Raw genomic sequence first — 72089 nt, forward strand, 5'->3', positions numbered from 1 at the left:
GGCAAGGGTAAGGAGTGTCCAGTCTCCTATCTGGAGGCGTTGAGAAAATTGGAAGGAACGAGTGGCAGGGAATAAGCAATGGTAGTAGAGCCACCAAGACCAGTGAAGGTTTCTCATCAACCGAGGGATAGTAAAATGCTACATGTTAAAAAGGTGGACTTAGTATTATTTATTGCAATGGTCATAAACTGTACAGCACAAGCGAAGAAGTCTAAGAAAATTGGAGTCATTGTGAATGCCGCTGAACGTTTTTTGGGTCTTCGTGATAGTAGACCCAAATAGTAGACTCAAAAATATATAATTGGAATGTTTCCTGCATGGATTTTCGTAGCAGGGAGCCTATCAAGGGGGTTATTTATTGGGTGGAGCAAGAAATAAAGGCAGAAGATATGTGAAAAAAATCGATGGAGTTGAGGCTGTGCAAGAAATCCTGTCTGTGAATGTGGCCCCATCATAGGCCCCTGAGCCTGTGTAGGGATGTATTTTGGAGTGGACTGTGTTTGAAGAAGTATGAGTTTATTTTTTTAAACTGTTTTATTTTGTATGATGTTGTTTCCCCCTTTCCCTGAATGTTTTTTTGGTTTTGTTTCTTATTCAATACCCCATCCAGCTGGTGGCGGTAATACACCTTTAACATTGAATGCCAACTGCTGTTAAACCCCATCGAAGAAGAACCCTAATAGTGGAAGCAGAGGCGACAGTGGCAAGGAACAACTCCCAAGGTAGGAAGAAACAATTCTGTTCCTAAACTATGGGATTTCCATGGCAAAAGACTACAGTACCAACAAAAGTAACCCATCAACGGTAACACCGTTAACGGTAACATAAGAGAAGGTGTAGGTGTCAGCGTGTTACCTAAGTGAGGAAAAAATAAGTGGAGGTAGGTTTATTAGTCAGGGGTGATCAAAACCATCTTGAAGCATGGATTCTGATTGGTCAGACCAGCTTTGAATAGTCCTTAGCACAGGTGCTTCCTGTTTGAGGAGCGAAATGGAGTCGTGATCAGATTTGCCGAAGGGAAGGCCTTGTAGGCATCCCGGAAGTTGGAGTAGCAGTGGTCAAGTTTCTTAGCAATGTGTTGATAGAACTTCAGTAACGTTTTTCTCAAATTTGCTTTGTTAAAATCCCCAGCTAAAATAAATGCGGCCTCAGGATATGTGGTTTCCAGTTTGCATGAAGTCCAGTAAAGGTGCAGACCCCGAGGTGCAGACACCGAATGCACCTTAACCAAAAGACCCCAACAATAACCCACAACAAAAAAAAAAAACTAAAGGGAGGGTAGGGAGGGTGGCCACCGTCACCAACGGTTCCTGTGCAAACACCCCCCCCTTCCCCAAACTCCCCGCTACGGAGGTGGCTCTGGTTCTGGCCCTAGGCTTGCTTTGGAGGCGCCAGACTGGTGACACGCACCTCAAGGCTAGTGCGAGGAGCAGGAACAGGACGTACTGGACTGGGCAGGTGCACTAGAGGCCTGATGCGTGGGGTTGGCTTTGGAGGTGCCAGCCTAGTAACACGCACCTCAGGGCTAGTGCGAGGAGCAGGAACAGGGTAAACTGGACCCTGGAGACGCACTGGAGGTCTGGAGCATACAGCCTGCACAACCCTTCCTGGCTGAGTGCTCAACATCGCCTGGCCATACTGAGGAGCTTTAACCAATCGCACCGGCCTTTGAATGCTTCTGGGCAATATAGTGCGCATTTCCTCATAGCTCGGTGCTTTCTTGATCCGTCGCTCCCTGTAATAAGCACGGGGAGTTGGCTCAGGTCTGCATCCTGACTCTGCCCAACTCCCCGTGTGGGGGATGCCTCCTGGTCTCCTCTAGCTCCCTTAGTTTGTCCTCCCAGAATCGTCGTTCATCACTCCAAGTCCGTCCTTCTCCCTGGTGCTCCAAACCCCGCTGCTTGGTCTTCGTTTGGTGGGTAGTTCTGTCAGGTGCGTCGTAAAAAGTGGACCAAGGCGCAGCGGGTATCGTGCTCATCTTCCTTTTTTATTTGGATAAACGTGAACACTTAACAAAAATAACAAACAACGACGAAAACAGTCCTGTAAGGCTACACAGCTATACATAGAAACATTACACAAAAACCCAAGACACATAAATCAAACACACCCCTGCCACGTCCTGACCATACTATAATAACTAAATGACCCCTTACTGGTCAGGACGTGACACTTTCTCTCATATTTTTTCTTTTTGAACCTTTATTTAACTAGTCAAGTCAGTTAAGTTAATATTCCCCTCACATAAGTCAGGTGATATCAGAAGAGATTTAGGGGAAGAGCTTTCACTGATTCAGATGAACACCCACTTTCACAGTAATTGTCCTCTGTTACAAAATGTTGATTTATCACCGCCTCTAATGTTCTTGGTATACCGTTTCCTTTTGTGAGTTGAAGGAGATGCATGAAATGATGTTTATTGCCTGTTTACATTGAATAATAATTTACCCTCCAATATCCCTGTGTTTTGGCTTTGTTTGTATACCCCAGGTTTTGTGGAGGGAAACCTTTCTCTTCAAGCAGACTGCTCTGTCTCATGACGCTCTGTGAACGGAACAATAACTGTTTGCGCTGTCCTCCTAGGTATCTGGGAGTCAGTTTGAGCATTTCATTTTGTTTTGGCCTGATATCGGCTACATTCATTACTGATCTAAAGTGTGACAGAATAGCAGCCAACAAGTGCTCAGCATATGTGGGAAGTCCTTCAAGACTGTTGGAAAAGCATTCCAGATGAAGCCGGTTGAGAGAATGCCAAAGATGTGCAAAGCTGTTATCAAGGCAAAGGATGGCTACTTTTGAAGAATCAAAAATATATTTTGATGTAACACTTTTTTGGTTACTACGTGATTCCATATGTGTTATTTCATAGTTTTTATATCTTCACTATTATTCTACAATGTTGAAAATAGTAAAAATAAAAACCCTTGAATGAGTAGGTGTGTCAACTTTTGAATGGTGCTGTATATTTGAGCAACAAGGCCTGAGGTGTAGTATATGGCCAATATACCACGGCTAAGGGCTGTTCTTATGCGCGACACAACAGAGTGCCTGGACACAGCCCTTAGTCGTGGTATATTGGCCATATATCACAAACCCCCGAGGTGCCTTATTGCTATTATAAACTAGTTACCAATGTAGTTATAGCAGTAGAAAGACATGTTTTGTCATACCCATGGTATACGGTCTGATGGCTGTCAGCCAATCAGCTTTCAGGGCTTGAACCACCCAGTTTATAAGTAATTTTTGTCTACTGTAAATAAGAGCGCCCCACTGCTTTTGCAACTGTACCTTTGCCCTTGAAGTCCTGCGTCCACGTGTATGTGTGGACTACCATCTTTGGACGCCAGGTCCCGTTAAATTCTTAACAGGGGAAAGAGTTGAACATTTTCTTTCTCTTCTGTTCATGCTGCTGGGTTGGACAGTGAGGTAGTGACAGATGCTACAATAACTCAGGTCTGTGTGTACAGTGCCTTCAGAAAGCATTCATACACCTTGACTTACTCCACTTTGTGTTACAGCCTGAATTCAAAATGGATGACGAAATAAATCTGACCCATCTACACATTTAATACATTTTTTGCAAATGTATTGAAAATGAAATATAGAAATATCTCATTTAGATAAGTATTCAAACCCCTGAGTCAATACATGTTAGAATCACCTTTGTCAGTGATTACCGCTGTGAACCTTTCTGGGTCTAACAACTTTGCATACCTGGACTGTACAAAACTTGCACATTATTAAATCAATTCTTCAAGCTCTGTCAAGTTGGTTGTTGACCATTATTAGACAGCCATTTAAGTCTTGCCTTAGATTTACAAGTCGATTTAAGTCAAAACTAAGGTACTCCAGTGTATATTTGGCCTTGTGTTTTAGGTTATTGTCCTGCTGAAAGGTGAATTTGTCTCCCAGTGTCTGTTGGAAAGCAGACTAAACCAGGTTTTCCTCTAGGATTTTGCCTGTGCTTAGCTCTATTCCATTTTATTTTTATCCTATTGCCGATGACAAGCATACCCACAACATGATGCAGCCACCAGCATTGCTCGAAAATATGAAGACTGGTACTCGTGTTTGTTTGCCGCAAACATAAACCATGTAGCCAAGACCTTCAAATGTTTTAATCCTTCTTGGTGTAATATCATTTGTTTATTCAAATTAAGTATTTAGTGTGTAAGGACATGTTTCATAATATTGAACAAAAGACAGCAAGTCTTGTCTTTATGCTGCTTAGCTTAATTCAGACCAACCATCACAGTTCTTAGTTAAAATCAGACCAACCACCACCGTTCTTAGTTAAAATAAGACCAACCATCACCGTTCTTAGTTAAAATCAGACCAAGAAGAACCTCCATTCTTAGTTTCATTCAGACCAACCACCTCAGTTCAGAAAATCAACATTGTTTTGAAGAAATACTTTAGTACACAAAATGCACAAAGTATTACGTCAGTGTTATTTGAAGAATAGTTTTGTTTTGGGGTTAATGTTTTATTTACCCATGCTTCCTCCTGACCGTGCATTGCTGCAGCACAAGAGGGGCCTCATTATGTTTTTACTACACACAAATTATGCCTGACGAAATACACAATCAATGGGATTTACACATTTTGAACTTGACATGGAAATATGCAATTTACATAGATTTTACACTCAATTGAGACTTCAGAGGAGAGAAGACAGGAAAGAAAGACAAATCCACCCAATGAAGAGGAAGATATCCAAGAAGTCCCTGGTCTTTGTTCCTCAGAGATCTCCTGCAAGACAAAGATGGTCAGCCCCAGTGTTCTACTTCCCAGTCGTGTGTGTGTGTGTGTGTGTGTGTGTGTGTGTGTGTGTGTGTGTGTGTGTGTGTGTGTGTGTGTGTGTGTCTCACGTTTAGCCACAAGTGTAAGCCACATCCAGGTACTTGTAGGTTCCTACACAGGGATCTCCAAATAGAGAGTTGAACACCGGGACGTCACACTGGCTCTTCCCATCACAACTGTGTCAACGATAGGTACAGGTTAACACTACAGTCATGTTTCTACAGTACAGGTTAACACTACAGTCATGTTTCTACAGTACAGGTTAACACTACAGTCATGTTTCTACAGTACAGGTTAACACTACAGTCATGTTTCTACAGTACAGGTTAACACTGCAGTCATGTTTCTACAGTACAGGTTAACACTACAGTCATGTTTCTACAGTACAGGTTAACACTACAGTCATGTTTCTACAGTGCAGGTTAACACTACAGTCATGCATTTCTAATAGTACACTGCAGGTACAATACCTCTCTGCCACCTTACTGGTGGTTATGGATTGGCTGAGGCAGTTGGTGTTGGTTAGTTGGTTAGCGGGCCGATTAAAGGAACACACTAGCTGGTCACGGCGGCCATAGTTGGCACTGTGGATCTGGATCGTACCTTCATCTGAGGGAGAGGAGGATGAGGTAAGACTGGATGTCTTTGGTGTGTGCTAGTGATGGTAATATAAACCGTATATAATACTGCTTTACTATGCAGAGCCTTACCACATTCTAATAGAACATCAGAGCCTTACCACATTCTAATAGAGCACCAGAGCCTCCCCACATTCTAGTAGAGCACCAGAGCCTTACCACATTCTAATAGAACATCAGAGCCTTACCACATTCTAATAGAGCACCAGAGCCTCCCCACATTCTAGTAGAACACCAGAGCCTCCCCACATTCTAGTAGAGCACCAGAGCCTTACCACATTCTAATAGAACATCAGAGCCTTACCACATTCTAATAGAGCACCAGAGCCTCCCCACATTCTAGTAGAACACCAGAGCCTCCCCACATTCTAGTAGAGCACCAGAGCCTCACCACATTCTAGTAGAGCACCAGAGCCTCACCACATTCTAGAAGAGCAATAGAGCCTTCACACGTGATGCTGCGTGCTGCAAGGACAAACAAAAATAAATTACACACCACTGTGAAGACCCTCCCACTCTGTCTGCCGTATTTTCTCTTTGCTCTTGTTCCTTATTAGGATGCTGGTGGGCGGAGTTGGGAGGGTCGTCAGCTACATGGGAAACACCTGGGCCCGGGTGTGTCCCAGGATAAAGGCACCTCTTCCACATTGATTGGAGAGACTCTCCATGCAGACACCTTGTTGTTTTTGGTTGTTGTTTGTTTGGTGGCTTTTTGGTTGTTTGCTTTGGCACCTTTCAACACCTTGCATTATTACATTCATGAATGCCAAACACTCACTTACACTACTGATTACACACACTATGGTTCATTGTTCTTAGGTTACTTTAGTTAATAAATATATATTTTGATACTCCTTGTCTCCACGTTGTCTCCCTTTTGTTGCGAACTCTGAGCCGGTTCGTAACACCACACTGGCCACCTCTGGGCAGACATAAATAAAGACATACCTTTTCATAGCAGACATTAGCCAGGTGTAGTATTTTGTATTATTATACATAGAAACAGACTGACTTGCTAGGATACAGGTGTAGGTGGTTTCCAGGTATTTGTAGATTCCAACACAGGGGTCAGAAGTACGGAAGACTTCAGTGTTCACTTCACACACCTGTTTCCCATTGCACCTGGGGGATATCAGGAGGTAAGATGAGCTATGGCTGGGATTTAATCAAAGGCGTTGTCGACAAGCATGCAGCGCTTGACATTTAAAGCAGACATCTGCAGTGTTTACTGGGAACATCAGGACAATTGGCTTTAAAAAAGGCACATTGACGATACAACAACGCTCCTCTGACTGAATCCCAGCCTGTCTTTACCAAATAAACACTGACTGAATACCTCTGTGAGAGGACGTCCACGGTGCCTGTCTTTACCAAATAAACACTGACTGAGTACCTCTGTGAGAGAACCTCCAGGGTGCCTGTCTTTATCACATAAACGCTGACTGAGTACCTCTGTGAGAGGACGTCCACGGTGCCTGTCTTTATCACATAACACTGACTGAGTACCTCTGTGAGAGGACGTCCACAGTGCCTGTCTTTATCAAATAAACGCTGACTGAGTACCTCTATGAGAGGACCAGGGTGCCTGTCTTTATCAAATAAACACTGACTGAGTACCTCTGTGAGAGGACGTCCACAGTGCCTGTCTTTATCAAATAAACGCTGACTGAGTACCTCAGTGAGAGGACCTCCAGGGTGCCCGTCTGTGAACACTGTGTGTTGGTCAGCTGGTCAGCAGGTCGTCCTTCTCTGCAGGTGGTTCCGTCAGTCCGTCCGTACAGAGCTCTCTCAATGAAGATCACTCCAGAATCTAGCAGGGCAAGATAAACAATGTAAAGAAACAGACAGCACTATGGGGAAACCATCAGGATAGAATGTGTGTGTTCTTACCACAGTTCAGGAACAGGACGTTTTCTCCATTGTCACAGGTGACCACTCTAGTCGCTGAGGAAGAAACATAATTACCATAACGTTATAGATGTAGATGCGCACACACACACAACCACCCACACACACAACTACCCACACAACCACACAACCACCCACACACACAACCACCCACCCACACAACCACCCACACACACAAACATAGACAACCACCCACACACACAACCACCCACCCACACAACCACCCACACACACAACCACACAACCACCCACACACACAACCACCCACACACACAACCACCCACACACACAACCACCCACCCACACAACCACCCACCCACACAACCACCCACACACACAAACATAGACAACCACCCACACACACAACCACCCACACACACAACCACCCATGTACACACACAACCACACAACCACCCACACACACAACCACCCACCCACACACACAACCACCCACCCACACAACCACCCACACACACAACCACCCACACACAACCATCCACACACACAACCACCCACCCACCCACACAACCACCCACCCACACAACCACCCACCCACACAACCACCCACCCACACACACAACCACCCACACAACCACCCACACACACAAACATAGACAACAAATCAAATCAAATCAAATGTATTTTTATATAGCCCTTCGTACATCAGCTGATATCTCAAAGTGCTGTACAGAAACCCAGCCTAAAACCCCAAACAGCAAGCAAAGCATGTGAAAGAAGCACGGTGGCTAGGAAAAACTCCCTAGGAAAAACTCCCTAGAAAGGCCAAAAACCTAGGAAGAAACCTAGAGAGGAACCAGGCTATGAGGGGTGGCCAGACCTCTTCTGGCTGTGCAGGGTGGATATTATAACAGAACATGGTCAAGATGTTAAAATGTTAAAATGTTCATAAATGACCAGCATGGTCAAATAATAATCATAGTAGTTGTCGAGGGTGCAACAAGCACGTCCGGTGAACAGGTCAGGGTTCCATAGCCGCAGGCAGAACAGTTGAAACTGGAGCAGCAGCACGGCCAGGTGGACTGGGGACAGCAAGGAGTCATCATACCAGGTAGTCCTGAGGCATGGTCCTAGGGCTCAGGTCCTCCGAGAGAAAGACAGAAAGTGAGAAAGAGAGAATTAGAGAGAGCATATTTAAATTCACACAGGACACCGGATAAGACAAGAGAAATACTCCAGATGTAACAGACTGACCCTAGCCCCCCGACACATAAACTACTGCAGCATAAATACTGGAGGCTGAGACAGGAGGGATCAGAAGACACTGTGGCCCCATCCGATGATACCCCCGGACAGGGCCAAACAGGCAGGATATAACCCCACCCACTTTGCCAAAGCACAGCCCCCACACCACTAGAGGGATGTCTCCAACCACCAACTTACCGTCCTAAGACAAGGCCGAGTATAGCCCACAACGATCTCCGCCATGGCACAACCCAAGGGGGGGGGCGCCAACCCAGACAGGAAGACCACGTCAGTGACTCAACCCACTCAAGTGACGCACCCCTCCCATGGACGGCATGGAAGAACACCAGTAAGCCAGTGACTCAGCCCCTGTAAAAGGGTTAGAGGCAGAGAATCCCAAAGGAAAGAGGGGAACCGGCAAGGCAGAGACAGCAAGGGCGGTTCGTTGCTCCAGCCTTTCCGTTCACCTTCACACTCCTGGGCCAGACTATACTTAATCATAGGACCTACTGAAGAGATAAGTCTTCAGTAAAGACTTAAAGGTTGAGACTGAGTCTGCGTCTCTCACATTGGTAGGCAGACCATTCCATAAAAATGGAGCTCTATAGGAGAAAGCCCTACCTCCAGCCGTTTGCTTAGAAATTCTAGGGACAATTAGGAGGCCTGCGTCTTGTGACCGTAGCGTACGTGTAGATATGTACGGCAGGACCAAATCGGAAAGATAGGTAGGAGCAAGCCCATGTAATGCTTTGTAGGTTAGCAGTAAAACCTTGAAATCAGCCCTTGCCTTAACAGGAAGCCAGTGTAGGGAGGCTAGCACTGGAGTAATATGATCAAATTTTTTGGTTCTAGTCAGGATTCTAGCAGCCGTATTTAGCACTAACTGAAGTTTATTCAGTGCTTTATCCGGGTAGCCGGAAAGTAGAGCATTGCAGTAGTCCAGCCTAGAAGTAACAAAAGCATGGATTAATTTTTCTGCGTCATTTTTGGACAGAAAGTTTCTGATTTTTGCAATGTTACGTAGATGGAAAAAAGCTGTCCTTGAAACAGTCTTGATATGTTCTTCAAAAGAGAGATCAGGGTCCAGAGTAACGCCGAGGTCCTTCACAGTTTTATTTGAGACGACTGTACAACCATCCAGATTAATTGTCAGATTCAACAGAAGATCTCTTTGTTTCTTGGGACCTAGAACAAGCATCTCTGTTTTGTCCGAGTTTAAAAGTAGAAAGTTTGCAGCCATCCACTTCTTTATGTCTGAAACACAGGCTTCTAGCGAGGGCAATTTTGGGGCTTCACCATGTTTCATTGAAATGTACAGCTGTGTGTCGTCCGCATAGCAGTGAAATTTAACATTATGTTTTCGAATGACATCCCCAAGAGGTGAAATATATAGTGAAAACAATAGTGGTCCTAAAACGGAACCTTGAGGAACACCGAAATTTACAATTGATTTGTCAGAGGACAAACCATTCACAGAGACAAACTGATATCTTTCCGACAGATAAGATCTAAACCAGGCCAGAACTTGTCCATGTAGACCAATTTGGGTTTCCAATCTCTCCAAAAGAATGTGGTGATCGATGGTATCAAAAGCGGCACTAAGATCTAGGAGCACGAGGACAGATGCAGAGCCTCGGTCTGACGTCATTAAAAGGTCATTTACCACCTTCACAAGTGCAGTCTCAGTGCTATGATGGGGTCTAAAACCAGACTGAAGCGTTTCGTATACATTGTTTGTCTTCAGGAAGGCAGTGAGTTGCTGTGCAACAGCTTTTTCTAAAATTTTTGAGAGGAATGGAAGATTCGATATAGGCCGATAGTTTTTTATAATTTCTGGATCAAGATTCGGCTTTTTCAAGAGAGGCTTTATTACTGCCACTTTTAGTGAGCTTGGTACACATCCGGTGGATAGAGAGCCGTTTATTATGTTCAACATAGGAGGGCCAAGCACAGGAAGCAGCTCTTTCAGTAGTTTAGTTGGAATAGGGTCCAGTATGCAGCTTGAGGGTTTGGAGGCCATGATTATTTTCCTCATTGCGTCAAGAGATATAGTACTAAAACACTTTAGTATCTCCCTTGATCCTAGGTCCTGGCAGAGTTGTGTAGACTCAGGACAATGGAGCTTTGGAGGAATACCCAGATTTAAAGAGGAGTCTGTAATTTGCTTTCTAATGATCATGATCTTTTCCTCAAAGAAGTTCATAAATGTATTACTGCTGAAGTGAAAGCCATCCTCCATTTGCGAAGGCTGCTTTTTAGTTAGCTTTGCGACAGTATCAAAAAGACATTTCGGATTGTTCTTATTTTCCTCAATTAAGTTGGAAAAATAGGATGATCGAGCAGCAGTGAGGGCTCTTCGATACTGCACGGTACTGTCTTTCCAAGCTAGTCGGAAGACTTCCAGTTTGGTGTGGCGCCATTTCCGTTCCAATTTTCTGGAAGCTTGCTTCAGAGCTCGTGTATTTTCTGTATACCAGGGAGCTAGTTTCTTATGACAGATGTTTTTAGATTTTAGGGGTGCAACTGCATCTAGGGTATTGCGCAAGGTTAAATTGAGTTCCTCAGTTAGGTGGTTAACTGATTTTTGTCCTCTGACGTCCTTGGGTAGGCAGAGGCAGTCTGGAAGGGCATCAAGGAATCTTTGGGTTGTCTGAGAATTTATAGCACGACTTTTAATGCTCCTTGGTTAGGGTCTGAGCAGATTATTTGTTGCAATTGCAAACGTAATAAAATGGTGGTCCGATAGTCCAGGATTATGAGGAAAAACATTAAGATCCACAACATTTATTCCATGGGACAAAACTAGGTCCAGAGTATGACTGTGGCAGTGAGTAGGTCCAGAGACATGTTGGACAAAACCCACTGAGTCGATGATGGCTCCGAAAGCCTTTTGGAGTGGGTCTGTGGACTTTTCCATGTGAATGTTAAAGTCACCAAAAATTAGAATATTATCTGCTATGACTACAAGATCCGATAGGAATTCAGGGAACTCAGTGAGGAACACTGCATATGGCCCAGGAGGCCTGTAAACAGTAGCTATAAAAAGTGAGTGAGTAGGCTGCATAGATTTCATGACTAGAAGCTCAAAAGACGAAAACGTCATTGTTTTTTTTTTTTGTAAATTGAAATTTGCTATCGTAAATGTTAGCAACACCTCCGCCTTTGCGGGATGCGCGGGGGATATGGTCACTAGTGTAACCAGGGGGTGAGGCCTCATTTAACACAGTAAATTCATCAGGCTTAAGCCATGTTTCAGTCAGGCCAATCACATCAAGATTATTATCAGTGATTAGTTCATTGACTATAACTGCCTTGGAAGTGAGGGATCTAACATTAAGTAACCCAATTTTGAGATGTGAGGTATCACAATCTCTTTCAATAATGGCAGGAATGGAGGAGGTCTTTATACTAGTGAGATTGCTAAGGCGAACACCGCCATTTTTAATTTTGCCCAACCTAGATCGAGGCACAGACACGGTCTCAATGGGGAAAGCTGAGCTGACTACGCTGACTGTGCTAGTGGCAGACTCCACTAAGCTGGCAGGCTGGCTAACAGCCTGCTGCCTGGCCTGCACCCTATTTCATTGTGGAGCTGGAGGAGTTAGAGCCCTGTCTATGTTCGTAGATAAGATGAGAGCACCCCTCCAGCTAGGATGGAGTCCGTCACTCCTCAACAGGCTAGGCTTGGTCCTGTTTGTGGGTGAGTCCCAGAAAGAGGGCCAATTATCTACAAATTCTATCTTTTGGGAGGGGCAGAAAACAGTTTTCAACCAGCGATTGAGTTGTGAGACTCTGCTGTAGAGCTCATCACTCCCCCTAACTGGGAGGGGGCCAGAGACAATTAATCGATGCCGACACATCTTTCTAGCTGATTTACACGCTGAAGCTATGTTGCGCATGGTGACCTCTGACTGTTTCATCCTAACATCGTTGGTGCCGACGTGGATAACAATATCTCTATACTCTCTACACTCGCCAGTTTTAGCTTTAGCCAGCACCGTCTTTAGATTAGCCTTAACGTCGGTAGCCCTGCCCCCTGGTAAACAGTGTATGATCGCTGGATGATTAGTTTTAAGTCTAATACTGCGGGTAATGGAGTCGCCAATGACTAGGGTTTTCAATTTGTCAGAGCTAATGGTGGGAGCCGTCGGCGTCTCAGACCCCACAACGGGAGGAGTAGAGACCAGAGAAGTCCCGGCCTCCGACTCCGACTCGCTTAATGGGGAGAACCGGTTGAAAGTTTCTGTCGGCTGAATAAGCGACACCGGTTGAGCATTCCTACAGCGTTTCCCTCCAGAAGCCATGAGAAAGTTGTCCGGCTGCGGGGACCGTGCGAGGGGGTTTATACTAACGTTACTATCTGTACTTACTGGTGGCACAGACGCTGTTTCATCCTTTCCTACACTGAAATTACCCTTGCCTAACGATCGCGTCTGAAGCTGGGCTTGCAGCACAGCTATCCTTGCCGTAAGGCGATCGTTCTCCTGTATATTATAAGTACAACGACTGCAATTAGAAGGCATCATGTTAATGTTACTTAGCTTCAGCTGTTTGAAGTCCTGACGAACCATGTCCAGATAAAACCTCCGGGGTGAAAAAGTTGAATGAAAAAAGTTGAGTGAGGGAAAAAGTAAAAATATGAATGAAAAAAGTTGAGTGAGGGAAAAAGTAAAAATATACGGTAATGAAAAAGTAAAAAAACGTCAGGTAGCAAAGTAAGATCGGCAACAAAACGCACAGCAGCGTAAACAAGTCTGCAAGTTGTGACCGGAAACAGGAAACCGGAAACAACAACCCCCACACACAACCACCCACACACACAACCACCCACACACACAAACACACACAACCACCCACACACACAACCACCCACACACACAAACACACACAACCACCCACACACACAACCACCCACACACACAAACATAGACAACCACCCACACACACAACCACCCACCCACACACACAAACATATACAACCACCCACACCCACGTACCTGCAGCTGGTAGTGTACAGCAAACTGCAGCCAGCACTGAAACACATCACACAGCTAGTTCAGATTTTCTAACCTTGGTCAGTCTCTTCGTAATTCTTTACAGGAGAAGAGTAGTGTACATTATATACAGTAAGTATATACATACTGTACAGCATATAGTATGGTACAGAGTATAGACAGACATGGTACATCCCCTAGTCCTCAGATAGGGCTACCTAGACCCCCCTTTTATGCTGCTACTACTCTCTGTTCATTATCTATGCATAGTCACTTTAACTCAACCTACATGTACATATTACCTCAATTACCTCGACTAACCGGTGCCCCCGCACATTGACTCTGTACTGGTACCCCCTGTAAATAGCCTCGCTTGTTATTTTACTGCTGCTGTTTAATTATTTGTTACTTTTATTTTCTATTTTCTATTTTTTACTTAACACTTATTCTTAAAACTTCTTAAAGCATTGTTGGTTAAGGGCTTGTAATTAAGCATTTCATTGTAAGGTCTACACCTGTTGTATTTGGCGCATGTGACAAATAAAATGTGATTTGATTTGATACAGGACGCTGTATACTAGACCTGTGCCATACTGTTTATATTGGACTTCAATTACTTTCAATACAAACTGATACATTTAGAAACTTCTGGAAAATACTGGACTGTATATTTTAAACTCTGTCAAATACATATTTTGTTACAAGTCAGTCAGTATACTCACAGGTGAACACAGCCGGTCTTACAAGGAGCATGATGCTGGGTACAGGTGTGGTAGTAGCTGGTTCAGTTGTAGTAGTAACAGGTAGGATGTTACAGATGGTCACCTGGACAAATGCACTTGATATTTATGTGGTATTTTTACTTCCTTAAGAAACCCCCTCATTACCTTATTTAACTAACCTTTATTGATACTGGTCAAGAACATATCCTTGTTGGCAAAGCATCAACCAGGAACACAAACTTCTTCAGCAGATTAGCAGTCATCTTGTCAACACTGAACAAACATGTCACAACAGCTCAAACCACAAGTGTTTGATGATGTGTCGTCCGGCCGTGGGAAGATGTTTTGGGTTAAGTGATGCTGTCGTAATAAAGGCAAACACACGACAACGAGACAGTGGATGGGAAATCTATTAAGACTTTTAATTTCTTAATGTTTTTTTACAATACAATTTCAACACGCATTGATAACATTTTGCCTGAATAAGTTACATAATAAATAAATCAAATGAAATACTGATTGTATTTTTACCATTGGGTCAACCCGACACTTTCTGGTTACAGTACTAGAATGAGATGAAGAAAGATTAGACAGTGATGTTATCAATCTGAAGATTATCCAGGAAGTATATCGGCGGTGGAAGCCAAGTTGAACTCCCAATGGATGGAGCTGACCGAAACAATGGCAACAGTTGGCTCCGATACTTTCTGATCTCGATTATGACAACATCTCAGTCTAATCCCTCTTTGTCTCATTCAGGCTACAGAAAGCCTAAAGGGGGAAAGAAATACCTTCACAACACAGACAGACAGACAGACAGACAGACAGACAGACAGACAGACAGACAGACAGACAGACAGACAGACAGACAGACAGACAGACAGACAGACAGACAGACAGACAGACAGACAGACAGACAGACAGACAGACAGACAGACAGACAGACAGACAGACAGACAGACAGACAGACAGACAGACAGACAGACAGACAGACAGACAGACAGACAGACAGACAGACAGACAGACAGACAGACAGACGGAAGGATCAGGCATTTGCAGCATAGCTTCACCTAGTCTCCTGTTGCTTTCCCTGGAATAACCTAGCATAGACAGTTCTCCCCACCAACCTCTCCACTGACTCTGAAAGTGATACACTCCTAACATAAGTCAGGTGATATCAGCACAGATTTAGGGGAAGAGACTGGTTCAGATGAAAACCAGCATACACAGTGGTTGTCCAGGACCAGACAGAGTACAGTAGGCCTAAAGCATCACCATCCACAAGAGGTAGCATGTTACTCTCCCGCGTTTCTCTCTCTCGTCATCCTAAGTGCAGCAGACAGAGAACGTCTTTGACCACAGTGATTATCACGGTCGTCAGTCTGTCCCATTGTCACCATTCAACATGGTTTTCTACAGTTCTACGATGAAAGCTGCTCGTGAAATGCTTCAACATGAAAGCTTGGCAGATGATTGGTAACTCTGCTTAGAAGCACCTGCTGCTAATCTGTTGTTACCTACAAATGCTGTTTTGAATTCAAATACATTTGTACCTACACACTGAAGAAAGGCTGTGAAGCTGAAACATCTATGTATGCTATCCCTGATGCAGTGAAAACCGTAAAATGAACTAAGCAACATCTTTTTGAGTGAGGACCCATTACACCAATTTGTTTAGAGTAACGACAAGACAGAGATATGGGGGCCTGGTATTTCCCAATTGCTGTGCCCTTCACATACACCATATTGCACTTAGCGCAGTGGTTATTATTCAGAGACTGGGTGGGGAACATCAGAGCCATATGGATATAAATAAATATGTCTCTGGGGAACATTAGTAAGATCACAGTTTGTTGTTCACACAATGGTCTTTAAGAAGGGTGTCGAGTCAGCTAGGAGGTTAGGAAAGCACACTATGTGTTGTATTCTCCCAATGAACATAACACCGGCCTGGTCCAAAAACAACCCCTAGCCCCTACACCCCTTTGGTTTCCTAATCTACATGAACCAGATAGGCAGAAGAAATATGGCAGAAGTTCCCCTAAGCCTATTGGAAGACTAGGTGGAGCCGTTGCCATACTGCTAACAGAGGCTGTGGGTTGATATCAGACCAGGCCATGATCAGTGCTCGCATACTTCACTAATTGACAGGCCATACAACTAATCGGAATCACAACAGCTGAATTAAGTCTGTCATGACCTTAGAACCATTGGATCTGGTAGAACATCATGTGGAATAGAGAATAATATCTGCTCTGTAAATACTGAACGTTCTGACCCTGAGAAAAAGCCCTTGGACTGCCTTGTCAATCACTGATAGCACGGAAACACAGACAACTTCATCATGATCCATGTTAGGGAGAAGTACAGTATTCACCTCCTCAGCTCTTTACTGATGGGACACCCCTGGTGGTCATTTAAAATGAATATGGCCAATCCCATACGAACCCCTAGCCTCTAGCCCCTCGTACCAGGGCACAACTTCTTGTAGGCTGGATAGCTGTGAGTGATATGGGGAAAGTTCCACATAGCCTATCGGGGGAATGGTGGAGCTATATCTATCCAGTTCTATCCTCCTCAAGTGCCTAGGGGGTAGGGGCTAGGGGTCCATTTGGAACTGGCCAAGAGAGAGATTGTGGTCTCAGGGAACACCTGTGTCACTTCCTGCAATCAGAACAGCCTCTCTTTGGGACAGATTTATTTCCAAATTCTACCTGTTTTTACAGTATGGGATAAAGCACCGAAAAAAATCTAAGCTATAATCATGAAATTGTTTCATGAAATGAATTGACATTGTTATCCTGCGCATAACCTTTATTTGACCTTTTTATCTCCATAACAACAGGTGTAAACAGTGTCTGTGTCCCTTACAGTGTGTAGAGCACCAAGCTGTTTCCTCCAAACACTGTGGGAGGTCCTCATAAACCAGTGACCACATGTTCTCATACACTGATGAGAACATACACTCTGGTAATATGGTCGTGTAGCAGGCGCTGAAGCCTCTCAGAGTGATTGCTATTTATCTCTTGGCTTAATAGGATGTTTACCAGTTTTTTTCTCTTAGAGAAAAAAAGACAAGCAATGAATTGAACATGGTTCATTAGGTTTTAGTGACCCCCTCACAGTGTTATATATTGCAGCAACAGACTAGTGTTGAGACCACAATTAAAATAGGCACAAAATGTGGAAGCAGTCTCTATTCTCTCTCTCTATCTTTCTCTCCCTCTCTCTCTCTCTCTCTCTCTCTCTCCTCTCTCTCTCTCTCTCTCTCTCTCTCTCTCTCTCTCTCACACAGATCAACCGTACAAAATCAATACTCAGAGACATTCCACACTTAGTCTACACAAACAAGGAGCTACAAGTATAGTTGCAACAATTCAGATAAATATACAATGAGGGTGTGTGTGTGTGTGTGTGTGTGTGTGTGTGTGTGTGTGTGTGTGTGTGTGTGTGTGTGTGTGTGTGTATTAACACACACACACACACACCGACACAAACAGAAGCAGCCAGGCGTGCACAAACACACACACACACACACATACACACAGAGACACACATACACTTCCCTGTAAGGGTTGTGTGGTGTCTGCCAGCTCTCTCTCTCCACATGCCGACTGTGTGTCTGGCACTAGAGGAAAGGTCTGGAGACATGGACAAGCTGTGTTCCCTGTCTGTCTGCCCAGTCGGGCTTTAATGGCCTTTATGAATGACTAGGACTCAGTGACTGTGGCTGGGGGAACAGTAGGGGCCCTGTTCAACTGGGTTTCTTTGCTTCCCACTGTAAACAATGTGTTGGATTGTGTGTGACTCCAAATATGCATTGTTCATTTGTTGTATTTGAAAAACATTTATTTAACAGGACCTAAGGTTTGTGTGTGTGTGTGTGTGTGTGTGTGTGTGTGTGTGTGTGTGTGTGTGTGTGTGTGTGTGTGTGTGTGTGTGTGTGTGTGTGTGTGTGTGTGTGTGTGTGTGTGTGTGTGTGTGTGTGTGTGTGTGTGTGTGTGTGTGTATGTGTGTGTGTGATTCCCTCTGCCAGTTATTGTTCCACCAATGCAAAGCAGTCTTTTTCATCTCTTCCAATGCAGTAGCATCTGTCTCTCGACATTGCGTGGGGTACAGACCTGCAGTCACCTCTCTCAAACAGACTACTCACTCACAAAGTGGACAGAGGGGATGGATGGATAGACAGATGGATTGATGGATGGATGGACATTCACAAAGCTGTTCCCATTGTTTGGGAGGTGTATGTTGAAGTCCGACTAACACACACACACACACACACACACACACACACACACACACACACACACACACACACACACACACACACACACATACAAACAAACACACAGACACTCAGTCCACCTAAGACCTTCACCACTGCTCCACCATGAGATCCAACGCTCGGTTGACGTTCAGATCCGAATTGAGGCCAAAGTCGGTCTCAACGAATGGGGCAGATGGAGGACTGAGAGGGCGGAGTCCAGAGGCTAGCGACTCCAACCAATCAGCAGGGTCAAAGGTTGCCTGAGCCCGCCTCTTCCGTGAGGTCACAGTGGGAGGCAGGGGAGAAGTACAGATGGAGGGAGGGAGAGGGGGTGGGGCGGCTTGGCGGGGAACCATCGTCAAAGGCGACGGCGGGTGCTCCAGTAGGAGGGAGGAGCAGAGAGGAGAGGACAGGAAGTTGTCATCCTTTGAATGACAACGGAACGGCTGGGATTGGTCTGTTTGGGGAGGAGGGGAGGGGCCAGGGAGGATAGTGACAGGGGATTGGAGGCCTGAGACAGAGGAGTGGGAGTCTAGAAGAGAAGGGGAAGGCAATACAAACAAACAAAAGCCTGTAATTATCCATGACCAGTCTTGGTGACTACGGAACTATAAAGTGCCATTGTTAAGAGGCCAGAGAGCTATCCACTCACCCACACAGATGGTAGGTTCCTCCAGAATGTCCTCTATTGACTGACTGGGGTCCATCTAAGGAGGGCAGGACAGAGACAGGGAAATCACCCAAGGGTTTACTTGACAGGGTCACCTTTTACAAAATACAATGAATGTCAGCAGTGACTCTGATTTAAACACACACACACACACACACACACACACACACACACACACACCACACACACACACACACACACACACACACACACACACACACACACACACACACACACACACACACACACACACATACACTGACCAGTACTCTGTTAATGGCCTCCTGCAGCTCCTCCTCCAGACTGCGGACGCTGGGTGGGACTTGAATGGGACTGGCTGTGATCTGCATGGGCAGCTCAAAGTCCTGGCCAATCACGTCCCACGGCTGGCAGCAGAACACCTGATTGGACAGTGGAGGTTAAATTGTACATACTGTATGAAGCTATACAGTATTTAATGGTGAATATTGTAAATGGTAAGATAAAATCACAGTGATGTGTTGCACTGTCTCAGCTAAATCTTGAGGATGATATAGTTGTGTACCTGTGTGAATTTTTTTGGGGAGAGATGAGTCAAGTATAGAAGAGACTATGATGTATCTGTCTGTCTGAGTCAGGTATAGGAGAGACTATGATGTATCTGTCTGTCTGAGTCAGGTATAGGAGAGACTATGATGTATCTGTCTGTCTGAGTCAGGTATAGGAGAGACTATGGTGTATCTGTCTGTCTGAGTCAGGTATAGGAGAGACTATGGTGTATCTGTCTGTCTGAGTCAGGTATAGGAGAGACTATGGTGTATCTGTCTGTCTGAGTCAGGTATAGGAGAGACTATGTGTGTATCTGTCTGTCTGAGTCAGGTATAGGAGAGACTATGATGTATCTGTCTGTCTGAGTCAGGTATAGGAGAGACTATGGTGTATCTGTCTGTCTGAGTCAGGTATAGGAGAGACTATGTGTGTATCTGTCTGTCTGAGTCAGGTATAGGAGAGACTATGATGTATCTGTCTGTCTGAGTCAGGTATAGGAGAGACTATGGTGTATCTGTCTGTCTGAGTCACATACAGGAGAGACTATGTGTGTATCTGTCTGTCTGAGTCAGGTATAGGAGAGACTATGGTGTATCTGTCTGTCTGAGTCAGGTATAGGAGAGACTATGTGTGTATCTGTCTGTCTGAGTCAGGTATAGGAGAGACTATGTGTGTATCTGTCTGTCTGAGTCAGATACAGGGGAGACTATGTGTGTATCTGTCTATCTGTCAGGTATAGGAGAGACTATGGTGTATCAGTCTGTCTGAGTCAGGTATAGGAGAGACTATGGTGTATCTGTCTATCTGTCAGGTATAGGAGAGACTATGGTGTATCTGTCTGTCTGAGTCAGGTATAGGAGAGACTATGATGTATCTGTCTGTCTGAGTCAAGTATAGGAAAGACTATGGTGTATCTGTCTGTCTGAGTCAGGTACAGGAGAGACTACGGTGTATCTGTCTGTCTGAGTCAGGGATAGGAGAGACTATGGTGTATCTGTCTGTCTGAGTCAGATACAAGAGAGACTATGTGTGTATCTGTCTGTCTGAGTCAGGTATAGGAGAGACTATGGTGTATCTGTCTGTCTGAGTCAGGTATAGGAGAGACTATGTGTGTATCTGTCTGTCTGAGTCAGGTATAGGAGAGACTATGATGTATCTGTCTGTCTGAGTCAGGTATAGGAGAGACTATGGTGTATCTGTCTGTCTGAGTCAGGTATAGGAGAGACTATGTGTGTATCTGTCTGTCTGAGTCAGGTATAGGAGAGACTATGATGTATCTGTCTGTCTGAGTCAGGTATAGGAGAGACTATGGTGTATCTGTCTGTCTGAGTCAGGTATAGGAGAGACTATGTGTGTATCTGTCTGTCTGAGTCAGGTATAGGAGAGACTATGTGTGTATCTGTCTGTCTGAGTCAGATACAGGGGAGACTATGTGTGTATCTGTCATGTCTGAGTCAGATACAAGAGAGACTATGTGTGTATCTGTCTGTCTGAGTCAGGTATAGGAGAGACTATGTGTGTATCTGTCTGTCTGAGTGAGATACAAGAGAGACTATGTGTGTATGTGTCTGTCTGAGTCAGATAGAGGAGAGACTATGGTGTATCTGTCTGTCTGAGTCAGGTATAGGAGAGACTATGGTGTATCTGTCTGTCTGAGTCAGGTATAGGAGAGACTATGGTGTATCTGTCTATCTGTCAGGTATAGGAGAGACTATGTGTGTATCTGTCTGTTTGAGTCAGATAGAGGAGAGACTATGTGTGTATCTGTCTGTCTGAGTCAGGTGTAGGAGAGACTATGTGTGTATCTGTCTGTCTGAGTCAGGTATAGGAGAGACTATGGTGTATATGTCTGTCTGAGTCAGATACAGGAGAGACTATGATGTATCTGTCTGTCTGAGTCAGGTATAGGAGAGACTCTGTGTGTATCTGTCTGACTGAGTCAGGTATAGGAGAGACTATGGTGTATCTGTCTGACTGAGTCAGGTATAGGAGAGACTATGTGTGTATCTGTCTGTCTGAGTCAGGTATAGGAGAGACTATGATGTATCTGTCTGTCTGAGTCAAGTATAGGAGAGACTATGGTGTATCTGTCTGTCTGAGTCAGATACAGGAGAGACTATGTGTGTATCTGTCTGTCTATCTGTCAGGTATAGGAGAGACTATGGTGTATCTGTCTGTCTGAGTCAATTATAGGAGAGACTATGGTGTATCTGTCTGTCTGAGTCAGATACATGAGAGACTATTTGTGTATCTGTCTGTCTGAGTCAGGTATAGGAGAGACTATGATGTATCTGTCTGTCTGAGTCAAGTATAGGAGAGACTATGGTGTATCTGTCTGTCTGAGTCAGATACAGGAGAGACTATGTGTGTATCTGTCTGTCTGAGTCAGGTATAGGAGAGACTATGTGTGTATCTGTCTGACTGAGTCAGGTATAGGAGAGACTATGGTGTATCTGTCTGTCTGAGTCAGATACAGGAGAGACTATGTGTGTATCTGTCTGTCTGAGTCAGATAAAAGAGAGACTATGTGTGTATCTGTCTGTCTGAGTCAGATAGAGGAGAGACTATGGTGTATCTGTCTGTCTGAGTCAGGTATAGGAGAGACTATGTGTGTATCTGTCTGTCTGAGTTATATACAGGAGAGACTATGTGTGTATCTGTCTGTCTGAGTAAGATAGAGGAGAGACTATGGTGTATCTGTCTGTCTGAGTCAGGTATAGGAGAGACTATGATGTATCTGTCTGTCTGAGTCAGGTATAGGAGAGACTATGTGTGTATCTGTCTGTCGATCTGTCAGGTATAGGAGAGACTATGGTGTATCTGTCTGTCTGAGTCAATTATAGGAGAGACTATGGTGTATCTGTCTGTCTGAGTCAGATACAGGAGAGACTATTTGTGTATCTGTCTGTCTGAGTCAGGTATAGGAGAGACTATGATGTATCTGTCTGTCTGAGTCAAGTATAGGAGAGACTATGGTGTATCTGTCTGTCTGAGTCAGATACAGGAGAGACTATGTGTGTATCTGTCTGTCTGAGTCAGGTATAGGAGAGACTGTGTGTATCTGTCTGACTGAGTCAGGTATAGGAGAGACTATGGTGTATCTGTCTGTCTGAGTCAGATACAGGAGAGACTATGTGTGTATCTGTCTGTCTGAGTCAGGTAAAAGAGAGACTATGTGTGTATCTGTCTGTCTGAGTCAGATAGAGGAGAGACTATGGTGTATCTGTCTGTCTGAGTCAGGTATAGGAGAGACTATGATGTATCTGTCTGTCTGAGTCAGGTATAGGGGAGACTATGTGTGTATCTGTCTGTCTATCTGTCAGGTATAGGAGAGACTATGGTGTATCTGTCTGTCTGAGTCAAGTATAGGAGAGACTATGGTGTATCTGTCTGTCTTAGTCAGGTATAGGAGAGACTATGATGTATCTGTCTGTCTAAGTCAAGTATAGGAGAGACTATGGTGTATCTGTCTGTCTGAGTCAGATACAGGAGAGACTATGTGTGTATCTGTCTGTCTTAATCAGGTATAGGAGAGACTATGTGTGTATCTGTCTGTCTGAGTCAGGTATAGGAGAGACTATGGTGTATATGTCTGTCTGAGTCAGATACAGGAGAGACTATGATGTATCTGTCTGTCTGAGTCAGGTATTGGAGAGACTATGATGTATCTGTCTGTCTGATTCAGGTGTAGGAGAGACTATGTGTGTATCTGTCTGTTTGAGTCAGATAGAGGAGAGACTATGTGTGTATCTGTCTGTCTGAGTCAGGTATAGGAGAGACTATAGTGTATCTGTCTGTCTGAGTCAGGTGTAGGAGAGACTATGTGTGTATGTGTCTGTCTGAGTCAGGTATAGGAGAGACTATGTGTGTATCTGTCTGTCTGAGTCAGGTATAGGAGAGACTATGTGTGTATCTGTCTGTCTGAGTCAGGTATAGGAGAGACTATGGTGTATATGTCTGTCTGAGTCAGATACAGGAGAGACTATGATGTATCTGTCTGTCTGAGTCAGGTATAGGAGAGAATATGGTGTATCTGTCTGTCTGAGTCAGGTTTAGGAGAGACTATGTGTGTATCTGTCTGTCTGAGTTATATACAGGAGAGACTATGTGTGTATCTGTCTGTCTGAGTCAGATAGAGGAGAGACTATGGTGTATCTGTCTGTCTGAGTCAGGTATAGGAGAGACTATGATGTATCTGTCTTTCTGAGTCAGGTATAGGAGAGACTATGTGTGTATCTGTCTGTCTATCTGTCAGGTATAGGAGAGACTATGGTGTATCTGTCTGTCTGAGTCAAGTATAGGAGAGACTATGGTGTATCTGTCTGTCTGAGTCAGATACAAGAGAGACTATTTGTGTATCTGTCTGTCTGAGTCAGGTATAGGAGAGACTATGATGTATCTGTCTGTCTGAGTCAAGTATAGGAGAGACTATGGTGTATCTGTCTGTCTGAGTCAGATACAGGAGAGACTATGTGTGTATCTGTCTGTCTGAATCAGGTATAGGAGAGACTATGTGTGTATCTGTCTGTCTGAGTCAGGTATAGGAGAGACTATGGTGTATCTGTCTGTCTGAGTCAGGTGTAGGAGAGACTATGTGTGTATCTGTCTGTTTGAGTCAGATAGAGGAGAGACTATGTGTGTATCTGTCTGTCTGAGTCAGGTATAGGAGAGACTATAGTGTATCTGTCTGTCTGAGTCAGGTGTAGGAGAGACTATGTGTGTATGTGTCTGTCTGAGTCAGGTATAGGAGAGACTATGTGTGTATCTGTCTGTCTGAGTCAGGTATAGGAGAGACTATGTGTGTATCTGTCTGTCTGAGTCAGGTATAGGAGAGACTATGGTGTATATGTCTGTCTGAGTCAGATACAGGAGAGACTATGATGTATCTGTCTGTCTGAGTCAGGTATAGGAGAGAATATGGTGTATCTGTCTGTCTGAGTCAGGTTTAGGAGAGACTATGTGTGTATCTGTCTGTCTGAGTTATATACAGGAGAGACTATGTGTGTATCTGTCTGTCTGAGTCAGATAGAGGAGAGACTATGGTGTATCTGTCTGTCTGAGTCAGGTATAGGAGAGACTATGATGTATCTGTCTTTCTGAGTCAGGTATAGGAGAGACTATGTGTGTATCTGTCTGTCTATCTGTCAGGTATAGGAGAGACTATGGTGTATCTGTCTGTCTGAGTCAAGTATAGGAGAGACTATGGTGTATCTTTCTGTCTGAGTCAGATACAAGAGAGACTATTTGTGTATCTGTCTGTCTGAGTCAGGTATAGGAGAGACTATGATGTATCTGTCTGTCTGAGTCAAGTATAGGAGAGACTATGGTGTATCTGTCTGTCTGAGTCAGATACAGGAGAGACTATGTGTGTATCTGTCTGTCTGAATCAGGTATAGGAGAGACTATGTGTGTATCTGTCTGTCTGAGTCAGATATAGGAGAGACTATGGTGTATCTGTCTGTCTGAGTCAGGTGTAGGAGAGACTATGTGTGTATCTGTCTGTCTGAGTCAGGTATAGGAGAGACTATGGTGTATCTGTCTGTCTGAGTCAGGTATAGGAGAGACTATGGTGTATCTGTCTGTCTGAGTCAGGTATAGGAGAGACTATGTGTGTATCTGTCTGTCTGAGTCAGGTATAGGAGAGACTATGATGTATCTGTCTGTCTGAGTCAGGTATAGGAGAGACTATGGTGTATCTGTCTGTCTGAGTCAGGTATAGGAGAGACTATGTGTGTATCTGTCTGTCTGAGTCAGGTATAGGAGAGACTATGATGTATCTGTCTGTCTGAGTCAGGTATAGGAGAGACTATGGTGTATCTGTCTGTCTGAGTCACATACAGGAGAGACTATGTGTGTATCTGTCTGTCTGAGTCAGGTATAGGAGAGACTATGGTGTATCTGTCTGTCTGAGTCAGGTATAGGAGAGACTATGTGTGTATCTGTCTGTCTGAGTCAGGTATAGGAGAGACTATGTGTGTATCTGTCTGTCTGAGTCAGATACAGGGGAGACTATGTGTGTATCTGTCTATCTGTCAGGTATAGGAGAGACTATGGTGTATCAGTCTGTCTGAGTCAGGTATAGGAGAGACTATGGTGTATCTGTCTATCTGTCAGGTATAGGAGAGACTATGGTGTATCTGTCTGTCTGAGTCAGGTATAGGAGAGACTATGATGTATCTGTCTGTCTGAGTCAAGTATAGGAAAGACTATGGTGTATCTGTCTGTCTGAGTCAGGTACAGGAGAGACTACGGTGTATCTGTCTGTCTGAGTCAGGGATAGGAGAGACTATGGTGTATCTGTCTGTCTGAGTCAGATACAAGAGAGACTATGTGTGTATCTGTCTGTCTGAGTCAGGTATAGGAGAGACTATGGTGTATCTGTCTGTCTGAGTCAGGTATAGGAGAGACTATGTGTGTATCTGTCTGTCTGAGTCAGGTATAGGAGAGACTATGATGTATCTGTCTGTCTGAGTCAGGTATAGGAGAGACTATGGTGTATCTGTCTGTCTGAGTCAGGTATAGGAGAGACTATGTGTGTATCTGTCTGTCTGAGTCAGGTATAGGAGAGACTATGATGTATCTGTCTGTCTGAGTCAGGTATAGGAGAGACTATGGTGTATCTGTCTGTCTGAGTCAGGTATAGGAGAGACTATGTGTGTATCTGTCTGTCTGAGTCAGGTATAGGAGAGACTATGTGTGTATCTGTCTGTCTGAGTCAGATACAGGGGAGACTATGTGTGTATCTGTCATGTCTGAGTCAGATACAAGAGAGACTATGTGTGTATCTGTCTGTCTGAGTCAGGTATAGGAGAGACTATGTGTGTATCTGTCTGTCTGAGTGAGATACAAGAGAGACTATGTGTGTATGTGTCTGTCTGAGTCAGATAGAGGAGAGACTATGGTGTATCTGTCTGTCTGAGTCAGGTATAGGAGAGACTATGGTGTATCTGTCTGTCTGAGTCAGGTATAGGAGAGACTATGGTGTATCTGTCTATCTGTCAGGTATAGGAGAGACTATGTGTGTATCTGTCTGTTTGAGTCAGATAGAGGAGAGACTATGTGTGTATCTGTCTGTCTGAGTCAGGTGTAGGAGAGACTATGTGTGTATCTGTCTGTCTGAGTCAGGTATAGGAGAGACTATGGTGTATATGTCTGTCTGAGTCAGATACAGGAGAGACTATGATGTATCTGTCTGTCTGAGTCAGGTATAGGAGAGACTCTGTGTGTATCTGTCTGACTGAGTCAGGTATAGGAGAGACTATGGTGTATCTGTCTGACTGAGTCAGGTATAGGAGAGACTATGTGTGTATCTGTCTGTCTGAGTCAGGTATAGGAGAGACTATGATGTATCTGTCTGTCTGAGTCAAGTATAGGAGAGACTATGGTGTATCTGTCTGTCTGAGTCAGATACAGGAGAGACTATGTGTGTATCTGTCTGTCTATCTGTCAGGTATAGGAGAGACTATGGTGTATCTGTCTGTCTGAGTCAATTATAGGAGAGACTATGGTGTATCTGTCTGTCTGAGTCAGATACATGAGAGACTATTTGTGTATCTGTCTGTCTGAGTCAGGTATAGGAGAGACTATGATGTATCTGTCTGTCTGAGTCAAGTATAGGAGAGACTATGGTGTATCTGTCTGTCTGAGTCAGATACAGGAGAGACTATGTGTGTATCTGTCTGTCTGAGTCAGGTATAGGAGAGACTATGTGTGTATCTGTCTGACTGAGTCAGGTATAGGAGAGACTATGGTGTATCTGTCTGTCTGAGTCAGATACAGGAGAGACTATGTGTGTATCTGTCTGTCTGAGTCAGATAAAAGAGAGACTATGTGTGTATCTGTCTGTCTGAGTCAGATAGAGGAGAGACTATGGTGTATCTGTCTGTCTGAGTCAGGTATAGGAGAGACTATGTGTGTATCTGTCTGTCTGAGTTATATACAGGAGAGACTATGTGTGTATCTGTCTGTCTGAGTAAGATAGAGGAGAGACTATGGTGTATCTGTCTGTCTGAGTCAGGTATAGGAGAGACTATGATGTATCTGTCTGTCTGAGTCAGGTATAGGAGAGACTATGTGTGTATCTGTCTGTCGATCTGTCAGGTATAGGAGAGACTATGGTGTATCTGTCTGTCTGAGTCAATTATAGGAGAGACTATGGTGTATCTGTCTGTCTGAGTCAGATACAGGAGAGACTATTTGTGTATCTGTCTGTCTGAGTCAGGTATAGGAGAGACTATGATGTATCTGTCTGTCTGAGTCAAGTATAGGAGAGACTATGGTGTATCTGTCTGTCTGAGTCAGATACAGGAGAGACTATGTGTGTATCTGTCTGTCTGAGTCAGGTATAGGAGAGACTGTGTGTATCTGTCTGACTGAGTCAGGTATAGGAGAGACTATGGTGTATCTGTCTGTCTGAGTCAGATACAGGAGAGACTATGTGTGTATCTGTCTGTCTGAGTCAGGTAAAAGAGAGACTATGTGTGTATCTGTCTGTCTGAGTCAGATAGAGGAGAGACTATGGTGTATCTGTCTGTCTGAGTCAGGTATAGGAGAGACTATGATGTATCTGTCTGTCTGAGTCAGGTATAGGGGAGACTATGTGTGTATCTGTCTGTCTATCTGTCAGGTATAGGAGAGACTATGGTGTATCTGTCTGTCTGAGTCAAGTATAGGAGAGACTATGGTGTATCTGTCTGTCTTAGTCAGGTATAGGAGAGACTATGATGTATCTGTCTGTCTAAGTCAAGTATAGGAGAGACTATGGTGTATCTGTCTGTCTGAGTCAGATACAGGAGAGACTATGTGTGTATCTGTCTGTCTTAATCAGGTATAGGAGAGACTATGTGTGTATCTGTCTGTCTGAGTCAGGTATAGGAGAGACTATGGTGTATATGTCTGTCTGAGTCAGATACAGGAGAGACTATGATGTATCTGTCTGTCTGAGTCAGGTATTGGAGAGACTATGATGTATCTGTCTGTCTGATTCAGGTGTAGGAGAGACTATGTGTGTATCTGTCTGTTTGAGTCAGATAGAGGAGAGACTATGTGTGTATCTGTCTGTCTGAGTCAGGTATAGGAGAGACTATAGTGTATCTGTCTGTCTGAGTCAGGTGTAGGAGAGACTATGTGTGTATGTGTCTGTCTGAGTCAGGTATAGGAGAGACTATGTGTGTATCTGTCTGTCTGAGTCAGGTATAGGAGAGACTATGTGTGTATCTGTCTGTCTGAGTCAGGTATAGGAGAGACTATGGTGTATATGTCTGTCTGAGTCAGATACAGGAGAGACTATGATGTATCTGTCTGTCTGAGTCAGGTATAGGAGAGAATATGGTGTATCTGTCTGTCTGAGTCAGGTTTAGGAGAGACTATGTGTGTATCTGTCTGTCTGAGTTATATACAGGAGAGACTATGTGTGTATCTGTCTGTCTGAGTCAGATAGAGGAGAGACTATGGTGTATCTGTCTGTCTGAGTCAGGTATAGGAGAGACTATGATGTATCTGTCTTTCTGAGTCAGGTATAGGAGAGACTATGTGTGTATCTGTCTGTCTATCTGTCAGGTATAGGAGAGACTATGGTGTATCTGTCTGTCTGAGTCAAGTATAGGAGAGACTATGGTGTATCTGTCTGTCTGAGTCAGATACAAGAGAGACTATTTGTGTATCTGTCTGTCTGAGTCAGGTATAGGAGAGACTATGATGTATCTGTCTGTCTGAGTCAAGTATAGGAGAGACTATGGTGTATCTGTCTGTCTGAGTCAGATACAGGAGAGACTATGTGTGTATCTGTCTGTCTGAATCAGGTATAGGAGAGACTATGTGTGTATCTGTCTGTCTGAGTCAGGTATAGGAGAGACTATGGTGTATCTGTCTGTCTGAGTCAGGTGTAGGAGAGACTATGTGTGTATCTGTCTGTTTGAGTCAGATAGAGGAGAGACTATGTGTGTATCTGTCTGTCTGAGTCAGGTATAGGAGAGACTATAGTGTATCTGTCTGTCTGAGTCAGGTGTAGGAGAGACTATGTGTGTATGTGTCTGTCTGAGTCAGGTATAGGAGAGACTATGTGTGTATCTGTCTGTCTGAGTCAGGTATAGGAGAGACTATGTGTGTATCTGTCTGTCTGAGTCAGGTATAGGAGAGACTATGGTGTATATGTCTGTCTGAGTCAGATACAGGAGAGACTATGATGTATCTGTCTGTCTGAGTCAGGTATAGGAGAGAATATGGTGTATCTGTCTGTCTGAGTCAGGTTTAGGAGAGACTATGTGTGTATCTGTCTGTCTGAGTTATATACAGGAGAGACTATGTGTGTATCTGTCTGTCTGAGTCAGATAGAGGAGAGACTATGGTGTATCTGTCTGTCTGAGTCAGGTATAGGAGAGACTATGATGTATCTGTCTTTCTGAGTCAGGTATAGGAGAGACTATGTGTGTATCTGTCTGTCTATCTGTCAGGTATAGGAGAGACTATGGTGTATCTGTCTGTCTGAGTCAAGTATAGGAGAGACTATGGTGTATCTTTCTGTCTGAGTCAGATACAAGAGAGACTATTTGTGTATCTGTCTGTCTGAGTCAGGTATAGGAGAGACTATGATGTATCTGTCTGTCTGAGTCAAGTATAGGAGAGACTATGGTGTATCTGTCTGTCTGAGTCAGATACAGGAGAGACTATGTGTGTATCTGTCTGTCTGAATCAGGTATAGGAGAGACTATGTGTGTATCTGTCTGTCTGAGTCAGATATAGGAGAGACTATGGTGTATCTGTCTGTCTGAGTCAGGTGTAGGAGAGACTATGTGTGTATCTGTCTGTTTGAGTCAGATAGAGGAGAGACTATGTGTGTATCTGTCTGTCTGAGTCAGGTATAGGAGAGACTATAGTGTATCTGTCTGTCTGAGTCAGGTGTAGGAGAGACTATGTGTGTATGTGTCTGTCTGAGTCAGGTATAGGAGAGACTATGTGTGTATCTGTCTGTCTGAGTCAGGTATAGGAGAGACTATGTGTGTATCTGTCTGTCTGAGTCAGGTATAGGAGAGACTATGGTGTATATGTCTGTCTGAGTCAGATACAGGAGAGACTATGATGTATCTGTCTGTCTGAGTCAGGTATAGGAGAGAATATGGTGTATCTGTCTGTCTGAGTCAGGTTTAGGAGAGACTATGTGTGTATCTGTCTGTCTGAGTTATATACAGGAGAGACTATGTGTGTATCTGTCTGTCTGAGTCAGATAGAGGAGAGACTATGGTGTATCTGTCTGTCTGAGTCAGGTATAGGAGAGACTATGATGTATCTGTCTTTCTGAGTCAGGTATAGGAGAGACTATGTGTGTATCTGTCTGTCTATCTGTCAGGTATAGGAGAGACTATGGTGTATCTGTCTGTCTGAGTCAAGTATAGGAGAAACTATGGTGTATCTGTCTGTCTGAGTCAGATACAAGAGAGACTATTTGTGTATCTGTCTGTCTGAGTCAGGTATAGGAGAGACTATGATGTATCTGTCTGTCTGAGTCAAGTATAGGAGAGACTATGGTGTATCTGTCTGTCTGAGTCAGATACAGGAGAGACTATGTGTGTATCTGTCTGTCTGAATCAGGTATAGGAGAGACTATGTGTGTATCTGTCTGTCTGAGTCAGGTATAGGAGAGACTATGGTGTATCTGTCTGTCTGAGTCAGGTGTAGGAGAGACTATGTGTGTATCTGTCTGTTTGAGTCAGATAGAGGAGAGACTATGTGTGTATCTGTCTGTCTGAGTCAGGTATAGGAGAGACTATAGTGTATCTGTCTGTCTGAGTCAGGTGTAGGAGAGACTATGTGTGTATGTGTCTGTCTGAGTCAGGTATAGGAGAGACTATGTGTGTATCTGTCTGTCTGAGTCAGGTATAGGAGAGACTATGTGTGTATCTGTCTGTCTGAGTCAGGTATAGGAGAGACTATGGTGTATATGTCTGTCTGAGTCAGATACAGGAGAGACTATGATGTATCTGTCTGTCTGAGTCAGGTATAGGAGAGAATATGGTGTATCTGTCTGTCTGAGTCAGGTATAGGAGAGACTCTGTGTGTATCTGTCTGACTGAGTCAGGTATAGGAGAGACTATGGTGTATCTGTCTGACTGAGTCAGGTATAGGAGAGACTATGTGTGTATCTGTCTGTCTGAGTCAGGTATAGGAGAGACTATGATGTATCTGTCTGTCTGAGTCAAGTATAGGAGAGACTATGGTGTATCTGTCTGTCTGAGTCAGATACAGGAGAGACTATGTGTGTATCTGTCTGTCTATCTGTCAGGTATAGGAGAGACTATGGTGTATCTGTCTGTCTGAGTCAATTATAGGAGAGACTATGGTGTATCTGTCTGTCTGAGTCAGATACATGAGAGACTATTTGTGTATCTGTCTGTCTGAGTCAGGTATAGGAGAGACTATGATGTATCTGTCTGTCTGAGTCAAGTATAGGAGAGACTATGGTGTATCTGTCTGTCTGAGTCAGATACAGGAGAGACTATGTGTGTATCTGTCTGTCTGAGTCAGGTATAGGAGAGACTATGTGTGTATCTGTCTGACTGAGTCAGGTATAGGAGAGACTATGGTGTATCTGTCTGTCTGAGTCAGATACAGGAGAGACTATGTGTGTATCTGTCTGTCTGAGTCAGATAAAAGAGAGACTATGTGTGTATCTGTCTGTCTGAGTCAGATAGAGGAGAGACTATGGTGTATCTGTCTGTCTGAGTCAGGTATAGGAGAGACTATGATGTATCTGTCTGTCTGAGTCAGGTATAGGAGAGACTATGTGTGTATCTGTCTGTCTATCTGTCAGGTATAGTAGAGACTATGATGTATCTTTCTGTCTGAGTCAAGTATAGGAGAGACTATGGTGTATCTGTCTGTCTTAGTCAGGTATAGGAGAGACTATGATGTATCTGTCTGTCTAAGTCAAGTATAGGAGAGACTATGGTGTATCTGTCTGTCTGAGTCAGATACAGGAAAGACTATGTGTGTATCTGTCTGTCTTAATCAGGTATAGGAGAGACTATGTGTGTATCTGTCTGTCTGAGTCAGGTATAGGAGAGACTATGGTGTATATGTCTGTCTGAGTCAGATACAGGAGAGACTATGATGTATCTGTCTGTCTGAGCCAGGTATAGGAGAGAATATGGTGTATCTGTCTGTCTGAGTCAGGTTTAGGAGAGACTATGTGTGTATCTGTCTGTCTGAGTTATATACAGGAGAGACTATGTGTGTATCTGTCTGTCTGAGTCAGATAGAGGAGAGACTATGGTGTATCTGTCTGTCTGAGTCAGGTATAGGAGAGACTATGATGTATCTGTCTTTCTGAGTCAGGTATAGGAGAGACTATGTGTGTATCTGTCTGTCTATCTGTCAGGTATAGGAGAGACTATGGTGTATCTGTCTGTCTGAGTCAAGTATAGGAGAGACTATGGTGTATCTGTCTGTCTGAGTCAGATACAGGAGAGACTATGGTGTATCTGTCTGTCTGAGTCAGATACAGGAGAGACTATTTGTGTATCTGTCTGTCTGAGTCAGGTATAGGAGAGACTATGATGTATCTGTCTGTCTGAGTCAAGTATAGGAGAGACTATGGTGTATCTGTCTGTCTGAGTCAGATACAGGAGAGACTATGTGTGTATCTGTCTGTCTGAATCAGGTATAGGAGAGACTATGTGTGCATCTGTCTGTCTGAGTCAGGTATAGGAGAGACTATGGTGTATCTGTCTGTCTGAGTCAGGTGTAGGAGAGACTATGTGTGTATCTGTCTGTCTGAGTCAGATAGAGGAGAGACTATGTGTGTATCTGTCTGTCTGAGTCAGGTATAGGAGAGACTATGGTGTATCTGTCTGTCTGAGTCAGGTGTAGGAGAGACTATGTGTGTATGTGTCTGTCTGAGTCAGGTATAGGAGAGACTATGTGTGTATCTGTCTGTCTGAGTCAGGTATAGGAGAGACTATGTGTGTATCTGTCTGTCTGAGTCAGGTATAGGAGAGACTATGGTGTATATGTCTGTCTGAGTCAGATACAGGAGAGACTATGATGTATCTGTCTGTCTGAGTCAGGTATAGGAGAGAATATGGTGTATCTGTCTGTCTGAGTCAGGTATAGGAGAGACTATGTGTGTATCTGTCTGTCTGAGTTATATACAGGAGAGACTATGTGTGTATCTGTCTGTCTGAGTCAGATAGAGGAGAGACTATGGTGTATCTGTCTGTCTGAGTCAGGTATAGGAGAGACTATGATGTATCTGTCTGTCTGAGTCAGATAGAGGAGAGACTATGTGTGTATCTGTCTGTCTGAGTCAGGTATAGGAGAGACTATGGTGTATCTGTCTGTCTGAGTCAGGTGTAGGAGAGACTATGTGTGTATGTGTCTGTCTGAGTCAGGTATAGGAGAGACTATGTGTGTATCTGTCTGTCTGAGTCAGGTATAGGAGAGACTATGTGTGTATCTGTCTGTCTGAGTCAGGTATAGGAGAGACTATGGTGTATATGTCTGTCTGAGTCAGATACAGGAGAGACTATGATGTATCTGTCTGTCTGAGTCAGGTATAGGAGAGAATATGGTGTATCTGTCTGTCTGAGTCAGGTATAGGAGAGACTATGTGTGTATCTGTCTGTCTGAGTTATATACAGGAGAGACTATGTGTGTATCTGTCTGTCTGAGTCAGATAGAGGAGAGACTATGGTGTATCTGTCTGTCTGAGTCAGGTATAGGAGAGACTATGATGTATCTGTCTGTCTGAGTCAGGTATAGGAGAGACTATGTGTGTATCTGTCTGTCTATCTGTCAGGTATAGGAGAGACTATGGTGTATCTGTCTGTCTGAGTCAAGTATAGGAGAGACTATGGTGTATCTGTCTGTCTGAGTCAGATACAGGAGAGACTATGGTGTATCTGTCTGTCTGAGTCAGATACAGGAGAGACTATTTGTGTATCTGTCTGTCTGAGTCAGGTATAGGAGAGACTATGATGTATCTGTCTGTCTGAGTCAAGTATAGGAGAGACTATGGTGTATCTGTCTGTCTGAGTCAGATACAGGAGAGACTATGTGTGTATCTGTCTGTCTGAATCAGGTATAGGAGAGACTATGTGTGTATCTGTCTGTCTGAGTCAGGTATAGGAGACTATGGTGTATCTGTCTGTCTGAGTCAGATACAGGAGAGACTATGTGTGTATCTGTCTGTCTGAATCAGGTATAGGAGAGACTATGTGTGTATCTGTCTGTCTGAGTCAGGTATAGGAGAGACTATGGTGTATCTGTCTGTCTGAGTCAGGTGTAGGAGAGACTATGTGTGTATCTGTCTGTCTGAGTCAGGTATAGGAGAGACTATGGTGTATATGTCTGTCTGAGTCAGATACAGGAGAGACTATGATGTATCTGTCTGTCTGAGTCAGGTATAGGAGAGAATATGGTGTATCTGTCTGTCTGAGTCAGGTATAGGAGAGACTATGTGTGTATCTGTCTGTCTGAGTTATATACAGGAGAGACTATGTGTGTATCTGTCTGTCTGAGTCAGATAGAGGAGAGACTATGGTGTATCTGTCTGTCTGAGTCAGGTATAGGAGAGACTATGATGTATCTGTCTGTCTGAGTCAGGTATAGGAGAGACTATGTGTGTATCTGTCTGTCTATCTGTCAGGTATAGTAGAGACTATGGTGTATCTGTCTGTCTGAGTCAAGTATAGGAGAGACTATGGTGTATCTGTCTGTCTGAGTCAAATACAGGAGAGACTATGGTGTATCTGTCTGTCTGAGTCAGATACAGGAGAGACTATTTGTGTATCTGTCTGTCTGAATTAGGTATAGGAGAGACTATGATGTATCTGTCTGTCTGAGTCAAGTATAGGAGAGACTATGGTGTATCTGTCTGTCTGAGTCAGATACAGGAGAGACTATGTGTGTATCTGTCTGTCTGAATCAGGTATAGGAGAGACTATGTGTGTATCTGTCTGTCTGAGTCAGGTATAGGAGAGACTATGGTGTATCTGTCTATCTGAGTCAGGTGTAGGAGAGACTATGTGTGTATCTGTCTGTCTGAGTCAGATAGAGGAGAGACTATGTGTGTATCTGTCTGTCTGAGTCAGGTATAGGAGAGACTATGGTGTATCTGTCTGTCTGAGTCAGGTGTAGGAGAGACTATGTGTGTATGTGTCTGTCTGAGTCAGGTATAGGAGAGACTATGTGTGTATCTGTCTGTCTGAGTCAGGTATAGGAGAGACTATGTGTGTATCTGTCTGACTGAGTCAGGTATAGGAGAGACTATGGTGTATCTGTCTGTCTGAGTCAGATACAGGAGAGACTATTTGTGTATCTGTCTGTCTGAGTCAGGTATAGGAGAGACTATGATGTATCTGTCTGTCTGAGTCAAGTATAGGAGAGACTATGGTGTATCTGTCTGTCTGAGTCAGATACAGTAGAGACTATGTGTGTATCTGTCTGTCTGAATCAGGTATAGGAGATACTATGTGTGTATCTGTCTGTCTGAGTCAGGTATAGGAGAGACTATGGTGTATCTGTCTGTCTGAGTCAGGTGTAGGAGAGACTATGTGTGTATCTGTCTGTCTGAGTCAGATACAGGAGAGACTATGTGTGTATCTGTCTGTCTGAGTCAGATACAATAGAGACTATGTGTGTATCTGTCTGTCTGAGTCAAGTATAGGAGAGACTATGGTGTATCTGTCTGTCTGAGTCAGGTATAGGAAAGACTATGTGTGTATCTGTCTGTCTGAGTCAGGTATAGGAGAGACTATGGTGTATCTGTCTGTCTGAGTCAGATACAGGAGAGACTATGTGTGTATCTGTCTGTCTGAGTCAGGTATAGGAGAGACTATGTGTGTATCTGTCTGACTGAGTCAGGTATAGGAGAGACTATGGTGTATCTGTCTGTCTGAGTCAGGTATAGGAGAGACTATGTGTGTATCTGTCTGTCTGAGTCGGGTATAGGAGAGACTATGTGTGTATCTGTCTGTCTGAGTCAGGTATAGGAGAGACTATGGTGTATCTGTCTGTCTGAGTCAGGTATAGGAGATACTATGTGTGTATCTGTCTGTCTGAGTCAGATACAGGAGAGACTATGTGTGTATCTGTCTGTCTGAGTCAGATACAAGACAGACTATGTGTGTATCTGTCTGTCTGAGACAAGTATAGAAGAGACTATGTGTGTATCTGTCTGTCTGAGTCAGGTATAGAAGAGACTATGTGTGTATCTGTCTGTCTGAGTCAGATACAGGAGAGACTATGTGTGTATCTGTCTGTCTGAGTCAGGTATAGGAGAGACTATGGTGTATCTGTCTGTCTGAGTCAGGTATAGGAGAGACTATGACGTATCTGTCTGTCTGAGTCAGATAGAGGAGAGACTATGGTGTATCTGTCTGTCTGAGTCAGGTATAGGAGAGACTATGATGTATCTGTCTGTCTGAGTCAGGTATAGGAGAGACTATGTGTGGATCTGTCTGTCTGAGTCAGGTATAGGAGAGACTATGGTGTATCTGTCTGTCTGAGTCAAGTAGAGGAGAGACTATGGTGTATCTGTCTGTCTGAGTCAGATACAGGAGAGACTATGGTGTATCTGTCTGTCTGAGTCAGGTATAGGAGAGACTACGGTGTATCTGTCTGTCTGAGTCAGGTATAGGAGAGACTATGGTGTATCTGTCTGTCTGAGTCAAATATAGGAGAGACTGGTGTATCTGTCTGTCTGTCAGGTATAGGAGAGACTATGGTGTATCTGTCTGTCTGAGTCAAATATAGGAGAGACTGGTGTATCTGTCTGTCTGTCAGGTATAGGAGAGACTATGGTGTATCTGTCTGTCTGAGTCAGGTATAGGAGAGACTATGGTGTATCTGTCTGTCTGAGTCAAATATAGGAGAGACTGGTGTATCTGTCTGTCTGTCAGGTATAGGAGAGACTGGTCTGTCTGTCTGAGTCAGGCGTGTTAATTTACCTGTGTGAACAGGATCTCTGTCTGTCCTTCCCTCTCTGGTGTCCCTCTGGGCCATCCTGGATCCTGTTGCAGGAAGGGATGGAGGGAACCCCCACAGGATAGAGACAGAGGAGGAGATAGCCTCTCCCTGGGCCTGCTCCTCATCCTCTCCCTCATCTCCAGCTCCAGGCTCAGCTCCTGCTGCTCCTGTTCCGACCGCCAGGAGGCGCCAGTTGACAGTGGCGAAGAGGAGCATGGGGGGAGACCGGGGTGGGGTGTTGACGATGGGGTTAACGCAGGGGCCAGGAAGCCACACTGCTCCCCCACCACACTGACCCCTATTCCATTGGGAATTCCATTAGTATTATCATTCGGAATGCCATTAACAATTCCGTTTGGAACCCCGCTCAGAATTCCAGTGGACTGGATGTAGACCTGATGGTTAGGGCTATTGGTGGGGGAGTCAGTTCCAGAGCTGGGGCTGGAGCTGGGGTAGTGGCTGGGGGTGAGCAAGGAGGTGGGGGTAAGGGGTTCCAGGCTGGTACCCAGCTGGCAGAGGGGCACAGGGGTCAAACACAGGTGGGGCAGCTGGAAGGGGCGGAGCCTCTGGAGGAGGGCGGGCTTGGTGCCGGAGACAGGAAGACCTCGCTTACGCAGCTGCTGTCGCAACTCAGACACCTGGGAGAGAAGGAGGACGGAGTGTGACAGAGGAGAGGGTCAGGGACAGCAAATAGAGAGGGATGAGAGAAAGAGGTCAGAGAATGAAGAGAAGCAAGCAAGGACAAAAGAAGGAAGAGGAGGTACAGATAAATAGGAAATAAGAAGTGCTATAAACATTCAAATGTTCAAGTTATTGTCCTGCCCATATTACCGTGAGGTCGACCAGGTTAGGTGGGAGGAGCTCAGACTTGTTGGAGGGACTTGTGTCCACAGAGGTGTGGTTTGTTGCCTTGGATACAGGCTGAGGGTCCTGGGGCATGGCTCCAGAGAACCTCACCATTTGGTTGGTGTCTCCGCTTTGATAAAAACAAAACATTCATGCTAGTTGCCAGCGCACATGTAATGACTAACCAACTTTAAATGGTCTGATGAACCGTATAACATCTGAATGAAACCACAGTTCTTGTGAGAAGGCCCAGGGGGAGGGAGGTTTGGTGTGGTGTATGTAGTGGTACCTACCTGGGTGTGACGGTGAGCTGCTGCTGTTGCTGCTGGTCCTGTTGCTGCTGGTTCTGCTGTTGTTGTTGGTTCTGGAGAATCTGCAGCTGGAGGAACACCTGCTGTTGCTGCAGGAGGCTGGAGTAGGCGGGGTCTAAGAGCTGGGCTGGGGTGGGGCTCCTCTGACTGGCCCCTCCCCCTGAGCACAATGTTAATAATGATCAACTTCCCTGCTATTTAGTGGACTCATTTTGACAACATTTGTCATGTAAAGTACATTGGGCTGAAAGTATTGTATGAAAGGTAAAATATACATGAAATATAATGCTGTTTTTGAAAGGATAAAGACTATTACCGGCAGTCCCGGCCGTGCATCTCTGGTCGGGGGGAATGTACTGGTGGTATTTCAGTTTCCTCATCTTGGGCTGTGAATCCCGGGGTTTCCGCGGGCGGGGGGGGCGAGAGGAAGTCAGGGAGGGAGGTGTGAGAGACTGGGCTGTCTGAGAAAGGTGGAGAAAGGAAGAGGGAGAGGGGGAGACAGAGAATGAATCAAAGTAATATTTCTCAAATCCCATATTTTTATTAGAAATATATTATTCAAGCATTGTCAAAATCCATAAACAGTGTAACCTGAGAGAGGTCAGATCAGTTCTGATGAGTACAGCCAGTTCTGAAAGTACTACCATGTTATGAGTTCCTAAGGCGAAGTTAACAGCAGGATGTATACAGGCGTGGCCAAAGGTTTTGAGAATGACACAAATATTAATTTTCACAAAGTCTGCTGCTTCAGTGTCTTTAGATATTTTTGTCAGATGTTACTATGGAATAGTGGAGTATAATTTCAAGCATTTCATAAGTGTCAAAGGCTTTTATTGACAATTACATGAGGTTGATGCAAAGAGTCAATATTTGCAGTGTTGACCCTTCTTTTTCAAGACCTCTGCAATCCGCCCTGGCATGCTGTCAATTAACTTCTGGGCCACATCCTGACTGATGGCAGCCCATTCTTGCATAATCAATGCTTGGAGTTTGTCAGAATTTGTGGGTTTTTGTTTGTCCACCCGCCTCCTGAGGATTGACCACAAGTTCTCAATGGGATTAAGGTCTGGGGAGTTTCCTGACCATGGACCCAAAATATTGATGTTTTGTTCCCCGAGCCACTTAGTTATCACTTTTGCCTTATGGCAAGGTGCTCCATCATGCTGGAAAATGCATTGTTCGTCACCAAACTGTTCCTGGATGGTTGGGAGAAGTTGCTCTCGGAGGATGTGTTGGTACCATTCTTTATTCATGGCTGTGTCAGAGAAAATGACTTTACCCCAGTCCTCAGCAGTCCAATCCCTATACATTTTGCAGAATATCAGTCTGTCCGTGATGTTTTTCCTGGAGAGAAGTGGCTTCTTTGCTGCCCTTCTTGACACCAGGCCATCCTCCAAAAGTCTCCACCTCACTGTGCGTGCAGATGCACTCACACCCGCCTGCTGCCATTCCTGAGCAAGCTCTGTACTGGTGGTGCCCCGATCCCGCAGCTGAATCAACTTTAGGAGACAGTCCTGGCGCTTGCTGGACTTTCTTGGGCGCCCTGAAGCCTTCTTCACAACAATTGAACCACTCTCCTTGAAGTTCTTGATGATCCAATAAATGGTTGATTTAGGTGCAATCTTACTGGCAGCAATATCCTTGCCTGTGAAGCCCTTTTTGTGCAAAGCAATGATGACGGCACGTGTTTCCTTGGAGGTAACCATGATTGACAGAGGAAGAACAATGATTCCAAGCACCACCCTCCTTTTGAAGCTTCCAGTCTGTTATTCGAACTCAATCAGCATGACAGAGTGATCTCCAGCCTTGTCCTTGTCAACACTCACACCTGTGTTAATGAGAGAATCACTGACATGATGTCAGCTGGTCCTTTTGTGGCAGGGCTGAAATGCAGTGGAAATGTTTTTGGGGGATTCAGTTCATTTGCATGGCAAAGAGGGACTTTGCAATTAATTGCAATTCATCTGATCCCTCTTCATAACATTCTGGAGTATATGCAAATTGCCATCATACAAACTGAGGCAGCAGACTTTGTGAAAGTTTATATTTGTGTCATTCTCAAAACTTTTGGCCACGACTGTACAATATGTCATGTAACATATGTGATCCTTTCAGGTTGATCAGTCAGTATCCTAGCTGGATCCTGACATTAAACGCATGTGTGAAACCGTGACAACTGACAGTGTGTCCCAGTCAGCTGTGACATCTAGCAGGTGTGTGTTTGTGTGTGTGTGCATGTGTGCGTGTCTTAATCCATAGGGCATAGTTCTGTTGGTAGTGACTGTCGACACTAATGAATGCGTAACACCAGAGTGTGTGTACATTATGCTATGTGGTTGAATACCTATCAGTAGACACCGGGAGAAGAAGAGTGCCTACTGATATACTGTATCTGACCCTCACAGTCAAAACATGTCTGTCTCTCTATGCAGACAATGCATTAACATTTGTAATGCTGTAATACTGTAATACCGTAATACTGTAATACTGTAATACTGTAATACTGTATATGCATGGGATTATTTTGGATTGACTTATTGACAATAAATCAATCAATCCATTGTTAATGCTTCAATCAATTCATTCTTCATTTCTATAATGCTTTTTACAGATGCATTTACACATTGTTCTGGATGTGTGTTTGGTCTATTTCTGAGTAGCCCTGTTCCAGTACCTTTGGCAGCAGGGGCGTGGCATGGGAGGTCAGATACATCCCCTTTGGTCTCCCGGTCGTTGCCATGGAGTTGGAGTCGCCCACGGTCATGCTCATTGGCTGGCTGATGCCCTCGGTTGCTGGGAGCAACGCCAAGATAGACTGCAGGAAAGCAGGACAGAAATATAAACAGGTAATAGCAAAGGCTGTAATCCAAACATGACTTGCAGTTCTAAAGTCAGTTTTGTGTTTCTTGTGTTGATGGTTGAGGTTAGGATTTAGGGGAAGGTAATCTCACCTGATGGTTGAGGTTAGGATTTAGGGAAAGGTAATCTCACCTGATGGTTGAGGTTAGGATTTAGGGAAAGGTAATCTCACTTGATGGTTGAGGTTAGGATTTAGGGGAAGGTAATCTCACTTGATGGTTGAGGTTAGGATTTAGGGAAAGGTAATCTCACTTGATGGTTGAGGTTAGGATTTAGGGGAAGGTAATCTCACCTGAACATGGGCGGGACTGTGGGTAAGGGGCAAGACCCCAGGCGACAGGTCACTCAGTGATTGGTCGTCTGAGAACCCCGGCGACGAGGAGAAGTCTGGTGATTGGAGGACCCCGAGTTGCTCGGGAGACAAGGAGGAAGAGCAGGAAGAGATGTCATCTTGGAAGACATCTGAGGAGAGAGGGAAGGAGACGGGGCCTAAGGGAAGAGTAGGAGAAGGAAGGCAGGGGGAGAAGGAATAGGTTAATTAGTAATGACATCTAGACTGTTTGAAAACGTCTATAGTTCTTTCGTGCATGTGTGCGTGTGCGTTAACTCACGGTTCTCCGGAGGCAGTATGTGTTTGTGCAGGAGGTCCAGAGGTCCGGGCCGATGCTGGACCTTCTCTCCAAGGTTGTTAGCCAGCCGAGCCTTCTTCTGCCTTCCGGCCCCACACACACTCCTGTCTATTAGAGAGAGAAGTAACAGGAGTTGAGAGCAGATTTGTGTTTGTGTATGCATAACTGTGTTGCTGTGGGCACTCAATCCCAGTTCAACCCAGCAGGGGTACACAAAACGTCTGCCTTAAAGGAACCACATACCCCTGGAGACACATAAATAACAACAACAACACAACCAGAAATGCAACAATAATAGTGGTATTTTAATCACAATGGACAATGAGATAAATACAAGAGGAAAGGTTACAGAGAAGCAGAGGGGGAGAGGATAGAGGAGAAAAGAGAGAGGAGGAGAGGATGGAGAGTAGAAGAGAGAGGACAGGATATAGAGTAGAAGAGAGAGGACAGGATATAGAGTAGAAGAGAGAGGACAGGATATAGAGTAGAAGAGAGAGGAGAGGGTAGAGAGTAGAAGCGCGAGGAGGAGAGGATGGAGAGCAGAAGAGTGAGGAGGAGAGAAGAGAGAGAAGAAGAGAGAGGAGGAGAGGATAGAAGGGAGAAGAGAGAGGAGGATATGAGAAGAGAGAAGAGGAGATGATAGAGAGGAGAAGAGAGAGGAGGAGAGGATAGAGGGGAGAAGAAAGAGGAGGATATGAAAAGAGAGAGGAGGAGAGGATTGAGAGGAGAATAGAGAGGAGAAGAGGATAGAAAGTAGAAGAGAGAGGAGGAGAGGATAGAGGGGAGAAGAAAGAGGAGGATATGAGAAGAGAGAGGAGGAGAGGATTGAGAGGAGAATAGAGAGGAGAAGAGGATAGAAAGTAGAAGAGAGAGGAGGAGAGGATAGAGAGAAGAAGAGAGAGGAGGAGAGGATAGAGGGGAGAAGAAAGAGGAGGATATGAGAAGAGAGAGGAGGAGAGGATTGAGAGGAGAATAGAGAGGAGAAGAGGATAGAAAGTAGAAGAGAGAGGAGGAGAGGATAGAGAGAAGAAGAGAGAGGAGGAGAGGATGGAGGGGAAGAGAGAGGAGGATATGAGAAGAGAGAGGAGAAGAGAGAGGGGAAGAGGATAGAAAGTAGAAGAGAGAGGAGGAGAGGATAGAGAGAAGAAGAGAGGAGGAGAGGATGGAGGGGAGAAGAGAGAGGAGAACAGGATAGAGAGGAGAAGAGAGAGAAGGAGAGGATATAAAGTAGAAGAGAGAGGAGGAGAGGATAGAGAGGAGAAGAGAGAGCAGGAGAGAGAGGAGGAGAGGATAGAGAGTAGAAGAGAGAGGAGGAGAGGATATAAAGTAGAAGAGAGAGGAGGAGAGGATAGAAAAGAGAAGAGAGAGGAGGAGAGGATAAAGATGAGAAGAGAGAGGAGGAGAGGAGAAGAGAGAAGAAAAGAGAGGAGGAGAGGAGAAGAGGGGATGAGAGGATAGAAAAGAGAAGAGAGAGGAGGAGAGGAGAAGAGAGAAGAAAAGAGAGGAGGAGAGGAGAAGAGGGGATGAGAGGATAGAAAAGAGAAGAGAGAGGAGGAGAGGATAGAGAGTAGAAGAGAGAGGAGGACAAGAAAAGAGAGAGAAGGATAGTAGAAGAGAGAGGAGAGGGTACAGAGGAGGAGAGGAGGGTGAGAGAGATGTGAGTGGTTGAGAAAACGACAGTTCTCCACCCCTGGATGGGTGGGGTTTTGTGTTCTGTCCATCATTGCTTGGCTGACAGGTTTAATCCAATGAAACCTGCCCGTAATGGAGAGCAACATGGTTCACATCTAGGTGTGATTGACAGCTAATGGAATGCCAATTCCATCATAGGGCTCTGAACCTTCATTTCCTCATCACTTTACAGGTAAAGAGGAGTGGAGGAATTGGAGTAGATAAGAGAAAATGGATTGAGACAGAGAAAGAAACACTGAGAGAGAGAGGTAGTGAGAGAGAGAGAGAGAGAGAGAGAGAGAGAGAGAGAGAGAGAGAGAGAGAGAGAGAGAGAGAGAGAGAGAAAGGGAGAGAGAGAAAGAGAGAAAGAAACAGAGACAGAGAGGTAGTGACAGAGGTAGTGCGAGAGAGAGAGAGAGAGAGAGAGAGAGAGCAGTGGTGGAAAATGTACTCAATTGTCATACTTGAGTAAAAGTAAAGATACCTTCATAGAAAATGACTGAAGTAAAAGTGAAAGTCACCCAGTAAAATACTACTTAAGTAAAAGTCTAAAAGTATTTGGTTTATTAAATCTACTTAAGCATTAAAAGTAAATGTAATTGCTAAAATATACTTAAGTATTAATAGTAAAAGTAAATGCTATAAATCATTTCAAATTCCTTATATTAAGCAAATTAGACAGCACGGTTTTATTTTTTATTTTTTTACGGCTAGCCAGGGGCACAATGCAACACTCAGACATCATTTACAAACTAAGCATGTGTTTAGTGAGTCTGCCATATCAGAGGCAGTAATGATGACCACGTATTTCCTTGATAAGTGTGGCATTGGACCATTTTCCTGTCCTGCTAGCATTCAAAATGTAACAAGTAGTTTTGGGTGTCATGGAAAATGTATGATAGTAAAAAGAGAGAGAGAGAGAGAGAGAGAGAGAGAGAGAGAGAGAGAGAGAGAGAGAGGTAGTTAGAGGGGAAGAGAAAGACTGATGACTGAGACAGAGGTAGGTGATGAGGAGTGTTATGCTTCGTTGGGAGCATACTAAATGAGTCAGACAACAGACAGCAGGAATACAGTGGACAGACAGACGGGGCATCATCACCTTGTGCAGTTTTAATGTTCAGACCACACAGGGGCGACTTCTGAGTGGCGCCATCATCAGTTAGACGCTGCATTGGGAGATAGCAGGTCAAACCAGCAAACCAGTTTTGGGGTCAGTTCCATTTCAATTCAATTCATTTAAATGACATGGCCTAAATTATCATTATTTCTTTATGCCAATGGGTTTTCAGTTTAAATGGAATTGACCCCTAAACAATAGCATGATTACATAGGGTTTTCTTTTGTCGTTGTAACAAAATCTGTATTGTTACTATTTGCATTTACTGTAGCCTACGGTAACAGTGGGACAACAAGTCTCTTCTTTAGGTTGAGAGAAACCGTGAGACAACAAGTCTCTTCTTTAGGTTGAGAGAAACAGTGAGACAACAAGTCTCTTCTTTAGCTTGAGAGAAACAGTGAGACAACAAGTCTCTTCTTTAGGTTGAGAGAAACAGTGAGACAACAAGTCTCTTCTTTAGGTTGAGAGAAACATTGCGACAACAAGTATCGTCTTTAGGTTGAGAGAAACAGTGAGACAACAAGTCTCTTCTTTAGGTTGAGAGAAACAGTGAGACAACAAGTCTCTTCTTTAGGTTGAGAGAAACAGTGAGACAACAAGTCTCTTCTTTAGGTTGAGAGAAACAGTGAGATAACAAGTCTCTTCTTTAGGTTGAGAGAAACAGTGAGACAACAAGTCTCTTCTTTAGGTTGAGAGAAACAGTGAGACAACAAGTATTGTCTTTAGGTTGAGAGAAACAGTGAGACAACAAGTATCTTCTTTAGGTTGAGAGAAACAGTGAGACAAGTCTCTTCTTTAGGTTGAGAGAAACAGTGAGACAACAAGTATCGTCTTTAGGTTGAGAGAAACAGTGAGACAACAAGTATCTTCTTTAGGTTGAGAGAAACAGTGAGACAAGTCTCTTCTTTAGGTTGAGAGAAACAGTGAGACAACAAGTCTCTTCTTTAGGTTGAGAGAAACAGTGAGACAACAAGTCTCTTCTTTAGGTTGAGAGAAACAGTGAGACAACAAGTCTCTTCTTTAGGTTGAGAGAAACAGTGAGACAACAAGTATCGTCTTTAGGTTGAGAGAAACAGTGAGACAACAAGTCTCTTCTTTAGGTTGAGAGAAACAGTGAGACAACAAGTATCGTCTTTAGGTTGAGAGAAACAGTGAGACAAGTCTCTTCTTTAGGTTGAGAGAAACAGTGAGACAACAAGTCTCTTCTTTAGGTTGAGAGAAACAGTGAGACAACAAGTCTCTTCTTTAGGTTGAGAGAAACAGTGAGACAACAAGTATCGTCTTTAGGTTGAGAGAAACAGTGAGACAAGTCTCTTCTTTAGGTTGAGAGAAACAGAGACAACAAGTATCGTCTTTAGGTTGAGAGAAACAGTGAGACAACAAGTCTTTTCTTTAGGTTGAAAGAAACAGTGAGATAACAAGTCTCTTCTTTAGGTTGAGAGAAACAGTGAGACAACAAGTCTCTTCTTTAGGTTGAGAGAAACAGTGAGACAACAAGTCTCTTCTTTAGGTTGAGAGAAACAGTGAGACAACAAGTCTCTTCTTTAGGTTGAGAGAAACAGTGAGACAACAAGTCTCTTCTTTAGGTTGAGAGAAACAGTGAGACAACAAGTCTCTTCTTTAGGTTGAGAGAAACATTGAGACAACAAGTCTATTCTTTAGGTTGAGAGAAACAGTGAGACAACAAGTATCGTCTTTAGGTTGAAACAGTGAGACAACAAGTCTATTCTTTAGGTTGAGAGAAACAGTGAGACAACAAGTCTCTTCTTTAGGTTGAGAGAAACAGTGAGACAACAAGTCTCTTCTTTAGGTTGAGAGAAACAGTGAGACAACAAGTCTCTTCTTTAGGTTGAGAGAAACCGTGAGACAACAAGTCTCTTCTTTAGGTTGAGAGAAACAGTGAGATAACAAGTATCGTCTTTAGGTTGAGAGAAACAGTGAGACAAGTCTCTTCTTTAGGTTGAGAGAAACAGTGAGATAACAAGTCTCTTCTTTAGGTTGAGAGAAACAGTGAGACAACAAGTCTCTTCTTTAGGTTGAGAGAAACAGTGAGATAACAAGTCTCTTCTTTAGGTTGAGAGAAACATTGAGACAACAAGTCTATTCTTTAGGTTGAGAGAAACAGTGAGACAACAAGTATCGTCTTTAGGTTGAAACAGTGAGACAACAAGTCTATTCTTTAGGTTGAGAGAAACAGTGAGACAACAAGTATCTTCTTTAGGTTGAGAGAAACAGTGAGACAACAAGTCTCTTCTTTAGGTTGAGAGAAACAGTGAGACAACAAGTATTGTCTTTAGGTTGAGAGAAACAGTGAGACAACAAGTCTCTTCTTTAGCTTGAGAGAAACAGTGAGACAACAAGTATCGTCTTTAGGTTGAGAGAAACAGTGAGACAACAAGTCTCTTCTTTAGGTTGAGAGAAACAGTGAGACAACAAGTCTCTTCTTTAGGTTGAGAGAAACAGTGAGACAACAAGTCTCTTCTTTAGGTTGAGAGAAACAGTGAGACAACAAGTCTATTCTTTAGGTTGAGAGAAACAGTGAGATAACAAGTCTCTTCTTTAGGTTGAGAGAAACAGTGAGACAACAAGTATCTTCTTTAGGTTGAGAGAAACAGTGAGACAAGTCTCTTCTTTAGGTTGAGAGAAACAGTGAGACAACAAGTATTGTCTTTAGGTTGAGAGAAACAGTGAGACAACAAGTCTCTTCTTTAGGTTGAGAGAAACAGTGAGATAACAAGTCTCTTCTTTAGGTTGAGAGAAACAGTGAGCTACTCACCAGAGCTTTACTCTGGTCTTTCTCTCCTTTGCGAGAGGAACAGGTAGTTTTCAACCCTAGAGAGAGAGAGAGAGAGAGAGAGAGAGAGAGAGAGAGAGACAGCAGTCATTAGAAGGTAGTGTAAAGAAGAGAGAACACCCAACCCTGTCAGTAAACATTAACAGTGACTCCACTCACCAGAGTCGATTTCATTTTGCCTTCGGTTCTGAATCCTCAACTGCAAGACTGAAAGACAAGCAGTAGAGAGGTGGTGAATTAGATGTATGAGAATACCTGGAATCACCTGCGAGGTAACTATGGGTAAAAGGTACTGTCCTATGTTCTGTAGTACAATATCCCTCTGTAATAGTATAGTAACATGTGACTGAGCAATCTCTGCACACAGACACCCACTCCATCCACACACACACACACACACACACATACACTGCACACACACCTTCACACTAAGAGGTTCATTGGGGGAGGGGCTGATAGGTTTGGTGATGTTTCCCACAATGCATTCCAGTGCTGAGTTTTGAGATCTGAGAGAAATGGAGGGAGGGATGGAGGGAGGGGACAGCAGGATGAGAAGGGTTTGGGGGGGCTGTAACTATTTATCCGTCAGTATGTCTATTTCTGTCACCCCCATCCCCCCTTCAGCTGTCCCTCTCTCTCCAGAACTCTCTACCTCCCTCCCTTCATCACTGTCATGCACGCTAAGTAAATTCTTCCTCCCCTATTTTCTGTCAGCCGACTGCCACTCGAAAAGAGACCCCATTACATTACTTCAGTAAAAACACCACTTAGCCTGGTTCTACAGTAAACAGCTACCTCTTAGCCTGGAAACACCTACCTCGTAGCCTGGTAACTGCTACCTCTTAGCCTGGTAACACCTACCTCTTAGCCTGGAAAAACCTACCTCGTAGCCTGGTAACTGCTACCTCTTAGCCTGGTAACTGCTACCTCTTAGCCTGGTAACACCTACCTCTTAGCCTGGAAAAACCTACCTCGTAGCCTGGTAACTGCTACCTCTTAGCCTGGTAACTGCTACCTCTTAGCCTGGTAACTGCTACCTCTTAGCCTGGTAACACCTACCTCTTATCCTTGAAATACCTACCTCGTAGCCTGGTAACTCCTACCTCTTAGCCTGGTAACTTCTACCTCTTAGCATGGTAACTGCTACCTCTTAGCCTGGAAACACCTACCTCGTAGCCTGGTAACTGATACCTCTTAGCATGGTAACTGCTACCTCTTAGCCTGGTAACTGCTACCTCTTAGCCTGGTAACACCTACCTCTTAGCCTGGTAACTTCTACCTCTTAGCCTGGTAACTGCTACCTCTTAGCCTGGTAACACCTACCTCTTAGCCTGGAAACACCTACCTCGTAGCCTGGTAACTGCTACCTCTTAGCCTGGTAACTGCTACCTCTTAGCCTGGTAACTGCTACCTCTTAGCCTGGTAAAACCTACCTCTTAGCCTGGAAACACCTACCTCGTAGCCTGGTAACTGCTACCTCTTAGCCTGGTAACTTCTACCTCTTAGCATGGTAACTTCTACCTCTTAGCATGGTAACTGCTACCTCTTAGCCTGGTAACTGCTACCTCTTAGCCTGGAAATACCTACCTCGTAGCATGGTAACTGCTACCTCTTAGCCTGGTACTACCTACCTCTTAGCCTGGTAACTGCTACCTCTTAGCCTGGTAACTGCTACCTCTTAGCCCGGTAACTGCTACCTCTTAGCATGGTAACTGCTACCTCTTAGCATGGTAACTGCTACCTCTTAGCCTGGTAACTGCTACCTCTTAGCCTGGAAACACCTACCTCTTAGCCTGGTAACACCTACCTCTTAGCATGGTAACTGCTACTTCTTAGCCTGGTAACACCTACCTCTTAGCCTGGTAACTGCTACCTCTTAGCCTGGTAACTGCTACCTCTTAGCATGGTAACTGCTACCTCTTAGCCTGGTAACAGCTACCTCTTAGCCTGGTAACACCTACCTCTTAGCATGGTAACTTCTACCTCTTAGCCTGGTAGCAGCTACCTCTTAGCCTGGAAACACCTACTTCTTAGCATGGTAACTGCTACCTCTTAGCCTGGTAATAGCTACCTCTTAGTACCATATTGGACTGGGTACTCTGATTGACTCACATAGGCCTCCATGCAGACTCGGTCATGGTACTGTATTGGACTGGGTACTCTGATTGACTCACATAGGCCTCCATGCTGACTCGGTCATGGTACTGTATGTGTAATCGGTTGTGAGGTGGAATAATTGATTGGACTCAGAGGTGAAATTTGACCAGATTTATATACAGGACCCAGCTAAAGTTACAGACATAGACCCTGGCCCGCTCCAGGGAACTAACACATGAAATCATCATTTAAAAGGTACCCAGAAGAGTTGATTGACTACTTATAAACCATTTATAAGCCCTGTACAGATGGTAGGTCAATTTAGTTTACCGTTAACAATTAACAATCTGTAACTGAGTAGAAACAAATGAAGCCAGAATCTTGATGACAGATAAGAGCAGGAAGGTGACAGTGTAAGCTACTGAAGTTGTGCATGGATTTAGCTCAGTGAGATTATCTTCCTGCTTTGGGCAAGCGTTCATGGACAGAGAGAGATAACAGAGATTGGATTGAAGTTATAATCGTCTCCTCAACCGTCTATAATGTGAAGTAATCTCATAGTGAACCTTATAGGTTATCAATGATCATTGATCATTTAGCAGCTACCAAATGCAGTATTATCATTACTATGATTTCACCGCTGATGTAAGTACAGATGTAAGATCTTAATTTGATCACCCTGTTGTTGCAGGAAATGTTCTGCACAACAGGAAATGCACATTTGTAGTGTATTCAAGGTTTAAAAAGGCTTCTAAAGTTTGTAATTTCCCTTTAAATTGTATCAACCCCTACAAAAATGTCACATTTTTACCATCCACACAATAACACACATTTCCTGTTACTGCAGGATTATTTTCCTGCCATGAGAAACTGATCAAATAAAATTGTTGACTATCACCACCACTGTCCACAGGCACAGCACACCCTACCGCTTTTCTGTTTTGACCACAGTCATGGTAACATACTCAGGGTATAGTAGTACATCTTCCTCAACACAAGTTACACAACCCATATTGCCATCCTTCCATCCATAGGCTATTAATTCCACATCAACCAATCAGACAACATTTACCTATTGACAAAAGTATTGATTGGTCCTTCATAGCCTTCACCCATTTCCTCCATAGCTGAAGAGATAGTGGGTTCAAAGCAGCAGGACAGCTGATACTTAGTTAGCCAGTCTAACTCATTTAAATGTCTCTTCTAATGAATCCAATCTGGAAACCTCAAGACACTTCATGGTATTTAATAAATAAATAAACTCATCAAATCTAATCTGAACCTCCAGCTGCCCAAGACAGGCCTGGTAATGAACAGCTGGTGGAAAAAAACAACAGCAGGAATGTCTCTATGACCTCATTTCCTGTCCCTACCAAGCCTCTTTATGACAGCAGCAGACTGATAACAACAGCGGCGGCCATTTTTAAGGGGCACATTCCAATTCCAGAACACAACTGCTGCTAGTTAAAGGACAGTAACCTATGGCTGATGGACCTAACACAAAACATAAAGAAATCCAACTTGCAAAAGGATTCAGTAGCTGTACACATTTCTTGCTACAGATGTAGGATCTTAATTTGAGCCAGTTTGCAAACAGAAGGAAAATAATCCTGCAGCAACAGAAAATGGAACTGTTGTTGTGGATTATAATTTGTAGAGGTTGATACATTTTTCGTTAGGCATATCAAGTCAGACATTTTTAAGTGGAAATTGCAAACTTTAGAAGCCTTTTTAAACCTGCAACTACAGGATAATCAAATTAAGATACGGCATCTGTATAATGTCACCCAAACATTTTCCAATCTTATAACTGTACCTCTAATGCTGTCTTATTTAATTAGTTATGTGTTTGAATTTGCCTAAGAGTTTTTAGTTCACATGGAGTACTACTGTCCTTCCTGTGTGACCAGAGGAGCTGTGACCGGCAAGATTTAGACTCAAATGGACTCGAATCAATCCTACTCACTTACAAACGGGTGGATTAAAATCATTTATTTTTTCTCCCCATTTAGAAATTGACGGAGCAGCCCTCGGTGTAAACAAACAGAACTTCACATCGGTATGGTTTGAAATGGAGACAGGAACAATGTGGCAGTAGCTATATGCCTCTTGTCTCTCATGACAGATTAAAACATAGCTAGCTGTAAAACTTGGTTCTGGGTTCTGAGATGAATATGCTACAAGTACTGTCATTGGGAGATTAAAAGATTTGTGGTCAACACTGGTATGTCTATTCAGGAGAGCTCTGTGGTTTCAATCAATCAATAGATATACGACAATCAATATGTTTACCTGATTAATCATCCTCATGATTAATATTAGCAAGACTAGACTTATCTGCCAATATCCTTCACAATCATACCGGAACAACTTCTTGCCAATGATATAGTCATCAATCATTACTAGTTACCATAGTGTCAGCCATGGGCTTGGCTGACAGAGAGAGAAGAGGCTGAGTGACACTTTATGACATAATACAGACAGCACTGTATATATGACCCAAGATCAGCCTAAGGGCAACTTAGTCCCACACCCCAGGCCTAATTCCTCCCTGCCAGCCCCACCCCAACCGGCCCGATCCAGCCTCACCCCAACCGGCCCGATCCAGCCCCACTCCAACCGGCCTGGCCCGATCCAGCCCCACTCCAACCGGCCTGGCCCGATCCAGCCCCACTCCAACCGGCCTGGCCCGATCCAGCCCCACTCCAACCGGCCTGGCCCGATCCAGCCCCACTCCAACCGGCCTGGCCTGATGCAGCCCCACCCCAACCGACCCAGCCAGATCCTCACCTGAGCGGAATTTGTTCCGGATGAGAAGCGACCTCTCAGAAGCCAGCAACGTCATGACGGAGAGGAGGAGGGGAACGAGGGATGAGAGGAGGAACAGAAAGAAAGAGTGGAATCCTGTTTTTATTCCCACTTGGGTGGGAATCAGGAGGAATGGACTCTTCTGATTCTGTCTCTCTCTGTGTGGAAAGCAGAGAACAACAGATAGGGGAGAGATGGAACAGGGGAGGTCAATGCTTTTGTTTATCCCTTGAGAAAAATATACTGACACTGAGTACAAGACACACAGACCAGAGCAGTAGACAGTAAAGAGAGTTATAGAGTGGACAGTAATAGAGAGACACTATCTGACACACACAGGATAGAGTGGACAGTAGTAGAGACACTATCTGACACCCACAGGATAGAGTGGACAGTAGTAGAGAGACACTATCTGACACACACAGGATAGAGTGGACAGTAGTAGAGAGACACTATCTGACACACAGGATAGAGTGGACAGAAGTAGAGAGACACTATCTGACACACACAGGATAGAGTGGACAGTAGTAGAGAGACACTGACACACACAGGATAGAGTGGACAGTAGTAGAGAGACACAAACTATCTGACACACACAGGATAGAGTGGACAGTAGTAGAGAGACACAAACTATCTGACACACACAGGATAGAGTGGACAGTAGTAGAGAGACACAAACTATCTGACACACACAGGATAGAGTGGACAGTAGTAGAGAGACACTATCTGACACACAGGATAGAGTGGACAGTAGTAGAGACACACTATCTGACACACACAGGATAGAGTGGACAGTAGTAGAGAGACACTATCTGACACACACAGGATAGAGTGGACAGTAGTAGAGAGACACTATCTGACACCCACAGGATAGAGTGGACAGTAGTAGAGAGACACTATCTGACACCCACAGGATAGAGTGGACAGTAGTAGAGAGACACTATCTGACACACACAGGATAGAGTGGACAGTAGTAGAGAGACACTATCTGACACCCACAGGATAGAGTGGACAGTAGTAGAGACACTATCTGACACACACAGGATAGAGTGGACAGTAGTAGAGAGACACTATCTGACACACACAGGATAGAGTGGACAGTAGTAGAGAGACACTATCTGACACACACAGGATAGAGTGGACAGTAGTAGAGACACTATCTGACACACACAGGATAGAGTGGACAGTAGTAGAGACACACTATCTGACACACACAGGATAGAGTGGACAGTAGTAGAGAGACACTATCTGACACCCACAGGATAGAGTGGACAGTAGTAGAGAGACACTATCTGACACACAGGATAGAGTGGACAGTAGTAGAGACACTATCTGACACACACAGGATAGAGTGGACAGTAGTAGAGACACTATCTGACACATACAGGATAGAGTGGACAGTAGTAGAGAGACACTATCTGACACACACAGGATAGAGTGGACAGTAGTAGAGAGACACTATCTGACACACACAGGATAGAGTGGACAGTAGTAGAGACACTATCTGACACACACAGGATAGAGTGGACAGTAGTAGAGACACACTATCTGACACACACAGGATAGAGTGGACAGTAGTAGAGAGACACTATCTGACACCCACAGGATAGAGTGGACAGTAGTAGAGAGACACTATCTGACACACAGGATAGAGTGGACAGTAGTAGAGACACTATCTGACACACACAGGATAGAGTGGACAGTAGTAGAGACACTATCTGACACATACAGGATAGAGTGGACAGTAGTAGAGAGACACTATCTGACACACACAGGATAGAGTGGACAGAAGTAGAGACACACAATCTGACACCCACAGGATAGAGTGGACAGTAGTAGAGACACTATCTGACACACAGGATAGAGTGGACAGTAGTAGAGAGACACTATCTGACACACAGGATAGAGTGGACAGTAGTAGAGAGACACTATCTGACACACACATGATAGAGTGGACAGTAGTAGAGAGACAACATCGACATTGACTAGACCAAGCCTCTCACGGCAGACTGCCACAATCACAGAAAGAGAGGAGGGACACACACACTGTGGATATAACGAGAAAGAAAGAGGAAGAGACAGTAGGAAGCATTTAGAACGACAGAGGAAAAGGGGGAGAGGCGAGGAGAAGAGAGAGACAGGGTGAGTTAGGCCATATGAGTGACAGAGACAGAGGCAGTGACAGATACCCAGATGCCAAACAGTGAGTGCACAGGGGACACTTATTATAATGGACACATAAAAAGCCACAACACCTATCACAGAGGACACAGCTATGCAGAGGACCGTGCTCTGATGGCTGAATGCACAGATTTGAAAGCGAAAGAAAGTGAAAACTGCCACAGAGAAATAGATGGTTTTATCTACACACAGAGAACCATGGGAGAGAGACAGAGGTTATTACCACTAATTCACACACACTTCATTAATGCACACACACCATTTATTGACTATATTGACTATGCCGCTGGCCACCCATAAGACAAATTGGGAAAGCCTGAACAGCATGAAAGTGGACACACACCGAGTGACTGAGATTATTTACACAAAATCACTGAGCTGGTGTTCATTAACACACAATCACACACACACACAGTTATTTACAAACTAGATTAGAGCGCTACCCATACAGTAGGATATCGATGAGTCCTCATATCACACAGTAGAGCACTGAGACGCAAAAAGAGAGAGAGAAAGAGAGCGAGGAAGGGAAATAGAGAGGAAGACAGAGAGAGAGAGAGAGAGAGAGAGAGAGAGAGAGAGAGAGAGAGAGAGAGAGAGAGAGAGAGAGAGAGAGAGAGAGAGAGGGAGAGTAAATGAGGTAGAATGAAAGATAATACTTACTGAAACAGAGAGAGAAGTCCCTTGGGGGAACTTGGAGTGGGTTTAAGATTAAATTAGAGAGAGATGCGAGAAGGAAGAGATAACTTCAAGTGCGTTTAATGACGATTTCTTTCATGTTCCTTTTCTTGTCATATTGTTTCTCTCTCTCTCTCCAGACTCGTTAATCCCCTGGAAAAGGGTTCTAAAGGTGAACTTGGGGAGGAAAGGATCTGATGTTCCTTCCTTCCTTATCATAGAACTAACCTTATCCTTCTCTCACTCTTTCTCTCTGGACCTCTTCTGTCCACCCTAAAGCGTCCTGGATCCTTGGTGCCAACTGTGGGGGACTGTCAAAGTTGTCACTCCCCCTCTCCCCTGTCTCTCTCTCTACCCCTCCCACACCCCTCTCCCCCTCCTTCACCCGTCCCAGCAACATACATCTGTTGACTGATTGGCTGATTGATGGAGAGATCGAGTGACAATAAGTGGTTGTGTGTTTGTGTCTTTGTCAAAAGTATTCACAAAATGGATGACTCATGTCAACATGCGCATGGCATTGTTACAGACTTTGGCCAGATACACTACACTAGTCTGAGGCCTATACCTTTTCCTCCCTTATCTATTTAAAAGCAAATAATGATTAGGGATATTGTATATTGCTGAGGTGTGATATGGTGTGGTAGGTAGGTATTATTGTAGGACTTTGCAGTAAGTACTACAGTATGATTTGATGTGTAGACTTCCATCTGATAATGTTCTATGTAAATCAAGGAATGCAACTTTAGTAAGTCAGCGTCCCTGTCTAAATACCTACGTCATCCTCTTACACATGATGCATTCTGTGTGTGTGTGCGTGTCCGTGTGCGTTTGCGTGTGCGTGTGAAACATGTGGCAGGCTCAGAAACCCAGGCCAAGTCAGTTTACGTCAGTGTATATATCTGAATATGAGGTGATACTGTACCTGACTGTATCCAATGCATGTTATCAACTGGCACTGCTAGCAGTATGCTAGAAAACAGGGTGTGTGTGTGTGTGTGTGTGTGTGTGTGTGTGTGTGTGTGTGTGTGTGTGTGTGTGTGTGTGTGTGTGTGTGTGTGTGTGTGTGTGTGTGTGTGTGTGTGTGTGTGTGTGTGTGTCTGTCAGTAGGCTTAGCAGGGGGAGAGGGGGACATGGGGGACAGGAAGGGTGGTCTTGCAGGAGCACCTGTTCTGTTAGTTTGACAGACAGGCTGGTGTGTGCTGGTTCAGCAGGTCAGAGATGGGGGGGGGGGTAGTGAGAGGGAGCGAGATAGAACGATGGAGTGGTGGGGAGACAGGGAAGTAGTGGGAGCGAGAGGTAGAGAGAGAGGGCGAGAGAGGTAAGGAGTCAGGACTACAGGAAGAGAGGAATGGAAGAGAGGAGAGGAAAGGCAGACAGGAGAGGAAGTTACAGCTAATGAATTATGTTATCTGGAGAGAAGCACATATTGATCCACAGCCTGACTACACTGAGCACAGCTAGGAGAGACTGACTGCAGCAGACAAGACATTGGTACAGACACCACCCAGATAACCACCAGTCACAGCCACAGTCAGAGCCACTGTATGGGTGAATTGTGGTTGTATAGATTTAGATGACAGTAGATTTCCACAATGATGAGGTTTACTCCTAAATCCAACCTTGGCAGACGTTCTACAGTGGTCTAAAGAGAGAGGAGTCCCTTTCCACACCATTTGTTGTGTAATGTAGATCCACCTCTAAGCTATATGCCACAGTCCCTTTCATTATCTTTTCATTGGCAAGATGACGTGCCAGCAACAAATTCTGAACCTACACATACACGCATAACTGACCAAATTATGAAAGACAAGCATTGTAATTTTGAATTCCGTAAAACGAGTGTGGAAGAATTGTTGTCTATCAACAATGACAAGCCACCTGGGTCTGACAATTTGGATAGAAAATGACTGAGGATGATAGTGGATGATATTACCACTCCTATTTGCCATCTCTTCGATCTAAGCCTACTCGAAAGTGTGTGCCCTCAGGCCTGGAGGGAAGAAAAAGTAATTCTGCTACCCAGGAATAGTAAAGTACACTTTAAAGGCTCAAACAGCTGACAAATCAGCCTGTTACAAACCCTTAGTAAACATTTGGACCGGATATAATGAGCCATTCGCGGTTTCACTGTACCGGCCGTGTGTACTTAGACTTGCTTGGCTTAATCTTTGAGACAAGCATATGCTACTGGCAGGATCAACCAGGTATTTCACAGTAAACAAATGAACAACAGGTTTTCAGCATGCTTATAGGGAAGGGCATTAAACATGCACGGCACTTACACAAATGACTAATGATTGGCTGAGAGAAATTGATACTAAAAAGATTGTGGGAGCTGTTTTGTTAGTCTTCAGTGCAGCTTTTAACATTATTGATCATAATGTTCTGCTGAAAAAACATCTGTGTTATGGCTTTACACCTCCTGCTATACTTTGGATTAGAGTTACCTGTCTAACAGACCACAGAGGTTGTTCTTTATTGGAAGACTCTCCAACATAATCCAGGTAGAGTCAGGCATTCCCCAGGGCAGCCATCTAGGCCCCTTACTTTTTTCAATCTTTATTAATGACCTGCCACTGGCTCTGAGTAAAGCCAGTGTGTCTATGTATGCAGATGATTCAACACGATACACGTCAGCTACTACAGCGAGTGAAACACACACTGATGGAATTGGAAGAAAGATGATGTAATCGTTGTTTCCTCTGGTTGCCCCCTCCCCCTGTCCGGGACTCTCTTTCTGATTAGCACCTGTTACCCTCCTCCTTTCTCTCGCTCCCTCTCTCTCTCTCACTCTGAGTGTTAATCATATACTGTGTCTGGTGCAGCCTTGGTGCAGGGACGTAACCTTTCTCTGTTACTGGTGACGTGAACGGCATCTCTCACACACACATTGCAGACCTAATTGTGCACTGTGGTAACCTTGTCATGCTTCTGCATACAGAAAGGCCTTCACATCTCTTTCTCATTTCCCTCTTTCTTTCTTTCTTTCTTTCTTTCTCTCTCTCTCTCTCTCTCTCTCACACACACACACACACACACACACACACACACACACACACACACACACACACACACACACACACACAGTAAAGGAATCCTGTCCTGAAGCCCTCTCTGGCCTTAGCAGAGTAATGCATAATGTGGGTACAGCACAGTGCATTATCAGAATAAGTGTGCCCACAAGTGGCCACAGTCTGCAATGACAGGTATTACCGTTATACTATCACCATGGCAACCCATACCAATTCTGCAGGCATTGAGTAGAAGAGACCGCTAAACCTTGCACATTCTAACCTCAACCACGTGTGTGTGTTAGTGGACTTTAGTACAAGGTAACAGACAACAGTCTATCCTGTGAGTTCTATCCATAGAGCCGGATCCTTCTGTTCACATTTAATGTGGAACAGGATGAAGTAACAGTCAGAGGAGGCTGGTGGGAGGAGCTATAGTAGAACAGGCTCATTGTAATGGCTGGAATGGAATCAATGGAACAGAGTCAAACACTTTTTTACCATGTATGTGATGTGTTTGGTACCATTCCATTCTAGCCATTACAATGAGCCATCCTCCTATAGCTCCTCCCACCAGCCCCTTCTGGTAACAGTGTATGTGCTGCTGCTAAATCTTTTAAATGTTATTTTCTTTAGTTTGTGAGTGGTAACATAAAGAGCTTTAAAATTCAACTCTGTCATTGAAAGTTTATTGGAATCTGTGTGGGTAACTGGACAGGTAGGATGAGGTAATTCAGCAACAAGATTTCATAGGAATTCAATATGAAGCAGAATGGAGTCATTTAGTATCATAACCATTCATCATAATCATGAGAAGGATAATACATATATATCAATCAGTTATTCAATCTATAATCTCCATCAGTTTGATATCAGAATTTATCAGTTCAGCAAACAATAGTTACGTTTCATATTTCATCATTTCAGGTTTGTCTTCATATGTACAGTTCATTACATATTAACCATATATCAATGGCATAATTGGCTTGTGATGATCTGTAGGGCCATGATCATTGTCTATTTACTTAACACAACAAATTAAAACACTTTCCTGTTTCCGGTCACAACTTGCAGACTTGTTTACGCTGCTGTGCGTTTTTGTTGCCGATCTTACTTTGATACCTGACGGTTTTTTACTTTTTCATTACCGTATATTTTTACTTTTTCCCTCACTCAACTTTTTTCATTCAACTTTTTCACCCCGGAGGTTTTATCTGGACATGGTTCGTCAGGACTTCAAACAGCCGAAGCTAAGTAACATTAACATGATGCCTTCTAATTGCAGTCGTTGTACTTATAATATACAGTAGAACGATCGCCTTACGGCAAGGATAGCTGTGCTGCAAGCCCAGCTTCAGACGCGATCGTTAGGCAAGGGTAATTTCAGTGTAGGAAAGGATGAAACAGCGTCTGTGCCACCAGTAAGTACAGATAGTAACGTTAGTATAAACCCCCTCGCACGGTCCCCGCAGCCGGACATCTTTCTCATGGCTTCTGGAGGGAAACGCTGTAGGAATGCTCAACCGGTGTCGCTTATTCAGCCGACAGAAACTTTCAACCGGTTCTCCCCATTAAGCGAGTCGGAGTCGGAGGCCGAGACTTCTCTGGTCTCTACTCCTCCCGTTGTGGGGTCTGAGACGCCGACGGCTCCCACCATTAGCTCTGACAAATTGAAAACCCTAGTCATTGGCGACTCCATTACCCGCAGTATTAGACTTAAAACTAATCATCCAGCGATCATACACTGTTTACCAGGGGGCAGGGCTACCGACGTTAAGGCTAATCTAAAGACGGTGCTGGCTAAAGCTAAAACTGGCGAGAGTATAGAGATATTGTTATCCACGTCGGCACCAACGATGTTAGGATGAAACAGTCAGAGGTCACCAAGCGCAACATAGCTTCAGCGTGTAAATCAGCTAGAAAGATGTGTCGGCATCGATTAATTGTCTCTGGCCCCCTCCCAGTTAGGGGGAGTGATGAGCTCTACAGCAGAGTCTCACAACTCAATCGCTGGTTGAAAACTGTTTTCTGCCCCTCCCAAAAGATAGAATTTGTAGATAATTGGCCCTCTTTCTGGGACTCACCCACAAACAGGACCAAGCCTGGCCTGTTGAGGAGTGACGGACTCCATCTTAGCTGGAGGGGTGCTCTCATCTTATCTACGAACATAGACAGGGCTCTAACTCCTCTAGCTCCACAATGAAATAGGGTGCAGGCCAGGCAGCAGGCTGTTAGCCAGCCTGCCAGCTTAGTGGAGTCTGCCACTAGCACAGTCAGCGTAGTCAGCTCAGCTTTCCCCATTGAGACCGTGTCTGTGCCTCGATCTAGGTTGGGCAAAATTAAAAATGGCGGTGTTCGCTTTAGCAATCTCACTAGTATAAAGACCTCCTCCATTCCTGCCATTATTGAAAGAGATTGTGATACCTCACATCTCAAAATTGGGTTACTTAATGTTAGATCCCTCACTTCCAAGGCAGTTATAGTCAATGAACTAATCACTGATAATAATCTTGATGTGATTGGCCTGACTGAAACATGGCTTAAGCCTGATGAATTTACTGTGTTAAATGAGGCCTCACCCCCTGGTTACATTAGTGACCATACCCCCCGTGCATCCGGCAAAGGCGGAGGTGTTGCTAACATTTACGATAGCAAATTTCAATTTACAAAAAAAAAAACAACAATGACGTTTTCGTCTTTTGAGCTTCTAGTCATGAAATCTATGCAGCCTACTCACTCACTTTTTATAGCTACTGTTTATAGGCCTCCTGGGCCATATGCAGTGTTCCTCACTGAGTTCCCTGAATTCCTATCGGATCTTGTAGTCATAGCAGATAATATTCTATTTTTTGGTGACTTTAACATTCACATGGAAAAGTCCACAGACCCACTCCAAAAGGCTTTCGGAGCCATCATCGACTCAGTGGGTTTTGTCCAACATGTCTCTGGACCTACTCACTGCCACAGTCATACTCTGGACCTAGTTTTGTCCCATGGAATAAATGTTGTGGATCTTAATGTTTTTCCTCATAATCCTGGACTATCGGACCACCATTTTATTACGTTTGCAATTGCAACAAATAATCTGCTCAGACCCCAACCAAGGAGCATTAAAAGTCGTGCTATAAATTCTCAGACAACCCAAAGATTCCTTGATGCCCTTCCAGACTGCCTCTGCCTACCCAAGGACGTCAGAGGACAAAAATCAGTTAACCACCTAACCGAGGAACTCAATGTAACCTTGCGCAATACCCTAGATGCAGTTGCACCCCTAAAAACTAAAAACATCTGTCATAAGAAACTAGCTCCCTGGTATACAGAAAATACACAAGCTCTGAAGCAAGCTTCCAGAAAATTGGAACGGAAATGGCGCCACACCAAACTGGAAGTCTTCCGACTAGCTTGGAAAGACAGTACCGTGCAGTATCGAAGAGCCCTTACTGCTGCTCGATCATCCTATTTTTCCAACTTAATTGAGGAAAATAAGAACAATCCGAAATTTCTTTTTGATACTGTCGCAAAGCTAACTAAAAAGCAGCCTTCGCAAATGGAGGATGGCTTTCACTTCAGCAGTAATACATTTATGAACTTCTTTGAGGAAAAGATCATGATCATTAGAAAGCAAATTACAGACTCCTCTTTAAATCTGGGTATTCCTCCAAAGCTCCATTGTCCTGAGTCTGCACAACTCTGCCAGGACCTAGGATCAAGGGAGATACTAAAGTGTTTTAGTACTATATCTCTTGACGCAATGAGGAAAATAATCATGGCCTCCAAACCCTCAAGCTGCATACTGGACCCTATTCCAACTAAACTACTGAAAGAGCTGCTTCCTGTGCTTGGCCCTCCTATGTTGAACATAATAAACGGCTCTCTATCCACCGGATGTGTACCAAGCTCACTAAAAGTGGCAGTAATAAAGCCTCTCTTGAAAAAGCCGAATCTTGATCCAGAAATTATAAAAAAACTATCGGCCTATATCGAATCTTCCATTCCTCTCAAAAAAAATTCTGTTGCCCAGCAACTCACTGCCTTCCTGAAGACAAACAATGTATACGAAACGCTTCAGTCTGGTTTTAGACCCCATCATAGCACTGAGACTGCACTTGTGAAGGTGGTAAATTACCTTTTAATGACGTCAGACCGAGGCTCTGCATCTGTCCTCGTGCTCCTAGATCTTAGTGCCGCTTTTGATACCATCGATCACCACATTCTTTTGGAGAGATTGGAAACCCAAATTGGTCTACATGGACAAGTTCTGGCCTGGTTTAGATCTTATCTGTCGGAAAGATATCAGTTTGTCTCTGTGAATGGTTTGTCCTCTGACAAATCAATTGTAAATTTCGGTGTTCCTCAAGGTTCCGTTTTAGGACCACTATTGTTTTCACTATATATTTCACCTCTTGGGGATGTCATTCGAAAACATAATGTTAAATTTCACTGCTATGCGGACGACACACAGCTGTACATTTCAATGAAACATGGTGAAGCCCCAAAATTGCCCTCGCTAGAAGCCTGTGTTTCAGACATAAAGAAGTGGATGGCTGCTAACTTTCTACTTTTAAACTTTTAAACAAAACAGAGATGCTTGTTCTAGGTCCCAAGAAACAAAGAGATCTTCTGTTGAATCTGAAAATTAATCTGGATGGTTGTACAGTCGTCTCAAATAAAACTGTGAAGGACCTCGGCGTTACTCTGGACCCTGATCTCTCTTTTGAAGAACATATCAAGACTGTTTCAAGAACAGCTTTTTTCCATCTACGTAACATTGCAAAAATCAGAAATTTTCTGTCCAAAAATGACGCAGAAAAATTAATCCATGCTTTTGTTACTTCTAGGCTGGACTACTGCAATGCTCTACTTTCCGGCTACCCGGATAAAGCACTAAATAAACTTCAGTTAGTGCTAAATACGGCTGCTAGAATCCTGACTAGAACCAAAAAATTTGATCATATTACTCCAGTGCTACCCTCCCTACACTGGCTTCCTGTTAAGGCAAGGGCTGATTTCAAGGTTTTACTGCTAACCTACAAAGCATTACATGGGCTTGCTCCTACCTATCTTTCCGATTTGGTCCTGCCGTACATACCTACACGTACGCTACGGTCACAAGACGCAGGCCTCCTAATTGTCCCTAGAATTTCTAAGCAAATGGCTGGAGGTAGGGCTTTCTCCTATAGAGCTCCATTTTTATGGAATGGTCTGCCTACCAATGTGAGAGACGCAGACTCAGTCTCAACCTTTAAGTCTTTACTGAAGACTTATCTCTTCAGTAGGTCCTATGATTAAGTATAGTCTGGCCCAGGAGTGTGAAGGTGAACGGAAAGGCTGGAGCAACGAACCGCCCTTGCTGTCTCTGCCTTGCCGGTTCCCCTCTTTCCACTGGGATTCTCTGCCTCTAACCCTTTTACAGGGGCTGAGTCACTGGCCTACTGGTGTTCTTCCATGCCGTCCATGGGAGGGGTGCGTCACTTGAGTGGGTTGAGTCACTGACGTGGTCTTCCTGTCTGGGTTGGCGCCCCCCCCCTTGGGTTGTGCCATGGCAGAGATCGTTGTGGGCTATACTCGGCCTTGTCTTAGGACGGTAAGTTGGTGGTTGGAGACATCCCTCTAGTGGTGTGGGGGCTGTGCTTTGGCAAAGTGGGTGGGGTTATATCCTGCCTGTTTGGCCCTGTCCGGGGGTATCATCGGATGGGGCCACAGTGTCTTCTGATCCCTCCTGTCTCAGCCTCCAGTATTTATGCTGCAGTAGTTTATGTGTCGGGGGGCTAGGGTCAGTCTGTTACATCTGGAGTATTTCTCTTGTCTTATCCGGTGTCCTGTGTGAATTTAAATATGCTCTCTCTAATTCTCTCTTTCTCTCTTTCTGTCTTTCTCTCGGAGGACCTGAGCCCTAGGACCATGCCTCAGGACTACCTGGTATGATGACTCCTTGCTGTCCCCAGTCCACCTGGCCGTGCTGCTGCTCCAGTTTCAACTGTTCTGCCTGCGGCTATGGAACCCTGACCTGTTCACCGGACGTGCTTGTTGCACCCTCGACAACTACTATGATTATTATTATTTGACCATGCTGGTCATTTATGAACATTTTAACATTTTAACATTTTGACCATGTTCTGTTATAATATCCACCCTGCACAGCCAGAAGAGGACTGGCCACCCCTCATAGCCTGGTTCCTCTCTAGGTTTCTTCCTAGGTTTTTGGCCTTTCTAGGGAGTTTTTCCTAGGGAGTTTTTCCTAGCCACCGTGCTTCTTTCACATGCTTTGCTTGCTGTTTGGGGTTTTAGGCTGGGTTTCTGTACAGCACTTTGAGAATATCAGCTGATGTATGAAGGGCTATATAAAAATAAATTTGATTTGATTTGTTTGAAGCGTGCGCTCCAAGCCGCGCTCCGCGGTGTTAACTATAAACAATAACTGATGGCCCGCTCTCCCGATCGCAACAGATAGTTCAGATGAAAGGTAACAGATTCGGTGGATTTACGTTGATTCATGGACACAGAACGTCTGGATTAGACGGAGTTGAGGAAGAGAAAGCAGCGAGGTCTGATGGTGGTGATTTCCTCCTTCTAATGAGTTGAGATCTGTCGGACATTTCCACCTGACCTAATTAAAGCGCCCCTGGCCCAGCTAAGCAAGTGGCCATTATTTAAAGGACGATTCCACCAACTCCATGGGCCTTTCTAAAGTCATCTTCCTCTGCTGCCATGTGTATCTCTTCAGTCGCTTGGCTTTGAGCCCTGGGACACTCGGAGGCCACAGGCTGTGCCACTTCACTCTCTCTCTCTCTCTCTCTCTCTCTCTCTCTCTCTCTCTCTCTCTCTCTCTCTCTCAAATTCAAATTCAAATTCAAATTCAAGCTGCTTTATTGGGATGAAAAACATTGTGTCAATATTGCCAAAGCAACAATGTATACAATATACATTGTAATACAATTATAAAAAATAACAAATAATAATATAAAATGGCAGTAAATAATAATACAAAATTAAATATAAAAATAATAACAATAAAACAGTAGTAAAATAATAGTAAAATAGTAGAATGTAATAAATATAAAAATCTAAATATGGAAAATGAATCTATAACTAAATAACGGTCATCTTCACCATTACATCAGTACTACAACTACTATCATCATTACCACTACTACTACCGCCACCATCACTAAACTGTTATCATTACCATTACTACCCATACCACTACTATTTGGAATGATAAACAACAATAATAATAGTAATAACAATAATAGTAATAATAAGTAAGTTACTGCTTACTATGCAGATGTTATTATTCAGAGTCCCTCAGGCTATGGCAGGCAAATACATATTTGGCTGCAAGAGGAGCCATTGCTCCTTCGCCCATGAGTATTTTTAGTTTTTCCTCTGGGTTTAATAAGTTCAAATTTGGAATAAATGTAGTCATTTCTGTGAATAAGGAATCTCTTTGTGAGGAATATTTATCACAGTAAAATCTCTCTCTCTCTGTCTCTCTCTCTCTCTGTCACACACACACACAAACACCAACCCCACAGCTCTCTGTGTCCATCAGTCCATCTGTCTGTCTGTCACTTCTCTTTGACGCACACACATGTTCGCGCAGACGCACACACACACGCACGCACCTGCACACAGCTGCACTGAGGCTTTCACACACCTACCCAGCAAAAAATGAATCATCATCATCATCATCATCAGACTTTATAAACTGTCTGATTCATTCAAAAGCGTTGCAACAGCCCAGCGGCGTCAACAAAAGGAGAGATTCTTTTGAATGAATTGGTCGGTTTTATGGTAGAGTCACATTGAATTATTGACCACATATGACCTCAGTTACTGTACCTCACAGTGGCCTAACATCAGAGAAACTGCAGTACAGCGTGTCTCCGAAATGGAGGGTCAGGACCCATCATGGGCTAATGCCTTATGGGTAAATACAGGGTCATGACTTAAACAAAATTGATTCTGTACTTTGTACATTTGGTGAATCACAAGAAAAGTTAAGGTGGATTGCAGAACAGAACACACATCAAAAGAATAGTGCAGTAGTGTAATAATCTATCAGTAACACAGTATTGGAGAACAGTGCTGTAGTGTAATAATCTATCAGTAATACAGTATTGGAGAACAGTGCAGTAGTGCAATAATCTAGCAGTAACACAGTATTGGAGAACAGTGCTGTAGTGTAATAATCCATCAGTAATACAGTATTGGAGAACAGTGCAGTAGTGCAATAATCTAGCAGTAACACAGTATTGGAGAACAGTGCTGTAGTGTAATAATCTAGCAGTAACACAGTATTGGAGAACAGTGCTGTAGTGTAATAATCCATCAGTAATACAGTATTGGAGAACAGTGCAGTAGTGCAATAATCTAGCAGTAACACAGTATTGGAGAACAGTGCTGTAGTGTAATAATCCATCAGTAATACAGTATTGGAGAACAGTGCAGTAGTGCAATAATCTAGCAGTAACACAGTATTGGAGAACAGTGCTGTAGTGTAATAATCCATCAGTAATACAGTATTGGAGAACAGTGCAGTAGTGCAATAATCTAGCAGTAACACAGTATTGAGAACAGTGCTGTAGTGTAATAATCCATCAGTAACACAGTATTGGAGAACAGTGCTGTAGTGTAATAATCTAGCAGTAACACAGTATTGGAGAACAGTGCTGCAGTGTAATAATCTAGCAGTAATACAGTATTGGAGAACAGTGCTGTAGTGTAATAATCTAGAGTAATACAGTATTGGAGAACAGTGCTGTAGTGTAATAATCTAGAGCAATACAGTATTGGAGAACAGTGCTGTAGAGTAATAATCCATCAGTAACGCAGTATTGGAGAACAGTGCTGTAGTGTAATAATCTGGAGTAATACAGTATTGGAGAACAGTGCTGTAGAGTAATAATCTAGACTAAAACAGTATTGGAGAACAGTGCTGTAGTGTAATAATCTATCAGTAACACAGTATTGGAGAACAGTGCTGTAGTGTAATAATCCATCAGTAACACAGTATTGGTGTAATGGATTCCTTTTAGAGAAGTAGAGAAGTCAGGCGCAGGGCATAGGGATTAATGTAAACAAAACGTGTTTACTTGAAAAATCAATAAATCTTCTCATAGGAAAATACATAGTGCGGAGAAACACCTCCAACACACAAAACAAGGAAACAATCACCGACAAGACAAACAGGAAATGCAGAGGTTTAAATAATGAACATAATTAGGGAAAATCAAAAACAGGTGTACACAATAAAGACAAAACCAAACAAACAGTGAAACATCGATCGGTGGCAACTAGTAAACCGGTTACGTCGACTGCCGAACGCCGCCCGAACAAGGAGAGGGGCCGACTTCGGCGGGAGTCGTGACAATTGGAGAACAGTGTTGTAGTGTAATAATCCATCAGTAACACAGTATTGGAGAACAGTGCTGCAGTGTAATAATCCATCAGTAGCACAGAATTGGAGAACAGTGCTGTAGGGTATTAATCTAGAGTAACACAGAATTGGAGAACAGTGCTGTAGGGTATTAATCTAGAGTAATACAGTATTGGAGAACAGTGCTGTAGTGTAATAATCCATCAGTAACACAGTATTGGAGAACAGTGCTGTAGTGTAATAATCTAGATTAATACAGTATTGGAGAATAGCGCTGTAGTGTAATAATCCATCAGTAAAACAGTATTGGAGAACAGTGCTGTAGTGTAATAATCCATCAGTAGCACAGAATTGGAGAACAGTGCTGGAGTGTAATAATCTAGAGTAACACAGTATTGGAGAACAGTGCTGTAGTGTAATAATCCATCAGTAACACAGTATTGGAGAACTGTGCTGTAGTGTAATAATCTATCAGTAATACAGTATTGGAGAACAGTGCTGTAGTGTATTAATCTAGAGTAACACAGTATTGGAGAACAGTGTTGTACTGTAATAATCCATCAGTAATACAGTATTGGAGAACAGTGCTGTAGTGTATTAATCTATCAGTAATACAGTATTGGAGAACAGTGCTGTAGTGTAATAATCGATCAGTAATACAGTGTTGGAGAACAGTGCTGTAGTGTAATAATCTAGCAGTAACACAGTATTGGAGAACAGTGCTGTAGTGTAATAATCTAGCAGTAATACAGTATTGGAGAACAGTGCTGTAGTGTAATAATCTACCAGTAATACAGCGTTGGAGAACAGTGCTGTAGTGTAATAATCTATCAGTAACACAGTATTGGAGAACAGTGCTGTAGTGCAATAATCTAGCAGTAATACAGTGTTGGAGAACAGTGCTGTAGTGTAATAATCCATCAGTAATACAGTATTGGAGAACAGTGCAGTAGTGCAATAATCTAGCAGTAATACAGTATTGGAGAACAGTGGTGTAGTGTAATAATCTAGACTAATACAGTATTGGAGAACAGTGCTGTAGTGTAATAATATATCAGTAACACAGTATTGGAGAACAGTGCTGTAGTGTAAAATTCTAGAGTAACACAGTATTGGAGAACAGTGCTGTAGTGTAATAATCCATCAGTAGCACTGTATTGGAGAACAGTGCTGTAGGGTAAAATTCTAGAGTAACACAGTATTGAAGAACAGTGCTGTAGTGTAATAATCCATCAGTAATACAGTATTGGAGAACTGTGCTGTAGTGTAATAATCTATCAGTAATACAGTATTGGAGAACAGTGCTGTAGTGTAATAATCCATCAGTAATACAGTTTGGAGAACAGAGCTGTAGTGTAATAATCTAGCAGTTACACAGTATTGGAGAACAGTGCTGTAGTGTAATAATCTATCAGTAATACAGTATTGGAGAACAGCGCTGTAGTGTAATAATCTAGAGTAACACAGTATTGCAGAACAGTGCTGTAGTGTAATAATCCATCAGTAATACAGTATTGAAGAACAGCCCTGTAGTGTATTAATCCATCAGTAACACAGTATTGGAGAACAGTGCTGTAGTGTAATAATCTAGAGTAACACAGTATTGGAGAACAGCGCTGTAATGTAATAATCTAGCAGTAACACAGTATTGGAGAACAGTGCTGTAGTGTAATAATCCATCAGTAGCACAGAATTGGAGAACAGTGCTGTAGTGTAATAATCTAGAGTAACACAGTATTGGAGAACAGTGCTGTAGTGTAATAATCTAGAGTAACACAGTATTGGAGAACAGTGTTGTAGTGTAAATTCTAGCAGTAAAACAGTATTGGAGAACAGTGCTGTAGTGTAATAATCCATCAGTAGCACAGAATTGGAGAACAGTGCTGTAGTGTAATAATCTTGAGTAACACAGTATTGGAGAACAGTGCTGTAGTGTAATAATCTATCAGTAATACAGTATTGGAGAACAGTGCTGTAGTGTAATAATCTATCAGTAACACAGTATTGGAGAACAGTGCTGTAGTGTAATAACCTATCAGTAACACAGTATTGGAGAACACTGCTGTAGTGTAATAATCTATCAGTAACACAGTATTGGAGAACAGTGCTGTAGTGTAAAATTCTAGAGTAACACAGTATTGGAGAACAGTGCTGTAGTGTAATAATCCATCAGTAACACAGTATTGGAGAACAGTGCTGTAGGGTAAAATTCTAGAGTAACACAGTATTGAAGAACAGTGCTGTAGTGTAATAATCCATCAGTAATACAGTATTGGAGAACTGTGCTGTAGTGTAATAATCTATCAGTAATACAGTATTGGAGAACTGTGCTGTAGTGTAATAATCTGTCAGTAATACAGTATTGGAGAACAGTGCTGTAGTGTAATAATCCATCAGTAATACAGTTTGGAGAACAGAGCTGTAGTGTAATAATCTAGCAGTAACACAGTATTGGAGAACAGTGTTGTAGTGTAATAATCCATCAGTAGCACAGAATTGGAGAACAGTGCTGTAGTGCAATAATCTTGAGTAACACAGTATTGGAGAACAGTGCTGTAGTGTAATAATCTATCAGTAATACAGTATTGGAGAACAGTGCTGTAGTGTAATAATCTATCAGTAACACAGTATTGGAGAACAGTGCTGTAGTGTAATAACCTATCAGTAACACAGTATTGGAGAACAGTGCTGTAGTGTAATAATCTATCAGTAACACAGTATTGGAGAACAGTGTTGTAGTGTAATAATCCATCAGTAATACAGTATTGGAGAACAGTGCTGTAGTGTATTAATCTATCAGTAATACAGTATTGGAGAACAGTGCTGTAGTGTAATAATATAGAGTAACTCAATATTGGAGAATAGTGCTGTAGTGTAATAATCTATCAGTAATACAGTATTGGAGAACTGTGCTGTAGTGTAATAATCCATCAGTAATACAGTATTGGAGAACAGCGCTGTAGTGTAATAATCTAGCAGTAACACAGTATTGGAGAACAGTGCTGTAGTGTAATAATCCATCAGTAACACAGTATTGGAGAACAGTGCTGTAGTGTAATAATCTATCAGTAATACAGTATTAGAGAACAGTGCTGCAGTGTAATAATCCATCAGTAATACAGTATAGGAGAACAGTGCTGTCATGTAACAATCCATCAGTAATACAGTATTGGAGAACAGTGCTGCAGTGTAATAATCTAGAGTAATACAGTATTGGAGAACAGTGCTGTAGTGTAATAATCCATCAGTAATACAGTATTGGAGAACAGTGCTGCAGTGTAATAATCTAGAGTAATACAGTATTGGAGAACAGTGCTGTAGTGTAATAATCTAGAGTAACACAGTATTGGAGAACAGTGCTGTAGTGTAATAATCTAGACTAATACAATATTGGAGAACAATTCTGTAGTGTAATAATCTATCAGTAATACAGTATTGGAGAACAGCGCTGTAGTGTAATAATCTAGAGTAACACAGTATTGGAGAACAGTGCTGTAGTGTAATAATCTAGCAGTAATACAGTATTGGAGAACAGTGCTGTAGTGTAATAATCTATCAGTAACAAAGTATTGGAGAACAGTGCTGTAGTGTAATAATCCATCAGTAACACAGTATTGGAGATCAGTGCTGTAGTGTAATAATCTAGAGTAATACAGTATTGGAGAACAGCGCTGTAGTGTAATAATCTAGAGTAATACAGTTTTGGAGAACAGTGCTGTAGTGTAATAATCCATCAGTAATACAGTATTGGAGATCAGTGCTGTAGTGTAATAATCTAGAGTAATACAGTATTGGAGAACAGTGCTGTAGTGGAATAATCTATCAGTAACACAGTATTGGAGAACAGTGCTGTAGTGTAATAATCTAGATTAATACAGTATTGGAGAATAGCGCTGTAGTGTAATAATCCATCAGTAACACAGTATTGGAGAACAGCCCTGTAGTGTATTAATCCATCAGTAATACAGTATTGGAGAACAGTGCTGTAGTGTAATAATCTAGCAGTAACAC

At 43.5% G+C, this 72089-nt stretch overlaps 2 protein-coding genes across 2 annotated transcripts; both read right to left on the reverse strand.

The window, feature by feature from the left end:
- Positions 1–4119: 4119 nt before the first annotated feature.
- On the reverse strand, positions 4120–14366 carry sal (Rhamnose-binding lectin). The gene is given in 9 exon segments (NM_001140741.1): positions 4120–4752; positions 4872–4979; positions 5274–5412; positions 5862–5906; positions 6454–6563; positions 7116–7251; positions 7332–7385; positions 13550–13585; positions 14269–14366. Coding segments are annotated over 8 exon segments (657 nt in total). The 5' UTR covers positions 14300–14366; the 3' UTR covers positions 4120–4752; positions 4872–4873.
- A 3157-nt stretch (positions 14367–17523) lies between these two features.
- Positions 17524–55983, reverse strand: LOC106605777 (uncharacterized). Its single transcript, XM_045718794.2, has 15 exons — positions 55671–55983; positions 52809–52984; positions 48081–48128; positions 47904–47959; positions 45110–45176; positions 42322–42447; positions 42003–42199; positions 41526–41666; positions 39168–39312; positions 38834–39011; positions 38526–38670; positions 37676–38332; positions 19469–19606; positions 19188–19242; positions 17524–19067 (listed from the first exon to the last, which is right to left on the reverse strand). Exons 2-15 carry the CDS (start codon positions 52861–52863, stop codon positions 18643–18645), a joined length of 2433 nt encoding a protein of 810 aa, XP_045574750.1. The 5' UTR covers positions 52864–52984; positions 55671–55983; the 3' UTR covers positions 17524–18642.
- Between the last annotated feature and the right edge of the window lie 16106 nt (positions 55984–72089).

The sequence above is a fragment of the Salmo salar genome, chromosome 05 (assembly GCF_965601325.2).
Source record: "Salmo salar chromosome 05, fSalSal1, whole genome shotgun sequence".
In the NCBI taxonomy this organism is placed as follows: domain Eukaryota; kingdom Metazoa; phylum Chordata; class Actinopteri; order Salmoniformes; family Salmonidae; genus Salmo; species Salmo salar.

Bases quoted from the DNA above. Each gene is read 5' to 3' on its own strand.
- LOC106605777 (XM_045718794.2), bottom strand. From the start codon at position 52,863: ATGACGTTGCTGGCTTCTGAGAGGTCGCTTCTCATCCGGAACAAATTC. The intron at 39,012-39,167 runs GTAATAGTCTTT...CATTGTGCTCAG, and splicing joins ATGCACGGCCGGGACTGCCG to GGGGAGGGGCCAGTCAGAGG. The intron at 19,068-19,187 runs GTGAGTGGATAG...CTTCTCTTCTAG, and splicing joins GGAACCTACCATCTGTGTGG to ACTCCCACTCCTCTGTCTCA.